At 40.5% G+C, this 71,555-nt stretch overlaps 3 protein-coding genes across 4 annotated transcripts; 2 read left to right on the top strand and 1 right to left on the bottom strand.

The window, feature by feature from the left end:
* The first annotated feature begins 1,912 nt into the window (after nucleotides 1–1,912).
* Nucleotides 1,913–22,976, top strand: ap1g1 (adaptor related protein complex 1 subunit gamma 1). Its single transcript, XM_070930093.1, has 24 exons — nucleotides 1,913–1,974; nucleotides 8,245–8,448; nucleotides 8,574–8,698; nucleotides 8,938–9,079; nucleotides 9,218–9,314; nucleotides 10,748–10,824; nucleotides 11,229–11,237; nucleotides 12,671–12,766; nucleotides 13,198–13,278; nucleotides 13,373–13,471; nucleotides 13,552–13,607; nucleotides 13,706–13,819; nucleotides 13,918–14,058; nucleotides 14,502–14,556; nucleotides 14,776–14,898; nucleotides 15,051–15,140; nucleotides 15,273–15,397; nucleotides 15,536–15,640; nucleotides 15,789–15,930; nucleotides 16,204–16,327; nucleotides 16,495–16,599; nucleotides 16,783–16,943; nucleotides 17,952–18,050; nucleotides 18,176–22,976. Exons 2-24 carry the CDS (start codon nucleotides 8,248–8,250, stop codon nucleotides 18,275–18,277), a joined length of 2,469 nt encoding a protein of 822 aa, XP_070786194.1. The 5' UTR covers nucleotides 1,913–1,974; nucleotides 8,245–8,247; the 3' UTR covers nucleotides 18,278–22,976.
* A 6,582-nt stretch (nucleotides 22,977–29,558) lies between these two features.
* On the top strand, nucleotides 29,559–59,653 carry phlpp2 (PH domain and leucine rich repeat protein phosphatase 2). The gene is made up of 18 exons (XM_070903555.1): nucleotides 29,559–29,842; nucleotides 34,111–34,244; nucleotides 42,475–42,665; nucleotides 43,168–43,293; nucleotides 46,521–46,675; nucleotides 49,784–49,930; nucleotides 50,815–51,045; nucleotides 52,684–52,886; nucleotides 53,032–53,092; nucleotides 53,897–53,992; nucleotides 54,682–54,837; nucleotides 55,996–56,196; nucleotides 56,421–56,583; nucleotides 56,677–56,807; nucleotides 57,025–57,138; nucleotides 57,547–57,741; nucleotides 57,880–58,111; nucleotides 58,272–59,653. The coding sequence occupies exons 1-18, from the start codon at nucleotides 29,568–29,570 to the stop codon at nucleotides 59,556–59,558; spliced, it is 4,098 nt and encodes a 1,365-aa protein (XP_070759656.1). The 5' UTR covers nucleotides 29,559–29,567; the 3' UTR covers nucleotides 59,559–59,653.
* Nucleotides 59,654–65,244: 5,591 nt separating this feature from the next.
* Nucleotides 65,245–67,671, bottom strand: marveld3 (MARVEL domain containing 3). Of its 2 annotated transcripts, none has more exons than XM_070903520.1 (4): nucleotides 67,595–67,671; nucleotides 66,836–67,110; nucleotides 66,568–66,665; nucleotides 65,245–66,072 (listed from the first exon to the last, which is right to left on the bottom strand). In XM_070903520.1, exons 2-4 carry the CDS (start codon nucleotides 67,099–67,101, stop codon nucleotides 65,462–65,464), a joined length of 975 nt encoding a protein of 324 aa, XP_070759621.1. In that variant the 5' UTR covers nucleotides 67,102–67,110; nucleotides 67,595–67,671; the 3' UTR covers nucleotides 65,245–65,461. The 2 variants fall into 2 exon arrangements, with proteins under 2 accessions (XP_070759621.1, XP_070759614.1); XM_070903513.1 differs by having other exon boundaries at nucleotides 66,836–67,107; nucleotides 67,595–67,636.
* Between the last annotated feature and the right edge of the window lie 3,884 nt (nucleotides 67,672–71,555).

Genomic DNA, 71,555 nt, shown 5'->3' with positions numbered 1-71,555 from the left:
ATTAATTAATTGTGACCAAGTTATGTACTGAGCAGGATATTTTAAGTTGAAAACAAACTTGTCAGTGCTCTCTAGTGGACAAACCATGCAATGATAACAATGTTTTTAAATGACCACAAACATATCTTTAGTATTTCTGAACTACAACTTACTTTGCTGAAATATATACAGGTACTGACATACTGTAGCCAATATCAGCAGACAGTGAGGGCTCTTGTTTGAATAAGTGTGATTATCAGTGGAAATTATCTGACACACAAAGAACATGTCTGTAGATCCAGTGAAAGCTTGAATTATCCTCAGTGGGATAACTTTGAATTCCTGCTGTGTGAGACTCGGGTGGATGAGTGCTGATAGGAGTGTTGTTTGTTCACCCAGATGATAAGCCTCTTGGCTAGCAGGTCAAAAATATGAAAAAAGTGACTTCATGGGTGTGGACTGTATAAACACCCGCATTGTGTTAATTCATACACTGTAAGGGTAACAGTAGTGTTGCGTACAATTCAAAAAATGTGTTGAGGCTGGACAAAATATGGCATTATACAACACCATGTTGTATAATGACCATGTTAAATAAACAGCATTGCACATGAAAACTGACATCACTTTATGTGCATACAACATTATGTAATATGTTTTACTATGGCATATTAAAATAAAAAAAAATTCTGCCACAGTCCAAAGAGTTTCTTGATAATTAGACATGCAAGTACCTATTTGTTTCGTAGCCCTGTGATGAACTAGCAACCTGATCAAGGTGTCTATCTCCCACCTGGAGCATGCTGGCACAGCTTCCTGCCAACCTTGAGCCTGATTAGCCTTAAGAAATATCACTATGAGTTTCTATAAGAAATTATAGAAACTTTGCTCATGTAGCAAATCACAGAAACGGAGGCCCAAATATTAAGTTCAAAAGTTATAAGTAATAATAATATAAGTTTCCGAATATTTAACTGAAAGCTAAGATGACATCTAACATTTTTCGCTGCAAACCATACTTCATGTAACCACATGTCCTGTAATCCTTATTTCATAACATTTCTGCGTGTTGTAATTCTGAAAATAGTAATAATAATGTCACTTGTGATCAAAAACCTTGCTTAGACTTAAGACCAAACCTGAACCTGGTCCTTTATCTAATGTTTAATGAACCATTAATCAAGCCCAACCTACAGAATAATTTCTTGGAGAGCACTGTAACAACACTGGGTGGCGCTACAACCCACTGAACTGCTAATGTCATAACATTACATGTAGTCGTCATCACTGACTGCCACGAGTAAACGGACCGCAGCACGACATTGACAGGGTAAAAATGTATTCTTCCGCAGGGTTAAGAGAAAATATGCCATCTCAACAAAATAATCTCGTCGTGTCATGAAATCTACGGCTTTTGTATGATAATTGACAGATGACATACATTAATGCTCAAACGAAAGTCACGTTACACACAATTATTAACAGTCAATCAGCCAATGAGATGAACGAGATAACGTAAACGTTAGCTAGCTGGCTAAAGATAACGAGCCTGGCGTTAGCCCTTTATAGTCAATGCGAGAACGATGGAGGGGAACAAGCTTACTAGCAATACAGCAACTAGCAAATGATAACCAGGATTAACAATACAGTCAATCACCTAGCTACAGCTCTCGTCATCATGCATACGTAATACAGCTATTACCCATGGTGTCCAGTGAATACTGGCATATCAGGTGGGAGTCTCGGACAGAGGCACAGACTGTGAAGAAGTCCTCTAATACAAGCTAACGTTACTGTACGTTGATGTTAAACTTCAGCTCCGTACGAGAGCCAGTCCGCGCTTCTTTCACGAACCTCTGGGATATGTCAGTGTAACCCTCCGCCTGCGGTAGATGTGCTGAGGCTGGAGTAGCCACCATTTTGCATGTCTAGTGTGTTCCTCCCTCCATTGCTAATAGAGACGACTCCAGTTATTTTCTGGCATCATTACGGCTAGTAAGTATGTTCCAAGAATAATATGTCGGCAGAAATATATGAAAATGGCTTTATGTTTGAGTAATCATCAGCGGTTTGTTTGTATCTGCGTTGACAAGTCTCACTGTGGCGGTGCATAGGAAGTCGCAGCCCTCAGTAAACCGGGGTTGTGCCTGTCAGATGCTAGTTAGCTAGCAAGCTTAGCATAGCCTCATAGCTTTAGCCTAGCTAAAACTACCTGCTGGGCTAGGGATGTGAAGCTCACTAGCCATTTATGTTATGTGCTTGTCCACTAAGTCATAATCATCGTGACAGTGCTTGATGCCATATTTATGTTTTTTATCTTTCTAGCTAGCCAACATAATTAACTTTTGCAGTTCAGATAGTATTCGGACTAGGTAATAGAGAAACTAAGGAGTGATCAGGTATCTAGCTAACGCCACAGAGGATTCGCTAGCTTGATAATCCAAATGCCTCAAGAAGGCCTAAACTGCATCATGTCCTGATCAATCCACGATCAGATTCAGGTGTCATGCACAGCCTGTAATGGCCTCTGGTTTCAGTTGGACAATATTGTATAAAACTGTTGATGTAAACCTTCAGTTAACGAAATAATGTCAGCCAAGGTGAAGCTACTGCTGGAGTGTCAACCTAATATGCTGCCCTTTCATTGAAAATATTAGTGTATGCTGGTGTTAGCTTGTTGTTAGCTGACTTTTGCTAGGTGTAATTTGCGTTAGCTGAGTAACATTAAGAATTTGACATTTGGCCCAAAGCTTAGTAATGATATCATACTTGCCTAACCGTTGACACATTGTAAACATTTCAGCAATAAGTCAACGTTGCATTTGGATATCCAGGAAGCTAACGATAGCTAGCTTAGTGTGTTAAGGACGTGGACTTTTTGTTGTAGTTTCATAAGTTAGTTACTTGGTGTTGACAACGTCTTAATTGAGAAGGTAACATTATGATACATGCCTTTTTAATAATGCGTAGACGTCATCTGAGGAAGACCCATTTTTATTAAACAATATGTGTGTTAACGTTAAGGAAGTCAGCTGTAAGTAGGAAGTGACCAAATGAGCATGACACGCAGTATGGGTGATTTCTGTACATCTTTGTCACGTCCCTTTTTGAAAGTTGTGGAAGACTTAAAAAGTGCTATTCCAAACTATCAACTAGCTCCTTTGTAATAACCACTGTTTGAAGGGATACATTTATCTATTATTTACAGAACCTATGGTGAAGAGAGATCCAGGATTCAGCAGAATCCAAAGTTGCCCTCTGATATGAAATAATTCAGTGTGATGACATGATGACTGCACAACATTATGCTTGAAACAAGACAGCTATGACCTTAATTAAAAGTACCTAACCTTTACCTCTGCTGACAGCAATGTGGTCACTAACTTTGTGGCATAAAACGTACTGCAACAAATTCATACTAGGCATTGTAACTGTGTTTACAAATCAGTCTCCCATACACTGTGAATAGAAATAGCTCCAGTGTTTGTCTCAAGGTTCTCAAAAAGATTGAAGTATCTTAACATCAGAGGGGTTCTTTGCATTTTTGATATGTTTGCACTAATACATCTTTTTGACATTGCATTTCAATAGTGTCATTTTGCTAGATAGCCAATCATAGTGTATAGTGAGTGTCGTCACTGTCATGTTAACACATTTGACTTGCACAGTAGTTGATAGTTAATCTCACAGATTTGTCATTTATTGTTTACTCCCTCACAGTAACAGCAGACCTAAGAAGTCAGTGGTGGAGAAAGTCCTGTAGGAGGTAGCATTAGTAGTTGTTTTTCAGTATTAGCGTTGGTTATGCCTGCTGGCTAGTTGGCAACCTAACATAGCCAAATAGATAACTATTTGTATAGGTTAACTGAGCCTACATCTTTGAAGCAGGAGTAGTCAGCTAGTACTTAATTGAAACATGATGCTGCCATTGGTTGTAGGTTTGAGATCTGTTGTGCAACTGCAGAGCCTCTACAGGTCCAACTAGTAGTTTTACATGATGAGTTTAGTTCAAGAACGGCTCCCGGCTGTCCCTGCTGACCAACACGATTTGCACATGTACTTAAAGTAATTTTGCATACATTTAACACTGTCTTCAACAGATTGAAAATGCATATATAGGAGTGGACCTTGGTAGGATGAGGAAGGCTTCAAACAGTGTTATATTCACAAGCTAACTAACATTTGCACATCAGTGTTTCAGGATGACTTTTTGTTTTGTTCTCCACGATGTTAGAAAAGAAGGATTGATAAAGTAAAAAATCTGAAAAACCATAAAGATGGATTCAACCTTACTTGGGTGGACCACCCAAAAGATTGTATATATGCTTGATTTCATTTTTGCTCTTGCATATTTGCTGTTCCTTGCTGTGGATTTATCAATTATTTATCGCTTTGCACAGCTGATCACTTACAGTTGGTGATATAAGAAGGAATAGAGTGGTCTGCTCTGATAGTATTTCATTTATAACATCTGAGTGCATAGCAGAGCACAGAGACAAAATAAAGAAACAAAGTGCAGGTTACAACAGCCTGGCTAATTGAGTAGGGAATGCTTCTCCCCAGTGGTGTCTCTCTATATTCTTCATCTTGCAGCTGTCTGATGATCTTTTTTGTCTAGTTTAACTGCAACTCTTTCCCAACAAAGAAGGTGGTAGTTGATATTACACCCGCACTTTAAATTTCACTGGAACTTTAAAATCCTCATGGTGTTCAATAATCTAAAACAATTCAAAACTGTGTTTTATCACCTAATGCTTCTAGTATGACAGGTTGACTGTTCCCTGTGGTAAAAGGGAGGCGTGGCATGCTTTTTGCTTGTTGCTGGTTGTCAGGCTCTGAAAGCGAATCTAGGCTGGCTCTCCAAATCTCATGAGAGGAAAAGCTTGTTATGAACATTTCACAGTACGTGGAAAGTATGCCCATATAGAAAAGATGTGTTAATTATATTGCATAATTTGACTAAATTACTCATAGTGTTAGTCAGGTTGATAATGGTTTAAAGACATTTAGAAGTCTTAGGGGTAATCACAATCAGATACTTTACTAAAAATGAGATGCCTACAAAACTATTGTGTTGTCATGGTATGGTACACCTGTGAGGAGCTCTGTCTTTTTTTTCTCTTTAACTTTCTTGCGCGGGGTGTGGACCTGCACCTTTTTGTCATCGTCACATTTGGGCAAGATATCCCCAAGTACACTGAGCCGTTTCTTCCGACAAAATCAATATGGGCTGTAGTGATTCGTCTGTGTGATCACCACCTTAATCTGTAATATGGCTATACAACAGAACAGTTCCCTTTTTGTCTTTGTTGTAAGGTTGACCTTGCTGAGTGAACCTTAGGCTGCACAACTGTTGAATAAGCTCAAGGCTCCCCATCCTGTGGTCTTTCTGATCCACCTATGATGTGCTGAAAAAGACGGCTTTTTAAGTTTTGTCTTTTAAACTAAAGACACTTCCACCTCCTAGAAGTAGTAACAGCAATAAAAACATAATGGAAGTTATGGATGATAAGAAATATGTTGTTTAGATTATAGAAGAATGTGCTGTTGTACTGCAACTGCAAGAATGAGGAACTGTAATTTAATCAGCTCTAAGCAGAGGCTGGATTTACCTTTTTTAATGTGTACACATTTGATTATAAGCACAGCAAGAGGCAGGGAGTCATGATTTATGGAGCCCAACACTAGCTCCATTCAGCTCAGGTAATTTAAATGGTGTTAAGACAGACAGTAGGTCTCTGGCTTTATTAAAGTGTGGCCTGGCCTGACCACCCTCCCCATTCCTCTTTGATCACAGTGCAGTCTCAGATTCTCTACAAACCACCACCTTATGCAACAAAGGATGCCCTAATTCCCTCTATGTCTGGATCCTTATTTCTCTCAGTAGACTGGCGTAGTTTCAAAACATTTCATTTGATCTCCTCAACAATAGTTAATGATAAGGAAAGGTAGGGGATTTTCCTCTCTGGCCAGATAAAAATATTGCAGCCTCCACAGTATACAGGTTTAAAAAGAGGAATCAGGGGCAACCAAGTATCTCTTGGACAAATTTAAAGATGATGTTGGGTCACCTTAATTTATAAATGCTCCGGCAATCGTCAGAGTCCGTGTCATGTGAGAACAGGAGCTGGAGTTGATTTTGCATGTAGGGTGCTTTGGCAAATAGCCAGCTAAGGGCCTAGTAAGATTTCCATAAGACTTATGGCTGGGCTCTGGTGAGAACAATAGCAGCAACATTACTGGATAAGACAAATGCTTACGACACAGTTTTATGTATAACGGTCCCACAGCGTTTTCTTTGGTGTTGCACTGCATATAGTATCACCTGTTAGTGCCATTGAAAATCATAGGAGAAAAAAAACACCAAGCTAGTAGAAAGCATAGAAAGCTTAGCATGACAGCCAGAGGAATTACTCACTCAACTATAAAATGAATACATTATTAAGGGAGCCTGTGTCAGAATTCACAACAACTTTTCTGTTGTGTAGCAATTGTATAGGGGGAAAAGTATAATCTATTTGTTGTGTGACATGTTGTTCGTGATTACTGAAATCCTCTTCCTCACTTAACGAAAACCAAAGGCAGGGTGTGACTTCTAACCTTCTTTGAAAGCTTGTCAATTAATGTCTTCGTAGACATGCTATCAATGCAGTCTCACATGTGAAAAATTACATTGTTCATGAGAACAGTTGTGTATCGCGTCAGAAGATTTTTTTTAGGGTCTCTGCTCTGTCCGAATGCCTTTTATGTTTCGGTCTACCAAAATGGATTTGCTCGACAAGTAATTACTGCCGTTTCTGTTGCTGTAGCTGCTTAATTATGTACTGCATGCTGCCAGATAAAAGGCTTCATGAGATGGGAGACAAAATGTACCTCTTTCTAACCAGAAGGGTCACCATTAATAACGTTCCAGTTTAGATTAGATTAGAATAAAATTTGAGATGTTGAATTGCGTAGAAATATGTGCCAAACACCCGAGAACATGCATGTCAACATTGACATTCACGGATAACAAATTCCAAACTTGGAATCTATTTTCCCAGATTTTGATTTTTGTATTGAATATTTTTATTTAGTAAGAAAACATGGTTGAAACTAGAATCTGCTATTAGAAACTGAAAGATGCTGTCTTGCTTATTAAGAAATCAGCTTGCCCTCAATGTTGCATGGAGTCATGGAGCATTTTATGGCACCTAGATCGTATACACCTTTTTAAATTCAGATATTGTATGAAACAAGACATGGCACTGCGCTACAATGATAGTACAACAAATCCAAAGAGGCATTAAGTGAAGCTTCTTCCTTGTGTGTCATGTATCCTACGTGTTTTCTTACTAGCTTTAGTTTGTTAAAACTTGGTGGGCTACTTAAGTGATGCGCTTCCTTTTATCGATTAAAAACACCAAGCCCTGCTCCATTAAAGAGTTTCTTTATCTGAAAGTCTGTGAGAAACTAGTTTCTTAGATATTACTTTAGAATACAACACAATTGTCATGGGACAGCCATCACCTTGCTTATATGTTGCCTGTTTTTGAAGAAGTAAGCATCTATTTGGTTGTAAATGGTTTTTGCTGTTGGTACACATAAACACAAGAGAATTTATTCTCACAACTAAGCATGTACTTATAAATATTTAAACCTCTTCCTGTAGCTTAATGCTTGTGTGCTCTCTGAAGCTTCTCTGCGAGGGAATGGAATTTCACCTGCTATTCTCCTTTCCCTTTGCACTTTTAATACTCATACTAAAAAATGCAGCCCTTAATGGAATAATCATCTATTTGCCTCCTTAAGCCAAATATTCATCATATTCTTTGCTAATGCTGTTTTTAGGAGTTGGTGTGTCTCCCAAAAACACAATAAGACTTTTTCCCCTGTGTATCTTGAGTGCAGTCTATCTATCTGCATAGTTTAAGTCAGTATGTTTTACTTGCACTTAAGAAACCAGGTTGCTGGGAGATATCTGCTTAAGGCTGGAAACCAGAGAATGTGTTTACATGTAAGGCACTGACTTTACTTAACTGTAAGACTTAAGTGCAGCTGGTCAGCAATCAAATTCCCTCCCTACCCACTACCATATTCTTTAACCAAGGCGGACTTATTTTAGGTGTTTAAGTGATGCAAGAAGCTGCAGTGCGAATAATTGTATTGTTTGCTTTGTTAATGTTCTTCATTAGAAGTGTAGCTATTCTCTTTTGGTGTGGTCTAGTCTAATGCCAACCCTGAGGCAATGGGTGCCAACCTGTTTCTTTTCTTCGTGTTTTCCAGAGAATGCCAGCTCCGATCAGACTGCGGGAGCTGATCCGGACTATCCGGACAGCACGGACCCAGGCAGAGGAGCGTGAGATGATCCAGAAAGAGTGTGCTGCCATCCGCTCGTCCTTTAGAGAGGAAGACAATACATACCGTTGCAGAAATGTGGCAAAGCTACTTTATATGCACATGTTGGGTTACCCAGCACACTTTGGGCAGGTATGTTTGGTGATGGTGGGAGGATGGGCAAAATGAAAGAAAAAACTTTTGGGATTTCCAGTGACATTATTGTTACGAAGCTTATACCCGTGGACAGTTTTGTGACATGATCACTTGTTTTCCAGCTGGAGTGCCTGAAGCTGATTGCGTCCCAGAAGTTCACTGACAAACGAATAGGTTATTTGGGAGCAATGCTGCTGTTGGACGAGAGGCAGGATGTCCACCTACTAATGACAAATTGCATTAAGAAGTAAGTGGAGGCAAGATCCTCAGTGAATATATTTCATATTTTGCTTTAATGTTGCTTTTTTTTTGCTTTTTGCAATGCACACGCAGAGTAACTTGTTCTTGATGAAAGATGAAATTCATGTCCTGTGCTTGAAAGTATGAGGTGACCCCAAAATCCCTACCTGCTGCTGGAACTGTCATCCAAAATGTTACTTGTATGTATACTTCCATGGCTCATTCAACTCTCTTCTCCCATCTCAGTGACTTGAATCACAGCACACAATACGTCCAGGGCCTGGCCTTGTGCACTTTGGGCTGCATGGGTTCCTCAGAAATGTGTCGTGACCTGGCTGGGGAGGTAGAGAAGCTGCTTAAAACATCCAACTCCTATTTGAGGAAAAAAGTAAGCCCCCATTGCTGTCATGTTTATGTGAACATAAACTTGAATGATCTAAAATCTGTGGTTGACTCTTCATGAATGAAAATGTATGCATGTCAAAGGTTGGACTGTTTCTTTATTGAGTGTCTTCTGTGTTGACAGGCGGCATTATGTGCAGTTCACGTCATCAGGAAGGTTCCAGAACTTATGGAAATGTTCCTTCCAGCCACAAAAAACCTGCTGAGCGAGAAGAACCATGGTGAGTGTAAACAGATTTGTCAGGATGCAGTTGCTGGCTCGTGAGGAAGTGTGCTTGTCCTACACAAATTCAGACTTTGTCCAATTTTCCTGCCACTCACAGTGCTTCGCTCAGAACAGCTGGGCAGCTCATGTCCTTTTTGCGGTGTCCTTTGCAGAGGAGAGTGGAATTAATGAGGCTGTCAAAAACTCGGGGGCCTATGTGTCCCCCATATAGGGGGTATAGAGATATGTCACAAGAAAATATCTTTTGTAACAGTGCTGAAATAACTTGATCTTCTTAGACATTGTGTGGCAGTGCAATAGTGATTGCTTCAGATAAGACAATTTGAAAACGCATGTATTTGTATGCTATTTTTATAGGTCGTCATTGTCTTTCCTGCAATGCACGTCATTAAATAATGTATAAATGGAAGATGGTGTGACATGGCCATAAGATACACAAACATGCTCTGAGCATTGTCAGGAATTGCTAATGCAAACTGATAATCAAAAGAAATGTTGGATTCGTAATTATGCATATATTAACTAGACCTCTTGTACAATGTATATTTTCTTTTACACACCCAACCTACTCAATGATGTGAACGAGTTATCTCACATGTAAAAATAAATTACAGAATCGATTACTTAGAAAATGCTAAGTCAAAAAGTTTTAAACATTATGTTAAAATATGACATGTTTTTGACTGTGTTGTGTGGCTTCAGAGCTCCACCACCACTGCTTTCTATTGCTGTCACTCAGATGATGAAGTTTTCAACCTTGTAACGTTCAGATCAGGTCACTGGGAAATGATTAGCCTGTGTGATAATCTTACAGATTTATGATGCTGTCACCTGATGTCCTCTGCGGTAAATCATATGTATGCTAGTACATCATATTATTTGACATCTGACTTGGGCCTCTGAGCCATTGGTCAGTCTGGACAGAAGAACTACAAGAGCAAAGCCTGCATACCGACAGAAGCACGTTCGTTAATTTCAATGAGACCACTTCACTGGTACAGCAGGGTTGCCAAAGCGCAGGGTCGTCTGGCAAAAAAGTTGAAAATGTCTCAACTTTTGCCACAACACAACATCATCCTTCAATGTACTGCTTTGACCAATCAAACACACGTTCCTGCTAGATTACTTCATAATGTAAAGGAATGATTCTACCAAGGATACAATAATTGTCGTTGTGATAACTTTTCAGTGTTGTAAAATCTTTGTGCAGTGTTTTGGCTATGATGAGCCCTCAAACTCATGGATCTATTACTCAGACTGGCCCTCTTGAATTGTTTTTTTATTGTATCATCGGTACCTAAAACAATGGCACCCACCAACATAGTCCTTTGTGTTTTTTAGATCTGAATGTCCGGTAAAAAAAACTAGACAAACTAGTCAGTGTATTCATTCAAAACAAATAACCTTTACTCCTGTCTATTCCCCTAGGTGTTCTCCACACATCAGTTGTCCTCCTCACTGAGATGTGTGAAAGAAGTCCTGACATGCTGGCCCACTTCAGAAAGGTACAAACAGATTCTCTTACCCAAAAGACCTTAAAGTAACTGCTTAAGCATATATGTTAAGCTCACGTCACATTTCATTCTCCCTTTTGCGTACACATTTCCTTTTGTTATAGCTAAGCTAGACAAACATGTTAAACTTCTGAGGCTTGGATTGCGCTACAGGTTTGCTCTACATTCAAAGTATGTCTCGATCTTTGATCTCCTACCGCTGTCTTTTCCTCTTGTATTTCAACTGCTGCTGTACCTCTCCTCCTCTAGGAACCAGAAGCACCACCCCTCATGCTCATAATCTAAACATTATTTTAAGCTCTCTGAAAGTGAATGATTTCCAGTTTCCCCTCCCTAACATCTACCTCATATTTTTTCTGTCATTTGTCTTTGTTACAATTCCTGCATTGTGTTAGAATGAGAAGGTAAGAGTACATTCTGATCTCATAGCTGGTGCATGCTGTAAATAGTAAATCACTCCTCACAGTCACCTCAGACGTAACCAAATTTGTGTTGAGTAATGTCATGTTGTGCTTTAATTTATAATTTTGATTTATTTAACTCGTACAGTGATCATTACTATGTCAGTGTTTTGAATATTTATGATAGAATTGTTGGTCCATTTGTCAGATACATTTCTCACTATTTTTTTGAGTATCATTATTTGCCTAATATTGCAACTCATTTGATCACTGTCTATTTAAAAGCAGTTGGGTGGGTGTGTTTTCACATGATTGCCACAGGTGGTGTCACCAGGAACAGATTATTTTCACTATATCTGTGTCACTGTTAAAGTGTAGCTTATTTGTTATGTCACTAGCTGTCTTAGGCGTGTATAATTGTGGAAAGGTGGTTTTCTGTATTGAGCAAGAGTTTGGCAAACCTAGTACTAGGATGTCATGTTAGGGAGTTCAAAGGTTTCTTTTTCCTTTTTAAAATCACACTCTGGCATTTTGGGTTGCTTGTTTGTCATCATACCCAGAGGAGAAGATTTATATCAATTTAATCTCTGCGCATCCTGTAAAGTGATCAGGTCTGGAACGTGTTCAGTCTGGCATAACGGAAAGACTGGAAGCAGGCCGAAGCAAAAATAAAAATGAAAAAAGTAGGCCTTCTAAAAACTCCAAGCCTTTTATTTACATGCTATATCTTGTCAGTGAGTAAGCTAGTCACCATTACATTGAAGGATTTCCAAGAACTGGGCCAGTAGTTTCCCTGCTGCCTCTCTTTGTGTTACTGTTAAACACATCCTAGACTTATGTCTGTACTTGGTGCAAAAAGATGAAAATAATGCCCAATCTTCTAATTGAATGCGGGATAAGACTGCAAACTGTTTCCTAAAATGTTAGTTACATTTTGATAACTTTATATGCACATGTTCTTCTTCTAGCACATAACTAGAAGGCATTGATTGAAATTAAGGATTACAAAATCAATCATTGTGAGAAGTTTCCTATCTTAATATAATTCCATTTTGAGTTGGCATTTGATTAAACTCTAGTTCTAAATAGACATCTGTTTATTTAGCCATGTTCAGAAGTGTGTGTATGCAGATTTTCTTTTTCTCTCAAAGCCAAATGTTTTAACCTTACATTTTTGTACAATCAAGGTTTGGATTTCATAACTTAAAAAAATTTACTTTTCAATCATGTTTCAACCATACTACTCTTCCTCAATAAACAAAAATCTTTGCTCTTGATATTAGTTTGACTGGGTGCCGCTGTCAATGTGAAATTATTAGCTTTAAAAGTTAATGAAGAACAATGTTATATAAATGGAAAAAGTAGAACATTTGAGAGATCTACACAAAATATTGTGATACCTCTCCTTCTCTGTTCTGTTGTTGGTCTTTTTGTAGCTGGTTCCTCAGTTGGTGAGAATCCTGAAGAACCTAATCATGTCTGGATACTCTCCTGAGCATGATGTATCAGGCATAAGCGATCCTTTCCTGCAGGTAAATCTTCCTCTTTGATGCAAGTACCCTCTACTGTATGTAAATGTATATCTCTATATGGCTAGATGCTTGTGCTGTACCATACCATGAGCAACCATGATCAGAACCCGTGATGTTGGCACAGCATCAACTGTGTTTCATTAGGATATCAAAGGAAAAGGCAATATTTAAAGCTAGTGTGTCATAAATAGTGCTAAAAATGTCCTAATCTTAGTGTAGATATGTTTTTATTAAATAGGGAGTTAAATACAAAGGATTGAAGCATGGAATGGCACACCTACAGCTAAAGCATACTAAGTTGTGCCAGAACAAAAACAAAACAGACCAGCAGCAAGGAGTGGAGAACCCAGAATTTACCTGTGGGGGTCAATAAAGTACATCACACTTGTCAAGTGAACTGACAGGACTGGGCTGTTTGTTTCTTTCCTTAGGTGCGGATATTGAGACTACTGCGAATTTTAGGAAAGAGCGATGATGACTCCAGTGAAGCAATGAATGACATTCTTGCACAGGTTAGAATTAAACGTAATCATTTCTTTTGGCCAAAAGCCTCTTAAAGTGGGTGTTGTTTTGACAAATGTTATATGTGGTATCTTAAACTTACAGGTTGCAACAAACACAGAGACAAGTAAAAATGTAGGCAATGCAATTCTGTACGAGACCGTACTGACAATAATGGACATCAAGTCTGAAAGTGGACTGAGGGTGAGTTAATTTCGTGTAACGAAAAACTTTATTAATATTGTTTTATTGTTTTCTTGCCTAATTGCCTTTTTATCTTACAGGTCTTGGCCATTAACATACTAGGTCGCTTCCTTCTAAACAATGACAAAAATATAAGGTAATTCTATTACAGTTCTTGACCTTGCACCCATTCAGTCATCCAAAATGTTGTTATTAATTCCAGATGACATCTTTTAAATAAACTCACCATTCCAGATACGTGGCATTGACATCTCTACTAAAGACGGTACAGACAGACCACAACGCAGTGCAGAGGCATCGGAGCACCATTGTGGATTGTTTAAAAGACCTGGATGTGTCCATCAAAAGGTAATTCACAGTGCTTAAAGTGCACGCATTACTTTAACATTCCTTATTATCAAGCCTTGTTGTTTCTGACCTTTTGTCTACTTTTCATTGATGTGTAGACGTGCAATGGAACTGAGCTTCGCCCTGGTGAACGGCAACAACATTAGAGGCATGATGAAAGAGCTGCTCTACTTCCTGGACTCCTGTGACCCGGAATTCAAAGCAGACTGTGCATCAGGAGTCTTTCTAGCTGCAGAGAAGTATGGCACACTGACTTGACTACACATTACAGCTGTGCCCCGCTACTGTGTGATAATAACATCCTGCGTGATGTTGATTTTCAGCTTTTCATTTTTAATTTCTTATCACTTGAAGCATAGAGGTCTAGGTTGATAGAACATGTTAGAAGTAACTGTATCTGCATGAATTAGATACATGAAGACTAAATGTCAGTTATGCCACCTGTTTTGTTACAGAATACAGTATAAAACATACTCTGACATGCATCAAGCTAAAAGTCTGTAACATTGAAATGCTGTATGATGATAAAATGAGTGATCCATCGTCTGACAGACCATGTTGATACCATTTCTTTTCTGACAGCATTTGTCTCCTAGCTGAATTGAGTTTAGATAACTTAACATGTTCATAACTCTTCTTCAGTCCTTTGCTGGGATTAATCAACGAGTCTTTTGTGTTACAGGTATGCCCCTTCGAAAAGATGGCACATAGACACCATTATGAGAGTCTTGACAACAGTACGTACATTACAAAAAAACTTTGCCTTTGATTGTTGATTGGATTTGATTCTCACCGCTCAGAATAATACATGTATTACCTTGGGTACTACAAACGATCTCATCAAATCTGATAATAGACCTCCTCAACCAACACTGCTTTAGTTTTACTGCAAACCTTCAAATAAATATTTAAGGTTCAATTGCATTACTCACGAACATCTCTGCTCGTCCTTCCAGGCAGGGAGCTATGTGCGAGATGATTCTGTTCCAAACCTCATCCAACTCATCACCAACAGTGTGGAGATGCATGCCTACACAGTACAGAGACTCTACAAAGCACTGCTGGATGACATCTCACAGGTAAGAGCAGTTCTGGCTTGGGTCATGATTAGATGTGCGACACCTCCATCTTTGAAGCATACAGTCATAGATTTGATTATGTAATCAACTGTTTGTATTTTAAACTAGCTAGATTGCATCAGAGTGGACTTGTGTTTCTCTGTGTTCTGTAGCAACCTCTAGTGCAGGTGGCATCCTGGTGCATCGGAGAGTACGGGGACCTGCTGGTATCCGGACAGTGTGAGGAGGAGGAGCCCATCCAGGTACACCTGGAAGAATACCAGCCGAACACCAAACGCACATACACACAAATTGCACCATGCACAAACCTCAAATCTGAGAGAAACACAAGGTCATCAGATGTTGTGTTTTTCTTCTCTTCCTTTTGAATTAAGGTGAGTGAGGATGAAGTTCTGGACGTGCTGGAAGGTCTCCTGGTGTCCAACTTGTCCACACCTGTGACCCGGGGTTATTCCCTTACTGCCATCATGAAGCTGTCTACTCGCTTCAGCAGTGTTAAGTGAGTAATGACCTTTTACACCTGTCATATACTTTGAAGCTGTGCAAACATTTGGTTGCCAAGGTGATTAAGTTCATTAGCCATAGCAATGCTACTTTTCCCCATTACTAACCTCTAACATTTAATATTTTGTTCTAGCCGAATCAAGAAGGTGGTTTCCATATATGGCAGCAGCATCGATGTGGAGCTTCAGCAGAGAGCTGTGGAGTACAATGCGCTTTTCAAAAAATACGACCACATGAGGTGAAACTGCCTTACACTGTGCCAGAAATTACTATCAAATCATCATAATCACATTGTACCAGTTAGTAGATGATGGAAATCCTCCAGTGGATGAGTTTGGTCCATCTTTTGTCTCCCTCTTTATTCCTTGCTTGTTCCCTGACTATAGGCCAGCTCTCCTAGAGCGAATGCCCATTATGGAGAAAAGTGCTTCTAATGGCCCCACAGAGATTGTACAGACAAACGGGGAAACAGAGCCCTCTCTTGTGGAGCCAAAACATCTACCACCTGTCACCCAGCCAGCCAACCAGGTGAGGGCTGTTTGAATTACTTTATTATGAAGAAATTAAAGAACATTTCTATTCTTGAATTGATTAACTAGATTAACAGTTAACAGAGTACTTTTTCACTCCTGACATCTAATATATTTGTCCCAAAATAAAAAGAAAGTTGTGATTTATTTTAAATTGTTGAGAAGAAAATGGCTGAGTTTGATTTAATTTTTGTAGTATTATTGTTATTTAATATGGTTTATGGATATTGCAGGTATTTTATCATGTTTACGTGTTGTCCTTGTCCCCCAGGCTAATGATTTATTAGACCTGCTGGGTGGTAATGATGTGCCAGTAATCCAGACCACGATGCCCACCAAGCCTGCGTCAGCTGGAGGAGAGCTGCTTGATCTGTTGGGTGACCTCTCGCTAAGTGGTAGGAAACCCTTAAAGCTCTCTATTACCTGGTGTAACCTGTATTAGCCACCAGTGTGAATGTGATGTGTCCAACCTGTGCCTGCTCCTCTTCAGCAGTAACATACTCTGGTTTTGGTATAAAAGAGTGAATAGAAACCCTGGTGTGTTGCTGTCCCCTCTTTCCAGGTGGTCCAGCCCCTGCTCCCGCTCCCTCTGTGCCCACTTCCCAACCCCCTTTCCTCCTGGATGGCCTCTCCTCACAGCCCCTATTTAATGATATTGCTGCTGCAGGTGAGAGTCTGTTGCTCCCCTTGACCACCCACTCCCAAATATACAGTAGTTTGTGGTAATGTCCTTATGTATTATTGTCATTGTGTTTTTCTTTTCTGAAATTACCATGACACATCCAATGAAATGTTGGTTATCATATCTCTAAATCTTTTGATGGTCTGCTCTTCTGAAATCTCTATATAGCTATTCCTCCTATGATGGCGTACAACAAGAATGGTCTGAAAATAGACTTCACATTTGAGAGAGCTAATCCCAATCCAAACATTGCGGTCATCACCATCCATGCTTCCAACTCAACAGAGGCAGATATGACAGAATTTGTTTTTCAGGCTGCAGTACCAAAGGTAAGCACACACAATCTGATGCTGATATTAAAGGGCAGGATTGCAATGTGTTCTAATGCATAATGGTGTTCATTACTGGTGCGTTTCCTGTGTAGTGAATGTCCTACATTTTTGCACTGCAGATTTAATAAGGCACAATGCCACTAATGTGTACATCATGTAAACAGAACCTACATGAATGTAGATTTTGGGTCTGTAACCTGAAAACACAGCTAACTTTTAAGCCAGTCAGTACTAGCTGCAAGTTATCATTAATAGAATAGCAAAGTCTTTGGTATGCTATTTTCTACTGTCTAAAATGCTATTTTCTATTTTCCACTTTTGGGACCAATACCAATTCAAAGCGGTTGATCCATTTATTTTTTTTGCTGTTTATAAATCTCCTGTGTAAGAGATCCAGTAAAACCCACTACTTTGGTCTCACGTTTTATTCTCAAAGTTGGACTCAACTACGCAAAAATTAGATTTCTCTATACCAATAGTTACAGGGTAATAGGCTGTTTTACTGGGAGATGTTGCTGACAATAAGTGCCACCTTGATCTGTGTTTCTGTAGTCTAAAATTTAGATCAGAAATTATAAAACATTAAAAAAATGTAACTCTCGGTTAACATTCAGCACACTATTACAGACCTCCAGTATTCACCAGGCAGCCCAAAGATACGAAGATATAAAGTCCCACCATTGTCAATGGCGCAATCCCTAGTCCGTGTTTGGCTAGACAGAAAGATAAGCCATAGACGTGTGTCATGGAGATCTGGCGGCCATGATCAGGCAGTGAAAACATTGTTTGAGTCATGTTTATTTACCTGCATCATCTATTTTACAATCACATGATCTGATCAATCAATTTAAAAAGTGCAATTGAGTCATTTTAACTGAAGATTCGTCAGTTGTGGTCAGCACACGGTCAATGTGAGCATTCCTATTTTATACTGCTGTAATGACCCCATTTCTCAGTGGGTATCATTAAATTTTCATCTAACATAGTCCCCTATCTGTTTGTCAGACATTCCAGCTGCAGCTCCTCTCCCCTAGCAGTAATGTTGTCCCAGCACTCAACCAGGGAACTGTCACACAGGTCATCAGAGTCCTCAACCCACAGAAGGTGAGTTTGTCCTCCACAAATTGTGTTTGGTCAGTTTGTCCTTTGAAGCTCATCTGTGCAGTCTGACATTATTTGCAAAAAAAAAGTCCTCTTTTATAAACATGATCATCCTCACAACATTTCAGCAACAGCTACGAATGAGGATCAAGCTGACGTACACCCTCAAAGGCTCGCCTGTGCAAGACCTGGCTGAGGTTAATAACTTCCCCCCTCAGTCCTGGCAGTGATGAGCTGCTTCTGTTGCTCTTAAAAGCCCCCACCAAGGGAACTATGAAAACGATTTTCCTTTCACCTCCCTCCTTTCTTCCAACGGATCCCCCTGTGATGTCACTTCAGTCCGCTGCCCTCGAGTTGCATGGGAAGCAGCAGAGCATCTAACACAGGAGAAAAATACAGATGTTACGAAGACCCTATTGACTATTGACATCACTAGAATAATTTGGAAAACATATCAATCAATGAACTTTCTCTTTTCTTTCTTAATTGGTTTCCATGGTCTCTTTGCGTACTAGTACTATTTTCCACACTTACCCTCCGCCCAGCACCATTACCACCCACGAAAGCACATATGCACGCCATTCACTGTGGTACACTTTACCTCTCAAGTCACTGTAGAGAAAAAGTGTTGGCCACTATGAGCACTGCAGTAACCATAGTTTTATTTTAATTTATAATTAAGCTAAGATGCAGTTGAAACACGTTGCTCCATTGATATTTATGATTGGCTTTGCATTCAGATTTTTTAATATGAACCTTCAGTCCTATGATGGCAGCAGAAAAAGCTTTGAAAGGTCTATTTGAGAGAGCTCACAAACTTTTTGACTCTCCACATCATGAGTGTTATAACTTGTCAGAGAGTTGTATTCATTTTGAATTACGTTAATTTGCTTAAAGCATGTTTGAGCATCGTTAGGATCACAATCGCACCTTGACTCAAGCTCGGAGGGGATTTTCGGGTTCTGGTAGTAGGCCTCGTTATCCTATGTTTCTATAGGAAAGTAGTCCACATTTGTTTTGTCACAATGGTGAAGAGCATAAACAAATCCAAGATGCCCAGTTTGCTCACCTGTGGCTAGTTTTCAGAGAATGTGCTCAGATTTTCCCCACACAGCTCTCCTAAAATCATCTCACCTGTAGCTTTGTTTTAAATCTGTATAATAAATTCAACGGCTAATTGCTTTGCATAGTTTGAGGAGGTTCATTCATTAGGATGGATATAATCCAGGCTGGAAATTTATCTGAAGAAGAGCTGATTGCATTTGTGTTGGAGATCTGCGTTTAAACTTTTCCTGCATCTGTGTCCTCACAGTCTAGTTTGCAATTTAGATACATTTCTGATTTGTTTAACCTGGTTGAACTTAGTCACCATGCACATACATGTAAATGAAGCTTGTTATGAATGTAGTTACATGCACTGAATGCTTTTTTTCCCCCCCTCAAGTCTTCTTTTTCATGGCTGTCTTCTTTGATGGGGACACTCATCTTATTGGCACTATTTTTGTGAAAGTATGTTTTATTTCTGCAGTAATTTGACTTAATTATTTATGCCTGATATCAAAGTGATGTGCCTTTCTGACTTAGCTAGATAAAAGCCCCTGAACTATTGAGTTCTGTATGAGCTTGGTTTGTAAATCTGCTTGTGTGCTGATCGTGTTTTCAATCTGAGGGAAATGGTCCTGTTGGATTTGAATTGGTAAATCACTTATTTTACTTTTTCACTTCTATATCTCACAATGAGTTAATAATCAGTCACTCGCTAATGTTGGCTGACCTGGATGTCCACAGCAATTACTTTTTGTCTTAGTTTTGACAAAAACATAAATTATAGCTACATGATCCAGATTGTTTCTTTCCCTATACTTGTGGCAGACTTTCCGTTAAAAATGCCTGCTGGATGTTATTGATAACAAGTCCTAAAAGCAAAGCAAATCTCAAAAATTATGGCAGCTAATTGATGTAAACTTTTCATATGCTGGCATCAAGGTATAAAGTGTTTTTAAAAAGTATGAATGTTCTCCTAAAGTGAAATATCATTAAGATTTCCCCCCTGTCAATAAACGTTGAAGTGTGAGTTCGGATCGCTTGGTGAGGTACTGGGACGGGTCGTTCTGTGGTGTTAGTATGATTTCTTGGCTCTTGTCTTCTCCAAATCAGAATTCTGATCATGCTGTCGGGGACAGTAAACCTTAATACCTCACGATGTTCTCTCTTTCTGTTAACTTTCAGTGGCGGTAGATTGACAGCTTTTTGTTTAGTCATGAATTGCAATCAAGCGGAGCATCTGCATGAGAGAAACTAATGGTAGTTTGTACATCTCATTACTTAACAAGCTTAGCAGCTCTGCGATGCTGTGTTGAGATCCTCAGATGTTCAATCAGGCTGTATACTTCTTTTCACTATGCTTCACTATCTTCTAACTTCTGTGACCAAATCAGAGAAACTATTAGCTTTGGAAATATTTTTGAGCTATGATATGTGTATATGGAGAAAATAATTTCAGTTTAACTTTTTTCTGTTGTTGACAAATGCTATATTGGCTTTTTTTCTGTACATATTGAGGGCTTTTACAATTTTGTCTCTTGTACTATCTTTCATCCTTTTTTTAGATACCATTTTCTAAAAATTCCAATTATTCACAATGTATATTGTCTAAATAGATCTAGTCAACATCAGTCTATAAAGACTTCCCTGTATCATCACTCATTCATTGTTAAAGATATATGATCTGCTGCCTGTACATTGTATATAGTTGTAAAACAAACAAAAGCTGATCAAATTAAATAAAACCCACATGAAGACTTAAAAGATTAGCTAGGAAGTATAATTGTATGCATATATGTACAAAAAAAATCTTAAAAGGATGCAATCGAACTGCATTTGAGTTACTATTCTTCATACTTCATTCATGATCGGATGTGTCATCTTTACTTCTTTTTCCGAGGCAGTTGGTGAGTCAGTAGGGCACTTGTTGGGGTTCCTGTTTGATGTTGAAATAAGGGTTGAATCTGTCTTTACAGATGTTGTCTGAATGATGTACTTTACTACTGAGAAACCCAAGCACAGTGCTGCACAACAGCAGAAGTGGCACCTTGCTTCATCTGCTTCCCTGCCCCTCAAACACCTCATGTATCCGTGCCCCTCCTTCGAAGAGGAGCAGGTCTCTTGCCAAGATGTAACTCTTCCTTCTGGCCTTATGTGTGGTTGAGTGTTAAACTCTCTTGAACCTACAAATTTATTCTTGAAATGATGCCCCATGATTTTGGCCTGTTCGCTCTCATGGTTGCCTGGTTTTTGTCTGCCACGTAGCACCTTCCTATAAGCATCATGTCTCAACCAAGCAAGGCCACTACTAGTGTCCCACTAGGATTTTTTTTTAACCTTTATTTTCCCCCATTATGGCCGGAAGGTTTAAATTGGAATAGAGTTTTATCTGGACAAGAGCCGATAGAAGTTTTATTACATGCTAAGTGGTTCAGATATGTATGTTGGAGCAGCAGTGTCCTTCCCTGGATCTGAACAGTACAGGGCTTACTTTCGACCCTTTTCGCTGATGTTATTTGCTTCTGCATGGCACACCTTTCAGCTTCTCTCTGTAGTCACCGATATGAAAGGCGAGGCTGTAACAGGTCATGTCAAATTGATCTTAGCCCTCGTGATTTCAAATTCAACTTCACATGGCAGTTAATCACGGCAGGATACGAGAGAGGAAGGCAATGGTTTGATTTTTTTTTTTCTATTAGTACGTTTTAGATATTGTGTTTTATGGAGTGCTGCTTTACCAGCCCCAAAACTAACCTGGGACACGTCTGTGCTACAAGCTAATAGCCACAAGGGGGAGCTGTGCAAATCGGAAGGCTGACGGGATGGGGAAAGGAAGTTTCATACATCTATTCCTGAATGTTTTTGTTGGTGTTGTTTGTATTGTCTTACTCAACCAGTATGTACCCTTGTTAATCACATCTGATCAGTTCTTTCAATAATACCGTAATTCATGCAGTTTTAAATGTACAAATGGAAATGAACCCAACATAAGTGCTTTGGACACTGTAACTTAAAAGGAAGAAAAGAAACGGAAACAAATATCCATCAGCGGCGTGATCAGCGTTTGAAGTGATATTAGTATGCGTGTTTTGTGTGTATGTGTGTGTGTGTGTGCGCACGTGTGTGTGTGTGTGTGAGTGACAGAGACAGAGAAAATAATCATGCTTGAGAGAGCGTGATGGTGTGTGACATGTCTTTTATCTAGATAGGACATGATTTTTGGCTGCAATTTCAACTTTCAGCTTCTGAGCTGCATGTGAAAACCAGTGTAAATAATGTCATTTCTACTCTTGACCTGAGACTCTTTTTTGAAATGCAAGAAAACTTCAAATTATAAAGTCTGTCACACCACCTTCATGGGTCAGTACTAACATGTACAATAGGAAGTTGTTCAGATAGTGCTCACAATACTGTTAATGTTTTTAAGAGTCTGATGAAAGTGCACATCCATCATTTGGATAAATTGGATAATTGATGTTTGTTTTTTTATTTGTTAGGGTGAATTCAGTGTGTAAAGGGCTTGGAAGAGCATCTGAATTACCATGTTCACTTTCCCTGTTGAATCAAAAAAAAATGCATCCATTGTATTTTGAAAACAAAACCTGTTTGTAACCCCCTGTAAACAATATGGTGACCGATTTGTTGGGGGAGGGTGGAGGCATGAGGTTCACTTCAAGTTCAAGTTTGACATGTTGAACTGAATCCCAGTTCCATGGCTTCAAGGTGAGTGTGAATGTCAGACCAAGTATGAAAATGATGATTAAAGATGAGAAGTTGTAAACTATTAAATGGGATATTTTCAATTTATGCTGTGTATTCTTGTCTTTGGGTTGGAGAAAATGATCAAGCGAATAAAAAGTCAAATAAAAAATCTAGTTGAACTATGGTAGTTTGTTTTCTTGGTTTGGGGGTGTGGTGTTACAGTCTATTAAATATGAGTGCTTTGAGCATTTTTTTTTTTTTAATGGATGGGTAATGTGAAGATTCATACCTTTTAAGATGATAGAAATGTATCAACAGTAAGGTATTTTACTATATAATTTATACTAAAGTAGCTATCTCTTACCATGTCTAGGTTTAATAGACCATTGTTGACAATGTTGCATATTTACAGGATGACAGGGTCATTTTGCATTTTTATGATTTTTGCATCAATGTGATGAAGTACCTTGATTTCATGGGTATTCAATTTTCTGCATTAGCCAGAAATTAGTTATTTTAGTAAAAAATTGTCTCAAAATTGATTTTACAGAATATGTGCTATATCACAATATATACAGCTATTGCAATATAAAATTATATATATCATGCCATTCAGGATTTTATTCATATTGCCCACCCCTAGCTCAACTGATTTTATTATATGAGCGACTATATATCTCTATGTACAAATGTGTCTACAGTACATGACAAGTTATAATACTGTCATTGTTTATTAAGGATTGCTATTATTTGATCATAAAATGTTGGTATATCTGGCACTAAATTAACAAAAATGTTAAATGAGCAACTAGCAACCATGTAGCTGCTTTTCATGTCACTAGAGCTGTGGGAATCAAACCTAATTCCCCTTATTGTGTGTAGTTGCAGTGGATGAGTAAGGCTCTGTAAAGGGCTGAGGTGTAATAAGGTAAATGGTACAGAAAAGCACCATTTAGCGGCTTTACTCTCAGGGTCCAGGTATTGTGCATGCTTGCTCACCATCCTGACTTATGGAGACTTGAACAGAACAGAGCCATCGTTAATGTGATTAATGTCACCTGTAATAATACTGTGGAGCTGTGGAGACCTTGGGTGGAGAACTCCTGCCACTCCTGTACCCGAGTTAGTTAGGAACTTTATTGTCCACGCTGTGGAAATGTCTTTTGTTTCACCACAGAACTACATGGGACTACTGACGATGGAGGACAATGATGACAACAAACAGCAGGGACACAGACAGTATCAACAAACACCATGATTTAAAATACATAAGTACAATAAAATATTTTTTTAAATATAATATATAATATAATACAATAATAATTTTGATAATTTGATGACACTCCCAGCCCCCCTTCAGTTCAGTTTACTTTGTGGGTTAGTTTGTGTGTCAGAAAATAATTGGACACCTGAGACTTTGGGGCTTTGGGGCTTTGGGGCATTTGCTCGCTTTCACCTGGTTGGTAGTCCACCGTTGACAGTTTGCGATTCTCCAACATTATTGTGTCTGCATTGTTGACCCCACTGGAGCCAAGTGTAACAAAGGTAAATAAAATAACCAGTTTGGAGGTAACGAGTTTGAATGTTAGCCGATAGCAAACGTATGGTATTAGCAATAAAAGATTTGTTGCGTCATCTAGCTTGCTAGCTTAACTTTAGTTAGCTCTAACATTTCGTCTTAAATAACTAATTTAAAGAATAGCCTACAGTTTTAGTTTATACAACTCTTAAATCCTATGTTGCTGTTGTTCTAATAAGGAACCAGTTATTAAAGACTTAATTTATAGCTTTATTAATATAATAAAGGTTAATAAATAATTTAGTAATGCTTTATTGTTCAGTTGTAGACACATTAGCTTCTTTTGGGTTGCCAGATTGGGAAGAATCTCTTTTGAGTCAGTCAAGCCATTAATAAAGGTTCAGTTTTTCTGCTACTGTATAGCGGTTATAAACCAAACAATTCTGTTGTTACAGGTGGTAATAAGTCATTAATAAAGAGTCACAGCTTTCTCACTGTCTAAGACAAAAGGAAAAGTCACTAAGTCAATTATAAATGTTAATGAATCTTTTATAGAGGTTGGATTATTAGAAAAAGGGCACTGAACATTATCATTATATTATAAAGTTTTTTAATCCTTCATGGTATGATGGATACATAAACACACACACATACATTTAAATACAATCTACAAACTCACACAACACGAAAGTTAACACCGTGAGCACCAAAGACACGCCCTAAAAAGGCATATCGTCATTTTTCGTACTGAACTGCATCAAGTGGTAAGACTTGCCTTATGATTAATGTTTTACGCCTCTCCCCTCAGAAAGGGGCAGTGGCTGATGAATAATAAATACCCTGAACCCGCCCATTTAATGTTTATTGATCAGCTCTCCAGCAGGCCTATCTGACAACAGTCAGATTCAGCCTGGATATGGCGTCGCTGCACCGACACAGGATGAATTTTCTCCTCTCCGTGGGAATTTGCCAGTCGCGTACCGGGACTGCACTTCTTGGTTTTTGTCGCTGTTAAAAGGGATCATACATGGCGATGGAGGACCAGGATAATAATACAGCGGTCGTGGCGACTAACACCCAAACGGGCATCAAGAAAGGAGGTGGTGTCGGAGATAACGGGGCTTGCATAGACAGGCAGCCGGACACGGTGGTCCACCAAGCGGGGCTGAATCAGACTGCAGGTCGCGGTAGCCGCAGTGGTCCGGGATCACATGCTGCAACGGGGATCCGAGTGCTAAAGGCAAGTCATAACGAGAGGATTTGTTGTGATGCAGTAGATGATTCAAACAGGACAAAGTGCTCGTCAAATATCTCTATATTGTGTTACATGCCAAGGTTTTTCTTACGTTACAGTAGGTGATTCAAACAGGGCAAAGTGCATGGGAATGAAAACGCATCCTTGTAATATTATGTAATCGCTGTGATATCCAGTGATTGATATTCTCTGGTTGATGATTGATCTGTGGATGATTGCCATTAAGTGAGGAATGTACCAGAGCCAATTAACATCCACAAACCACACATACACACACACTGTAGGCTGTTAGAGCTTTTTTAGGAAGGCCCACTACTGAACAGTTCTTCTTTGACATTTTAGGGCAAGACACATGATGTGTGATGACATGTAAGTGCCTGAGGTAGCTGCTTGCAAGGCAGAGACAAAACACACACACTCAGGATCTATGTAGCTGTGCTATTCAATTAATGTATATGTATTACTCAGTTATTGTCTTTGAAGGAAGGGCGTACATCAAATCATAAAATAAAATAGGTCACCCTGTTAATAAGAGCAAAATACCATAAATAAATACAGAAAAAATGACTAAGCCCCACAATATTTCTGCTAACAGATGTTGGCTGTGAAATCATTCACCCATAACTCAAAGTCAGTGTGAAGGGGCAATGCTTACGAGTCTTTTTCATGCCTGCCATCAACATTAAAAAGATAATCAAGTTGCGTTTTTGAGGCTCAGTACGGAAATGCACCCTGCTTTGTTAATTAAACCGGAGATCACATCCAATTCCTACCTGTCTGTCTGTCTTTTCTAAAATATGGCCATGTTTGTTGATTTGCTGAAGCACAGCTTGTGTCACAGTAACATACCGTATCACCATGAAGTCTAGAAGAGACCCCCAAAGCTAACTGGAAAACTGAGCCAGGTTAGCAATCATTCATTGACAAATCTGTCCGTAGAGGTTGAAAAATATACAGTATATTCATCTACTCCTCTCCGCCTCAGGACAGGTTGACTGGGACATGCATGCTCTTATTCAGTGTGGCCCTGCTTCAAATTCACACAGTGACACATATCCACCCCTGGAAGCTTCCCTGAGGAGCTGCCCAGTAAATCTGTAGTCGACTGGGTTACCCACTGACTGATTCCACAGCATCAAGCAGTGGTTCAATACTTCACTCAGACAAACCTTGACAGTAGCTGATGAGGGCAGTTTACTCTCACTGTGACCACAGATTTTTCAACAGGTGGGGAAGTGAAACTAACTGCTCTCGGTTACATCCACGCTTCACTAACCTTTGGAATAATGCTGCTCCAGGTATGATCTATTTAGTGAAAGTGAAAGTCTATTCTTGACCTTGGAAATGAAATTAGCTCATGGTCCACTAAATAGCTTGACTGAGCAACCTCCATTTGTAGATGAAGACAGTGAGATGTGGTTGAAGGAGACGATTAGCTAATAACTAATAACTAAGAAGTTATCAAATTCAAGTTGTTATATTATACAGTAACGCATGACAGTAGTTTTCCAAGAAAAATCTAAAAAGAACATTTAACATGTCAATACATTATTTGACCTAAAATATGCTGATTTGAACATTTTAAAAGGCCACAAAATTAGAAAAATATTTTAGAATGATGTTATTAAAATATGTAGTGGCAATTGGACAACAAAAAAGAGCCACTTCAGGGAATTTGAAGTCATTTCCAACGCAAGACGGTGCATAAAATGGGGTCTGCCATGGAGTATGCATTTGATAATTTTAAAACAAAAGCCGGGTTCACTGAATGAATTTTGTAAAAACGAGCCCATAAACACAAAACAAATGAAAAATGCCAACAACACCACAGAACAAGCAAACAAGAAAAACAGCCCAGACGCACACGCATGGTTGAAAAACTGTGTGGCTTCCAAATTCCCCACTAGCTGTTCACCTGTGACTCCCCTATGTAAGCTACGTGACAACTATGATTACCTGCCTATGCCCTCAGGTGCGCAGGTGATGTAGCAACAGCAATGTTTACACTTACAACTTAGCACACACGACATATTGCACACATCAAAATCGGCTACAACAAAATACATGTATATCAATTGGTAACTAATGTGAAAGTGGCAAACCATTGTTTTTCTTTTTAATATACATGAAATATTTCAAGCAAAATACATTTTCTGTTGGTCATCAAATACTGACGCTAATGGTGGAAGGATTTAATTGATTCGTTTAATCTAAAGAAAATAAATTGAAAACTATTTTGATAAGCAATTAATTATTAAATAATTAATAATAATAATGCCATACATCTATTTGGTCACAGCTAAATTGGGTTTAGTTGGTCAAAACAAAACAATTATTTCTTCATAATTTAAAAACATCACTTTGGGCTCTGGGAGGTTGTGACCAGGACCATAACAATAACAAAAATAATCATCAGTTGCAACCCTGACTGCATCTTCCATATACAAGCGTTCATGCAGTCAGTTGATGTGCCTGAACTTGTGTTGTTGTTATAGTTTGGTAAAATAAGTTCTTACATATTGTGGAAAAAATCTGCAGTGTGCAATTATGTGTGATTACATGTTGCATCATTGTGTATGTGTGTTTTTGCTTTGTTTGCGTGTGTGTTTTGGCGGTTGGGGGTGGTTGATCTGTAAATTGAAAACTCGCTTTGTGGCTCAGCTCTCCAGTCTAGTATCAAGCCCACACTACTGCAGCCACTGTAACTGGTGGTCAAGCTAACAATTCCTTTACTCTTTTTCTTTTGACATTTTTCAGAAGGACCCTTGGATTTATTTTTAGGTACTCCTCCTTATCCTGATATGTCACACTAAGTAGCAATAAGCTCAAAGGCTTATTGAACATCACAATTGAATGAGGCAAAGATGGCAACACTTTCAAACACTCAAACACTATTGATGACACCCTCAAGTCTCCAAACTGGTTGCTCTCCAGACTTTCATTTCCCGTCAATGAATATTCTGAGGAGATGTGGAGTCAAGGTGCGTCCTTGACAAACTCCAACAGCAGTGTGTGTGTGTGTGTGTGTGTGTGTGTGTGTGTACTGCAGAGCCAACATGCAGAGTCAGAATAGTGGATACAGTAGATGTCTTTACCTCTTGGACCAAGTGACTTGCTGTAATGGCTTTGTTGTGCCTGTAATGGTAGTCTTTCATGAGCAGCTGATGTCTCCGACATTTTATCATTTTAGCTCAACATCAGTCGTTATTAATGTCAAATTTAGATAGTCTAGCGTTGCATAATTTTCAGGAAAAACATTAGGCTACTGCATATCCGGCTAACATCACCACAGGTGATTAGGGCAAGAGCAAATGACAACAACATGACATTCTGGTTCCTGTTAGTTATGCAGTCTCAGTGAGAAAGGTAACAGAATGAAAAAACATTAACGATTGTTCTTAACTTATGGTCAGTGCTGCTGCTACAGACAAAGGCTGCTCAGTAAATGCAGTGTAATGACAATAATTACAAGCTACACACTTGCTAATAACTGAATATTGATTATAAAACATTGATTACTTGTATCCTTGTCTACTCAAGTGCAACCAGGTAGGCGTAGGGATACTGCCTCAGTACTACAAATACCACCGCACCTATTTCCAATAGTCACGTGTTATAATTCTACAGTATAGTTCTCATAAAGAGATAGAAAGGTGTGCAGCAACTGCACTGATAAAGCAGTCTCTCATAGCATCCTAGTGGATACCAGGAAATTCTGTCCATGCTTGTAGACAGAATGAGCAATTTCATGACCTCTTCGTTAACTGCAAGAAATTAAAAAAACTGGTCCAGAAAACCAGGGGATGAAATCTGTACTGTCCCTCCTGTGTCTTAGGCTATAGTTTGATGTCTCCATAGTTGAAATCCTGTAAATGACTGTTGCCCAAAGTTGTGGAAATTTTGAACTCTGTCAAGCTCTTCAGGCAGCCCATGGGTGTTAGACATGCAACTGATGTCAATCTGTGTATTGAAATTACTCTTTCTGTGTCAGCAGCGCAACATGAAGCGGAATGGGAGTCGTGGCTGTGTGACAAGAAAGACGAGATTTGGATCACGAGAGCGGGACTGGCTAAAGGGGGACACCCAGCGGGGCTGTGTGTGTCTGTATGGGGGCACAGTGGACCCCCAGCCACCTGCCTCCGGCCCACAGGCCTCTTCCACCCCTCAGACAGACCTGCAGTTGGTGCTCTGCTCCACCAGTACCACAGTGGAGGAGCTGTGTGCTCAGAGGGACGGACAGGGGCTCTATGTTCAGCTTCATGGAGACCTAGTCAGGTAAAGACACACTAAGTTAAGTCATCAAAGTAAAGTTATACTTTATCATTTCCTGTGGGCAAATGTGCCCTCTGCATTTGAGCCTAAAAAGTTAGGATGGTTGCCAAGAGACCAACTGTGGTTCAGAGGATAGGGCCTTGGTCAAGGGAGGAGTATTCCAAATACCCTTTGCCCCTCTCAGAGATGTGGGTTAAACCTGCACCAGTTACTCTGAATGAGCCATCCTCCAGCTGCTGCAGTCCTGCATCAGTGTCTTCATTGGATCTATTCAATACAACACTGCTGTGCACTCCGAAGCATCCGACAGCTCACAGCTTAATGTATAATCAAGCTTACATGGAAATGGAAAAAGTGAAAGAGACAAAAAATGACTTGAAGTGTAAAAAGATGCTTTGGGTTGCAGTTATGCAAGTGTAGTACACAGGAAACAAGATATTGTGCTGCTGGTTTAGACAGCTGCATAGGTTAAAATGGAAGCACATCTGTTCCGTCAGATACAAAAAACACACATGCATTGAGTATAATGGCGTACAGCAACATCTAACAAAAGCAATTTAGAAGTATTATATTTTTAAATGTCCACATCTCTTTCTTATATAAATGATATTATAAACAGGATACCAAGCCTTGGCTTTTACTTGATATCCTGTCGATGAAAACCACAAACAGAATGTCACCTTGAATAAGCTTGACTTAATGCAAAGAAGGCAAACACAGCACAGAGGACCTGCTGCAGTTACCCCAACATCCCATCCTCCCACAGCACCTCACCCAGGATCCCCTCAGGGAACATGACTGTACGCCTCTCTCAGCTCCGCAAGACATATGCTGACAGAAATAGCAAATGAACCCTTGATTATCTGTGAAAGGATAAAAAGCTGGTTCACTGATCCGTGACCAGCAAGGAATCTGGGCCGTTCCTCCTTTGCTTTCCTGGGAAAACCTGCGTGAAAATATTAGAAAGGAGAGTCTAAAATAAGAAATCAGCTATAGCTTATTCTATGTGAACAACTGTCCGCTCACTTTTTTTTAAATGACGTGGGATATTGAGACATCTTAAAAATCTTAAAATCTATCCCTATCCCTACATGCCAGTAGGTGCATTTATAGTGGAGAATTGTAAATGGTTGTTTTAGTGTCGTGAGTATTAATGGCTAGAAGATCCTTCCATGGAAAGATGATTGGAGGTTGTTAATCACTTTATAGGCTGGTAGCTAATGGTGTTATCAACTAATAGCATATGAACCAACTTCATTATATCTGTGCTGACTAAAAGCTGTAGGCATTGCAGAGTAATGCAGACTGGTAATAAATGAAAGGCTTTTGGTAAGCCTGTGGATAGGCTGTGTTGGATCAGTTTACGTTCCACCACTTAAATTGCAGTCTGCCAGCGAGTATGAGCAGTTGGATTTAAATGTGATATATAAGTCTTCAAGGTACTGGTGAGTTAAGACTACGAGTTCTGTTTATGCAAAGACATTTATTTATTACATTCCTACAGACAGACAGCACATACAGATAAGATAAGTCAAGGTTGCATTAGATGCATTAAATTTAAAGAAGTGCGCAATTTCATGGAAAATACATGAGATAGGACTCAGTTTATGTTTTACCATAAAATGGCTTCTAGTCCTATATTTCTCTCCTTCTTGTAAATCATCTTTCTTTAAACTCTTTTTAGAAAATTGTTCTATGTGTACTAGGTTTTATTACTTTGAGAAAAAAGAGCATGTACTGTATAAATGAGCATCTTAAACATAGAAAGCTGTTGACAGCACTGAGACCAGCACTGAAGACGGATTTGTAACTAAGGGCATGATGGAAGGAATGGAAGCTTTTTTTAGTGATTGTCTTTTTATAGCTTGTAGTAATGTGCTGCTTACAGGAAGGTTCTTTCCTGCTTGGGGAACATTATATTTTCAGTCAGACAAACTCCCTCTTAAGATAAATTTACTGAGGCCATGGAGTTGATGGAGGACATCCATCCTTCCATTCATCCGTTTTCGAGCCACTTATGCTGGTCAGGGTAACAGTGCCAACAGGGCGAGCAGAGAAGACCAGCGTTCTTTTTCCCAGCAACAGCCTCTTCCTTGGAGATCCCTAAGTGCTCCCAGGACAGATGGGATATGTAATCCTCCCGACATGCTCCGGGTATGCCCGGGGGTTTCCTCTAAGTTTGTCATGCCCAGAGCACTTCCAAAGGGAGAAATCTCAACTGGCTACTCTCAGAGGAGTCAGCGTCTTGATATCATGGGCCTCCCAAATCACTGAGCTCCTCACTCACTGAAATGTGAAGTGAGGCCTGCCACCCTGTAGAGAAATCTCATCTCATCAGCTTGTATCTACAATCTGCATGGTGAGGTACCAGACCAATTGCTCTTCAAGAATACCCCTATGATTGGTTCTGAAAGATCAGACTGAGGCTCACGCAGGAACGGGACAGAGTTCCAGCTGCTGGACTCAGGCCTGGGAGTAAAATGTATAGGCATTATCTTGTGGGCTTATCACAGACAGGGAGAAGGGTAGAGGCTGGGTGAAAGGCCTGTCGGACAAGGGGAAGAGTTGGAACAGGTTAAGCATTGTGAACGTTGGCAACGGAGAACAGTTGATGGGGGACGTTTTTGATAATATTGCATTTGTGCTGCTGCTGTTTCTTTGTGTTCAAAACTTTAATCTGCAATAACTGTAAGATTTTGGTTGAATGTATTTTGGACTGCTTTGTGGCTAAGATTTGTTTTCATAAACATAAAGCACAGTATTGAGCACAGAGTTAGCGTTACTCTAGCGGACAGGTAGAAAACAATGTCTACCCACAATTATTGTGATTTGGATTTAAAAATTTAAGCATTGCTCCATTATGGTCTGATTGTTGATTTTCACAGGAGGTACCTGCTAATACAGAACAAGCATAGCAACTAATTAATACGTTTACACAGTTAGGGATGTTCATTTCTTCTGCTTCTTTTGCTATTTACAACCTCCTTCTCTTAGCACTTGGTCTCTGTGGTAAGAAACTGAAACCTTGCTAAATTATCTATGATTGCTGAGGCATTACATCTCTTGCCAACTAATAACATAACAACATAAACCCTGATGAAATTAAAACACACTTGAGGGAATTACCGGAACAAACTAATAATAATTGTAAAGGTGTAAAGACACACCCACAGAGGTCTAATTTTTTTGTAGGGGTTTCTGTTAACCCACATGGCCTACTGGGTATGTCTATTGTAAATCGAGACACACATTTTTATAGTTTGCTGCATAATTTACCTTCCACCCTGAGGACGGATGAACCCACTGGGTGGCATTTGACAGAGATTTAACAGCTTCTTGCTGTATTACCCAAGGTTGGAGGATTTGTGAATAAATGAAGCATAGCTGTGTGTAAGTGTAAGCGTGTGAATGGTCAACAGGGACTGTCAGTCTTCATCCTCTTGCTGCCTGCTGGAAGCTGCCTAAATCCTGCATTTAGGCGATGAGGCCACAGCTGTCTGAAATCAAATAACATGATCCTGCAAATGATATATCTGACAGAGGGAAGGTGGCTGTCGGCTTGATATTTGTTTGCCTACTGTGCTTTCTGTCTCATTTACTGTAAATGCTACTCTTTTCATTTTTTTTCTGTCAGTCTTCATGTACGCAGAGACTGACTATTTGTAAAAAGCCAGTGTCAACCGGCAGATTTATCTGTCCAGCTCTGGATTAAAATAGAAATCAAAAACTAATCTTTACTAACATCAACTCATCGTCTTTAGGGCATATCACCTTACTAGGTACAACTGCAAACTGGAAATTCATTTAAAGTCATAAAAGTGGATGACTCAGATTATCACTCCAATTATCAGTAGTGATTCGCTTTACAGGAGATGAGGGAGCATGAGGAAACCCCAGGCCACTTCCAGCTGAAAGTGAAAGTGTGAGTTGCATTTGTTGTTGCTTGCAAGACTTCCTTCATGCAGCCAGACAGTGAGCATGTATGTGAATGGCCGCTTCTATCAGGCTAGGGGTACTGGATTTCAGGGTTGACATTCATCCTGTTGGGTCAGCGGCCCTTCAAGTGGTTACTAGTCAGGAGTTTTTCTCTTAGGAGTTGTCCTGGACTCTTCTGCTATCCCATTCAAAAACTGAAGCTGCTTCTAACGGGCATAAAGAAACTGTTCACATTTAGTTTGATGTTAATGCTTCAGTATGTGTGTCCCCTTATTTAGAAAATCTGGTGTTACTATTTTGTGGCGGGCATTGTTACACCACTTTTTGTCCTGTAGGAGACTGGACCCCCCTGAGCGTCCACTCCAGATGGTGTATGACTACCTGGCAGCTATGGGCTACGCAGAGCCTGGACGAGTGCAGCAAGAAGCAGCCAACTCAGACCTCAGCTGTTTGATCCGTTTCTACAGCGGTGAGTAATGACCCACAGGGGCCGTCATCCCCAATCTTCACTATCTGCTGCTGCTCAGTGGGATCTGGTAGGAGCCCGGTGCCTTCCTCTGAAAAAGGACCTGAAGGCCTAATAACAGGCTGCAGCAGGTCAAATGTTCCAAAACGGTTTTTATCACATCCTCTTTTGATCTCATGTCTGTGCAAGAAAGTGGGTGTGCGTTCAGCAAGGATTTTCCTCTGGACAAAGTGAAGGCAGTTGTTGTTTGAGGCTCCCTGAGAGTGATGTCTCTAGTATTCAGTATAGCCTGGGAGGATTACACAAACACACACCCATCATGATGAGTGACTGACCATCCTTCATCCTGTGGTGTTTCTCCATCCCCATGTGGGCTGTCTTTCACCTGCTGCTGTCAACACGCTCCCATGACCCCAGGACTGGAGTGACTAAGTGTCCTTGTGACAGTGTGATATATTAATATAGTAGCAGAATGGATGTGACTCTGAAACCAGTGACAAATTTGTATACCTGCATGTGTCACAGACATCTTTAGCTCTCCTCGTTTGAGTCTGTGCATTGGTCTAATGATACTCAGTACAGTAGCAGCAATTAAGGGATTTGCCATTAAGGGTAAATGGGGAATGATGTTCTGTAATGTGTTTCCACTTAATAAACTGACTGATGTTCCTGCTGAGTCAGTGGAACTCCTTATGTTTCGGGTTAGAGCTGCTCACATGCTGCTGTGCCAGAGAAAGAGGAAGACTGAGCAAACCACAGCGACTACAGGGCTCACATGTAATTCCTCCCACATACAGTACACAACCCTCCCTACATTGAAATGCAGTGCTGCCACACTGAATAAAAATACAAGCTAAACACAGCTCTCAACAGCTTTGTATTGAAATGCTCTGGTTGACTAGGCACTTTAACAACTGAATGTGAAGACTTAGCAACAGATTCATTTACTTTTTTAACCATGTGAAACAACAAGATCACGTTCAGATTTATCCAGTTGCAAAACTGTAACATCCGTCCTATAGGAGAACATGCAAACTCCTCACAGAAAGGTCCTAGCAGATTCAAATCCAGAACCTTCGTGCTGTGAGGCGACAGTGCTAACCACTGCCCCAATGTGCCGCCCCAAAAACAACATAACATGTTTGAAATCATTGTGAGGGTTCTGAGGCATTTTGATGAACACTACACAGCCTTGACAAATATCAGAACATAATTTGGGTTGTAAGCAGCAGTGTTGTTTTTTCTGACTTTAGCTAGCCTCCTTAGAATGAATGCAACTTTCTCTTTATGTCTGCTTGGTAATACAATTGATGTTTGTTTGTTTAGCTGTCAGATCTTAAGCTCACTGTGGCCTCAGTCTTATTCCTAGTCCTTTTGTGTCCAGTGGAAGCTTAACTGTTGTTTGCCCCTTGCCAACATGAGAACTGGTCGGATCTTGGCTACTATCAGTAGTCAGGCCACATTGGTCAGTCTAGCCGGGCCCCTTGGAGACTTCCTGCCTCCTTTTGTCAACTCATGGGAAAAGAGGACCAGAGACCAGGCATGACTGGTACTCGGGCACTCTCGATGTGCCGCCAAAGCCAAGAGCACAACTTGATTTGGCCAGTTGCTGCCCTTAGAAATGGGGAGGTAGTAAGAAGTAACTGCTATTGTTGTATAACTTGCAGGTTGCTTGTGGTTGTGTTGAATTGTCTCATTGTGTTCACCCACTTTCCCCGTGATGATGTTCGGGAGCTCTCCAGTCATACGGCTTCACCAGTGGAAATTTTTTGGCTGGCACAAGGTAACCCTGGTTTTTCATTCCCACCCACAGTGGTGTAGGTGGGTGTGATGTATTGTTGAAACACACAACAACAGCCTTGTTCTGAGATCCTTCTCCCAGGTGCTTGCTTGTCTAGCAGCTGTTGTCAGGGGTAATGATCTGACTAAGCATATGAGGGAAACTGTGGTCCATCAGTAAAGACTACAGCTGCTACAGAACCACCTGATGTGGTGCACTGCATGTGTCAGCTCTGCATTTAATAGACTTTGAGAGTCACTGTTCCCAACCTGAAAGCAGTCGGAAGATAAACCAAGTTTATTAAAGGGTATCCGTGCAGCCTTGGGAATTCTTTGAACTGACCTTGTAACAATGCAAAGAAGAAGAAAAAACTTATTTCTACTATAAAAAGTTAATATATCTTCCATCTTTTTTCTTGTGAAATAGTTGTCAGGCCTCTTCAAATCATTCAAGTGAATCAGTCTGAGGAGGAAATTTGCTCTTTGGTTAAACCTCTTGGCCAATAGGCATACAACCAGTGGCACAGGGTTAAGTAGACATTGGTTTGTTATAATAAGTCACTGGTCTACATGCAAATAGAAGAGCGTGCTTTTATTTTATGTGTACACATTTGCATGTGTGTGCATTTGTCTGTTTTATGGCCGTATTGTCTCTCAATCCATTGAAGTGTTTCAAAGTGCAGTGCAGCTTTAAACTTCACCATCCTCTTATTTGTTCAGGAAACTCATCTTGAACCTTCTCCACCCTCCTGCTTCCTACCCACACACACACACACACACACACACACACACACACACACACACACACACACCCTCCTGCTCTGGTGCACAGATGAGATGAAAATAAACATGGACAAGGGAGTAAACATTTCTTAATGCTGACTTAATAAAAAACGCTCCTAGTGAAAACAACTGCAGAGGCCTGAGGGCCAGTGGTTCTCTGTGTCGGCCCATGCAGCTGCAGCACAGACATGCTGTAAGCTCTGCCGCTTGTCCACTGGGCCCTGTTCAACCTCTGCCTGGGTGATCTCTATCTTGCATCTTTGAGCTTAGAGACCTAAAGCGGCTGTGTACAGTTCACGTCAGGCCCACTGCCAGTGTCAGAGCAGAAGGAATTAAGTCATCTGCGAGCAGTGTGAACTCACCTAATAAGTTATTGATTTGGCTTGAAATGGAAATAAAACCTAAATGAAGACTGTGAATGTCCAACACTGTGATGATACGGGGGCCCAGTGGTTTATCAGTGAGTCATAATAACCATGTCCTGGAGGAACAGAAAGACTAGAATCACAGTGAATACCAAGCACAAGGTTGCTTCTTCATTTTATGGTATAGAATCAGAATCAGAATCAGAATCAGAAACTGTTTATTGCCAAGTAACATACATTACAAGGAATTTGCTGTAACGGGAGAAGGAAGTGATTTACAGGGTTAAAGAGTGCAGAAGCAGTCAGACTGAGATTTAAGAGAAAAATGAAATTCTGTTCAGATCCGGGTTCCCACAGAATTGCCCCGAGCAACAGAGCTCTGCAGAGACCAGGCTCTCCGTGGTTTCCTGCCAGCTCCTTGTAATATGCTGTTTCTGTGATGGAGCTCTGTTCTACCCGAGGATTTCCTCATCCTCATTTGAAACCTGCACATTGTCTCTTTTCCTAGACTCATGGTCAGTTTTCAAGTCAAATGGCTTACTGCTGCTGAATAATATCCACCATTTTAATGTTCTGTTTTTTTGTCATCTGTATTCAAAAGCAGTAGTCAGCTGTGCGTCTTCCATCTGTGTTCTGCACAGTGCAGGCTTGCTATATTTGATATCAGAATTGAATGTCTCGCTCAAACAGTTTTTTTTTTTAAATAGAGGTAAACACAGACCACCAAGAGGAGGCATCTGGGTGGTGGGCTGAATTTGAATTTGCTGCCAAAAAGACCTTGCTGTTCTGAGTCAAATCAGACTGTGTTTCCGCCTCCACTGACCCCCTACTGCATGCTAACGCAATCTATGCAATCTTGAGCCAGACAAAAAAGCTCTAGGATACAGGGAGTATTGTGTTCAACTGAGTGCTCGGCAGATGCCTTGAAATAATCCAATATGTGATCAGAAACAGATTTTAAAAAGTTTAAACACCCTCCAGACCAAGATCAGGAGCTACAGACTAAAACTATTACACAAAAGAGATGAAAACTGGCACAGTGGCTGTTTTTTTTTTTTACCATAAAATTGAAAGGAAGGCCACTTTACGTGTTTTGGGGTAAATGTAATTTTCCTTATTCCTCCTGCAATGATGTTGCGTTGTTCATTTACTCTTAAGAGGTTTACAGGAGAGCAGTTACTTTGGTTGAAGTCAGAGTGGTGCCAACTCTTTCTCCATACTAACAGACCAGTTATGAAAAGAGATGGTGCATTTGCTGACGTACATAATGTGTGCTGTGATCCAGTTATTCAACAGCTGTTCTGAATTATACATTGCTACTCTTGTTTATCTTGTTTAATTAGGGCTGCAGTTAACAATCATTTTCATAATCGACTAATCTGCAGATTATTTTGTCAATTAATTGTTGGTTCTATATCAGAAAACAGTGTGAATGTTCATCACAATGTCCTAAAGCTCAAGGTAATGTCTTGTTTTGTCTGGCCAACAGTCAAAAACCAAATATATGTTCATAGATATCTTTGGAGACCATTATTTTAGATATTCTCACATTTGAGAGGCTGGAACCATCAAATGTTTGGCATTTTTGCCTGAACAAAATAATTGCCAATTAATTTCTGACAAGTCACTTATTGAATAATTGAGTAATTGTTGTTGCTCTATTTAATATTACATGTAATATTATTCATATGTCAGTTCATAGTTATAGTAATATATAAGAAGTGGTTACCCCAATTGTTTTTCTTCTGTAAGGATACTTTGACAATTGTCTTTACTAGTTCCTTTCTAGCCACCAATCACATCCTAAAGGTGTAACCTTTCATATCCCTCTCAGTTCCTTCTCTCTGTCCCCTCTCTCCATCTATCTATCCCTTTTTCCATCTGTTTGTCCATTCCTATTCTTCAGTGATAAGCGAGGTGTCACAGAGTATGCTGGCGATTGAAGGCCAGCAAACACTGAGATGAACAGAGGAGAGATAAGAAGTCGTATAGTCGACTTTCTGATCTGTCGCACTGTCCCTGTGGTTTAGCAGCCTCTCCAAGGAGTGCCGTTTGACACGTTGATGATTAGTTTAGCTGAGGCACGTCCTGTCTGTGGCCCAGCTCCTCCAGACTCCCACAGCTTGGACAAAAACATCCTACGACAGAAAACAGTGTTACACAACATCTATGACCATGTCACTAAACCCCTCTGGAGCCATTGGGAATGGTCAGCATTATTTGTCATCAGTGGGATGGGATTTGGCCACCTGTCCGCAGAGCAGCGGAGGTTGCTGGAGACAATATGGAGGTTTACCTACTCAAATTGGACTTTGATTTTGTGAACAACCTGTTTCCCTAGCAACTAATAGCCCCATGGACCTTGAGGGATATCATGTGTGTTTGTTTTAGAAGTTGGCTCTTTATGGCTGGGACTTGTTTGATGTTGCGTAAATAGGCCAATGATTTTCAGATGGGTGGTTGTATTGATATGGCAGTGCAAAAAGCAATATGTTATGTATGTGTGGATGACTTCATGCTCACACCGTGAATGTGCACTTTTTGTATGCATACTTTGTGCATATTCATATCCAATATCAAAAGGCTTGTTGACATACTTGCTAATATGCAAAGACCTCTTCGTATTAGATTTGAAACTTCCTTTTAAATTCACGCTTTGGTAGACCTCAAACTGAAGATAGTTTGCCACTGCCTTTTGAACCTGGAAATAATTTGAGTATTTTTTCGATTAATCGATTAGTTGTTTGGTCTATAAGATGTCATAAAATGGGAACAAGCCGTGGCATTTTAGCTTTCTGAATGTCTGTGGTGCTGTAGTTTTAAGCTAATTCTCACACAGAAGAAAGGACGAAGGTACGTGAGATTATAGCTAGTAGAATAAGCTATTACTTGTGATAAATTGGAAGTTCATTGAATTCTGTGTTAGCATCCTACAGGTTGTGCGCTGAAGAGTATAGACCCCTGAAAACATAACAAAGCTAAGTGTGGAGTCAGTGTGTTTGTTTCTGGTGATATACTGTCAACCTGTGTCAGTTCGTAGCGAGTGGGTGCGTGATGATGAGTTTATTGATGTGGGTACTGCAGTGGGCGAGTGTTTTGCTTAATTACTTGTTTTAATGAATATATTATATTTGGTTTATTCTAATTTACTCTTTCAGCTGTCAACTGGATTTTGTAAACCTTTGATGTTGTTGACAGTAAACTATTACAAATACTCAAATGAAGTATGTGAATTCTTTTGTATTTGACATACAGCTTGTCATGTGCTGAATCTCACTCTCACAACACTCGGAGAAGGGATTTGTCCATGATATTAAGTCCTCGTCTCCTTACAGTGATACACAGGAAAGGGCAATGACACAGAAATAATGTTTCTCTCTAATTGTCCAGTAGGTTGAAATGTCTTGAGACCAATACGCAAATACGACACCTGAGTTTCGGTACCAATATGAAAATGATACTTTTTGATTGCCTTATTTCAAGATTCAATAACTTTATTTTGTCACAACTCTTGGACTCTTTTCATTAAACAAAATAAGCCAAACTTACAAAAACTGCCTCAATAAGATACAGTCAGAAGTGATGATTTAAAGTCTGTGTCTCATCAAAGACTAAGTAAAGACGAGTTATAATCTGAACAAATGTAATATTCTGTACTACAGACACATTATAGTCAGTCCCAAAAAAGCATTGTGGTTCGATATCCGTGTCCAGGTGTTTTCCCTTTCACATACTACCCATCACTGTGAGGGTTTGTGTCTCTAATTTTCTGTTCGAGTGAGGGAACGCCCAAGGATCAGTCACTGCTATTGATCTGCCAGCCAGCCAATTTGTTGTCAGAAGCACTTGGCTTGTTCATTATCAGTTTCCCTGGCGAAGAAAAAACACGAGCAGCCTTTCATTTCATTTGGATGCCCTTGTGAAGTGAAAGGGAAGGTGGAGAGAAAGAACAAGTCAGACAGAACGAGGGGGAGAGGGAGAGAGAGCAGATTGCCAATGAGAGCCTCTGAGTGGGAGGCAGCATAAGTTGGTTTGAGGAAAATTTAACAACAAAGGACAAGAGGCTGAGGCAGTCTCTCCTCTGTGCTTATTTGACCTGCCATTAACCTGAGTGTACTTGAAGCCTGGCAGAGACAGCAACACTGCTGTCTGATATGTCCTTCAGCACTGGCCAGCCAACGCTGCCTGCTGTGCAAGTTGGCATAATTTAATTGAAAAGAGTGAAGTTTAATGTGACAAAACCCTGACTCATTCATCAGTATGACTGAGGCTTCTGCTAGGTTAGGACAGCAATAGAGAGAGACAGAGAACGGAGGGAGAAAGAGATAGATACGGCATTCACAGGGCACCTTGACAATTTTTTTGCTGTTCACCTTAGCTCTGATGTGTTGACTGGTGTTTAAGGAATTATTTGTGATCTTAAGAAGAAAAAGAGCTTGCATCCTTAACTGCAAGGATCCATTGAGATGCTATGGCTTAAAGTTCTGCATTGGCCCAAACCTGACCCATATCTGCATCTTCAAGACCGAGCCCGACTGGTTCTGCCATATTTGAAAGCTGAGCATAACTCAAGACCCAATACTATATTTTTACTTATATCCTCCATTCCAGATCGGTCTGTTCCCAGATCTCTGAAGACCTGACAGGGAGGAGCAATTGTTTGTTATCTTATCAAGTAAAAGAGCTTGGATCCTTAACTGCAAGGTTCCATTGAGACGCTATGGCTTAGACTTCTGCTCAGGCCTAAAACTGACACCTGAACCATCCCCATGCCCACGTCTTAAAGACCAAATTAGACCTGAACCCAACCCACGACCCAAAGCTATATATTTTTGCTTTACTTAATTCCTGATTGTTTCCTTGCGAATACATCTACTTGCAGCACATGACGTGAACACAGATGATTGGTACAACCAGAGAGAGAAATAATAATTAAATCACTCTACTATGGATTTGATTTAATAGGTTATAATAATGGAGAGAGGGTCAAACTTATTATTGTGCAGTGAGATCTATCCAGATGTACCGTATATATGAGATAATAGGGCAGTGTCCATCCTAAGGGCTGACGTAAGATCAGTTCCTAGAATTACTAAGCTAAGGAGCTGACTAATCTATAGATGATATCATACTGACCTGTGAGTATCTATATGACTTCATTTTCTGGAAGCTTCCATCTTATGTGTAACTGCAGAACATTTGCTATTAATTAGCTGGATTTGTTCATCACAGGAGGGGTGGGGGTTCTTGTACATTCGATGTGTATAGATCTACACTAACCTCTGTGTGTGGGCCTCTTCCTCCAGAGCGTCCAGTGAATGCAGACCAGCAGGAGCGGACCCTGCTGAAAGGCGTCTTCAGCGTCAGGAAGGGCAAGTCGCAGCTGCACAAGTGGGCAGAGCGGCAGGTCATCCTCTGCGGCACCTGTCTAATCGTGGCCTCTGTCAAAGACAGCCTGACTGGGAAGATGCACATTCTACCCCTGGTGGGGGGAAAGGTGAGAGTTCAGTGTTTGGAGGTCAGACAACCTGATGGGGGTTTTAACCTTTCACTTCCCCCAGGGTAGAGCCCACACTCCAGGCTGAGTGTAGATACCCTGCAACAACACAGCTGGGCTGGACAGCTGGACTGAGCTGATTTCAGGCCTATCGGTTAAAAAGATGAGGCACCACTGGCACACAGACCCTCTCCCTCCTCTTTTCCTCTCACTTAGTATCAACTGTATGATGCAGCTTACATTTAAAATACTTACTGTTGTCCTCACTCTCTCCAGCTCACACAGCTGAAGTGAACAGGTTTGGACATATAACTTACACATCGTCACAAAATAAATACTGAAACAACACTGACTGATATATAACTGTGTTAAGATGACTGAAAATTTAGTTTTTCTTTTACCAACGTCAATGCAATAACGAGTTATGATAATCATCATTTGACGTCTGTGTTTTTTCTCCGTGTTCCTCCTCATCGTATTGGTGTGTTATCTTTGTATTGAGGTGGAGGAGGTGAAGCGGAGGCAACACTGTCTGATGTTCAGCTCAGCCGGATCACAGGCCCAGACATACTTTGTCAACTTTGACACGCTCGCAGACTACCAGCGATGGCATCGGCAAGCATCAAAAGTAAGCAAGAGACAGAGAGTGTGTGTTACTGTGTGTGCAGGACACAGTATGTGTCTCCCATGTTTTCTCTCAGCAGAAGTTTGTTTGTTTCCGGTTAGTCCCTCTGGGCTTGTACTAAAGTCAGAGGTTAGATTTTGGGACTACAGTTGCCTTCTGCCTGTTGAGTCGTCCAATCAGAAACCGCCTGTCTGAGTGCGTCTGATTGGCTCCACAGAGGCAGACTCTCAGCAGTGTCTGGCTTTGATTGAACAGCAAATCTCTGTTCACATAGTTTATCTTTTTTACTTCTATTAGGGGGCACTTCTACTGAGTTTTGTTTTACAAAGGCCCTCAGCAGTAGAGTTTTTGTAATGCAAGTCACTGTGGATTAGAGGATGCTAAATGACCCAAACACATTTTTGTATTTGTGTTATATACTGTGTGTCTTTCAGAGAATCTTGCCAGGTCTTCACAGCTGATCTTCAAAAAATTCATTGTTTCTATTCTGCTCAGCCTGCTTTGTCTCTAATATCCTAATTAATGGCTATTGTGCTGCAGCTCCTTCCTGGAGCTGAACAGCCTCTGTGAGAGCCTCCACTGAGGCTGAGCCAGCATACAATTAGCCATGGAAGGAGAAAGCCAACAGTTAAAAAAAAAAAAGAAAATCCAATTAGTTGCAGATTCATGCTAAGTCCAGGACCTCTCTCTACCATGGTGGTATGGATTACTGGGTTAGAGTAGCCTGTTAGTGCACTGTATTTAGGCTGAGACTTAGACGAGAGGTTTCTATGGAGACTGGGGATGATGACTGATGAAGGTTTTTGGTGGATTTGGGCCAATGTTTATGCTACATTGCATAAATTGTAAGAGTGTGTGTGTGTGTGTGTGTGTCTGTGTGTGTTAGAGAGAGGGAGTCAGCAAGTGCATTTGTGCTTGCAGAATGAGCTTGCAGAATAGGACTGAATACTGGAGTGTTGGGATACATCATAGATCAGCATATAAGAATTTGTATTTATGGGAAGTCAGAATGAGTGAAATATATTCCTGTAGATTAGTTACATTTTTAAACGAATTATGTTACATACATTTTGCAGCTAATTAGCAATTCATACAGTTTATTACACATTTTAATATGTAATATTAAATAACATATTCAAAGAAAAAGTAGTGTTTGCCAGACTGCAAAAGAAAGGAAACAGTGACTCATGACTGCTGTGTAAATATGTAATTTATGACCTTATATAACTATGCAATAAAAACATAGCTATTATAGGGGATTAATTGCATTCTAATTTTACAATATGTATCCTCTTTTGCTGACACTGGCTATGAATTTGGTCAAGATACAGTATACAACATAGATGTCAACAATCTACAGTAACAATTTCTTATGTGATTAATTAGTTGTTAATGTACAAATTGCATTAAAAGCGTAGCCCTGATGACACATCAGCTAAAACTGCGTGTTCAGTTGATTAATTCAGTGAATGATATTTATTGTTTAACTCATTATTCAGTAACTGTCACACCAGAATAAAGACACCCTCCTCAGTTTTTAAAAAGTCAGAAGCTGCACAGAGGAGGATGAACTTCCGCACCATCTTGTCGATGTTTCTGCCAGTGGCATCATGAGATTTTAAGTATGACAGTTAACATGACTGGAGATGTCAATCAAGTGCTACCTGACTGGACCAGATATTCCTGAGGAAATGGCAAAATCAGCCAGATGACCTGTTTTTGAGTTGTGGTGTAAACATGTTTTTAAGGAGTTTTAGTCTGATGTTAAACTATGATGGCATACATACGCGAATACACATCAGTAGGGTCAGAAATGTGATATGTTTAGCTGTGCTAGTTGGACAAGTTTGTTAACCAAAGAAAAGCAGAGTGTCCTGATTTCTCAACTCTATAGGAAATGAATGAATGATGGAATCAATGTGCTGTGACTTATTGATCAAGGACTGAGAGGACCTCAATAACTGGTAAAAATCAAAGTCTCTATTCGTGCTAGGAGGTTTCATTTAGCTGTCTCCTTTCAGTGTCTTCTTCCTCTGTCACATTGCTTCATAATGTTTCACAGTCACAGTTAAATTTAATAAATTCAAGTTTAATTACTATACAAATCATATAAAACAACAAAATTGTTCCGTTTTCTTTCTACCCCTCTTTAATTTTTCTGAGTCAATCTGTGTCCATCATACCATCACTTAATTACTCTTAATTACTCTTAAAGAGGAGTTGCTTTTTGAAAGTGGCTGGCAGATGAGTCGTTTTGTGAGAGATGAGCAGTTTTGTGTTTGTCATCTCTAAAAGCAGTGACGTGATGTCACGCTCTGCTGAGCAGCCGTCCCATTTTCTGGGTTGCTGCACAGTGTGCAGCCCTGTAGTTAATGGAGGAGACTGTCCTCAGCCTGGATTGGATGGGCACTTCTAGGTAGCCTGCAATGATGGCTGGCCTATAAACAATCATCTCTGAGATGATGGGAGGGTCCGTGTTGCAGCATTTGTACAAGAAAAATGTGAGACTGTGTAAGCTGTGTAACTGTACTGTAACACCAGTGAGAGATTTGAACTATGCTAAAACAACCACAAAATCACACATGTAGTTGCAATCACACACTCTTCGACACTCACACATGTTAGTTTTGATACTTGTGAGGACATTGTGTGTCTCACATTCATTCCCTCTATCTTGGCCTAACGCAATACAATTCACAGCACCACAAGCTACAGCCTTCAAAATGACCATAACTTTCAACACCTCTCTAAAACAGTTTCAACTAAGAGTAAACATTATAATGGTTCATGATGGTAGGATTTGTTGCAGGACTGTTGTCTGCACATGTTTGCTAAGGTCTGACTGTAACTAGCTCATATTAAGGAGTTACTGTATTACTCTCAATTCATGACCACTGTGTTTCCCTGGAAGATAAACTTCATTGAACTGGAAACTGGAGCATTGTCTGTCTGAAGTAATGTCTTGGCAAGGCAGCTGGCTGCTTGCATAATCTGAGGCCAGTATAGTTGTTTCCACTGTCCATTGTCCCAACTCACTTAAGGTAAAAACTATTTTACTTGTTGAGCTGCTGTTGGTTGTGTTTGGGACATGAGGTGGTTGCTGCCTGACCGTGTTGATCAAATGCTGCAAGAAAATAGTAGTATAAGCACTTAAGGTTACTTTTGTGTATGTATGTGTATGTGTGTGTGTGTGTGTGTGTGTGTGTGTGTGTGGGTGTGTGTGTGTATAGGTGGTGTCTCAGACAGTCAGCCTGGTGGACCTGTCCTGCTACAGTCTGGAAGTGGTGCCTGAGTATCTATTTTACAGTCAGGATATCACCCACCTCAACCTGCGACACAACTTCATGAGCCTTCAGGGGCCTGGAGGCCTGCTCAACCTCCCCAGGTAACCACATATCCTTTACCTGAAGAGTTTTGCACAAACATTTTCTTACAGACAGATGTAGGAGACCGGGACTTTATTTTCTTTGAGCATAGGAGATCATACTTAAATGATAGATGTATACAGTGATGTAAATCAGGTGAACAGCATGTGCATTTAATTTCTCTCTGGTGCTGCGTCTCTCTTGGCAGTGGTCCTCATTTATTTACTGTTGTAGGAAGAAGGAAATTGCTCCTGGAAGTAGCAGATTAATTACACAAACCTTGTAGTTATTATAAGTCTTATTCAGTGAAACAGCACTTTATTATCCCATGTTTTCCAACGATAATTTCTCCAGACCTATGTTCTTTTTAGACCCTGCATATTTACTGTTGTATTTCTTGCAGTAATGTAAAGATATGCTCTTGAGCTCTTGAAGAGTGCTACCATAAAACTGTAGTATGTTGCTCACACCAGCCTTCCACAATTGTAACCACCAACTTTCCAGCTACTCAGCTGTTTCAGTGTTATACTGTGACATGGTTTTTGTGATGCTCTTTATGTAAGCATGTAATGTGCTGCATCTCTTGCTCATCACGCAGCTTATGATCCCCTCTCTCATGCCAGATGTGTGGAAACAGAGTGGGTTCCACCTGTGTGTCATCCATGAAACAGGACAGGAATTTAGCTTAATTTCCAGTTCTGCACTGAAAACTGAGCTTATTTAAACAAGCTGGATTTATCAGTTGATGCATCGCTATTAAGTCTATTAATCATCTCCAACCCCTCTAGTTCCTGTTGTATGCCAGCATTATTGGTTTGCTGTTATGTTATTACCCAATATATTACATTATGTAAGGGCCTATTCTGCTGTTTGCTAAGAAGATGATCTATATTTTCGTGTCTTGTACCGCTCCATTTCTGGTGCTCCCTCCATTTATGTCTGTATATTTAGAAAGAGGATGCATAGATAAAGGGAAACACTCTGTACTCTGACGAGTGTTGTGACTCATGGCAGCCACCTCCACCGCTCACAGGACCTGAGGGAACAGGAGGAAGGTGGAGTTAATATGGAAGATCTGACTGTGCAGCCGCACGACCCAACTTCATTCATCGCAGCCCAGTCTCTTGGATGCATGTTACAAATGTGTGCACACACACGTCAGAATTAATGCTTAGTATGTATTTCTATTTGAAACAGCCAGCTGAGACCTGAGGGGGTGACAGCACATTTCATGAACACATCAGTAGAGACCTTCAAACTATCTCCATCAAATGTAGTAGACATTGTACGACTGGCCGATCTAAATCTAGTAACATCATACACTGGTAATACTGAGGGCGATTTGAATATTTTTTGAACACTGTTCTTTCTTGCCTGCTGAGCCACTGACAGATTCTTCCAGCTGCTTTCAAAGCTGTCTTAATAACCTGGTGCACGCCTGAAGCACAAATAACAGCACAAAACTCCCACAGTGAACTTGTATGGAACAAATCTACAGTATTGGTGTTCAGACTCAACTATTAGTTTAACATATGTCTACTTTTTATTCACCTTCCTTGTCCACTGCTTCCTCCTGAGGCACAACAAATAGCTCTGCAGACGTGACAGTGCACTGAAAACGTGGACCACAGTAGCAGGTCAGCTAATATGCTGGTGCTCGTGTGTCTCATTGAATCTTTCTGTATTTTCACTACTCTTTCTCAACATCAATGTGCACGACCAGTCACCTTCTGTTACCCATACGAAAGAAAGAAAAACTAACTTATGTCCCTCTTAGGTTAACCCGCAGCTTTTGATTACTGTTTGGTTGAAGAAATACAAGCACTCCGCGTTTTTTGCACCTACCTTTTTGGCTGGACCGCAGCAAAGCGGGGGGCAGCCCTATAGACGAAAGTCCGTCCGTGACTGACTTACTGAGTGAGTGAGTGATGAAGTTCCATCATTGGTCAGTCGAGTGTTAGAGTTTCCCCATTGCCTGTTGCTCTTCCAAAATGAACAGGTGTGAATGTTACGTACCACAGCCCGCTAAGCCCCACAGGTTTCTTAACTAGCTGAAGAAAAACCTCGGTCTCAGCTAAACTTACACGCAAGGTCAGACCGAGGTGAGGCCCACATAGTAAGAGGACACAAGTTAGACTAAAAGTTTTCAGTGCTGCGCGAGTGAGGGATGAACCCACTAGCGACATTTTGGCTGCGCCTCAGGCTACTCATTGAATCTAGAGTTACGGCACGTAACTAACGTTTTATTTCATACAGTCTTCACCCTCTAAGGCTATCGCTAGTGAGATGAAGGCAAAGCAGGATGTGGTCCTGCCATTCTGGGTCCGTCCGGTAGCTACAAGTACAAACACACACCCACTTCACAAGAAATCAATAACAGGTCCATACCTCGCCAATGCGTCACAGCGCAATGGCTCATCAGATGGCAGAGAGACTCTGCATTACCTGATATTCACCGTGAGGGAATGAAACTGGAAAACAACATAAAACCTACTGCTGGGGGAAGTATAGACGATGGTTACACAGTGTAACAGTCTCTCCGTACGCCGAGAGGCATGAGGGAGAGCGCACAGTTAAAGCACCACAAACAACAATCACTCTGACAAAACACTCAATACAGAGTGAGTCATAGAAAAACAAATGAAAGAGCAGGGGGAGTTAATAGATCATTAGAATAGTTATAGTTATAATTGTAATAAGTTTTGAATTAAACATCTTAAGATATGAGTGGTTTTTCATAAGTTTTGTTCTTGCAATGGCATTTATAACATTTTTTGACTCAAACGTAGCTCAACCATGTCATGTGATGTTCTACTTCAGTACAATTCAAGAACAAATATTACTGGGACCACTACAAAAAATTGCAGATGAACATTTAATATCCAGGAATCCATATTATAGACACTACCACTGACTATCCGTGTAACAATTTGGCCACAATATAGCACATTGACCATACACGGTCCAGCCATAAACTAGGTTTCGACTTAGTCTTGTTTTCAATCTTTTCTCTGGTACTGGAACAGTGCTAGATCATAGTAAAGTGATGTCAAAACAAGAAAATGTGAGATTTTTTAGTTTTTGTAGATTTATTTAAGGCTCCTCCATTCTGTTCTCTCTTTGTTTAGGTTTTCTCAGCTGAAGAGCCTGAACTTGTCTCACAACCGTCTGGGTGTGTTCCCTGAATGTGTGTGTGAGATCCTCACCCTGACTGAACTCAACCTCTCCTGTAATAGTCTCCACACCGTCCCTGTACAGATAGGCAACCTTCAAAGGTGTGACACAGTGACACACATATACCTACACTGCATGCATACATTACACACAGTACCTGAATATGTGAAGTTATACATATGTATGAACAAACTAGAAAACATAGAACTGCATGAGGGATCCCACAACCACACAGTGGAATCCTGCACAAATTACCTTGAAAGGAGATAACAATAGCTGCACTGGGCACAAAAGGTGAATATACTTAATAATTTGGCAAATAAACATATATTTTTTTCTTAATTATGTCCACTTCAAATATCTGTCAGTACATCGCATGTATGGTTGCAGTGAAGTGCAAACCAAGACAACATTTCAGAAAGCTAATAAACAAAAGCAAAAACGATATTTTAAGGATGGATTTTGAGGTTGTTTGGTAGATATGTTATCAGGTAAATAACAATGAAAACAACACTGAAAACAAATGAACAGAACAGAAAACACAGCGTATTGCCCTGTTTTGTACTTTTCTCCAGAAATATGAAAGATATTTATTTATTTCCTTTAATAAGAATAGGTTTTAAGTCTTGTTCATTTGTTTCTGAAATGTGATGTTTTTTGAATTGTCTTTGTATTTTTGCTTTGTTTTGTCAAAAGTTATTGTGGTTTGCATTTTTAGGCCATTGTATACATAGTTAATGTTCTCATGAAATCTGGTCTATTGAGGTCTTAACGGAGTCAGTTTAGTTGAAATATTTTGTTATGCAATCAGATTAAGTCAGGAAGCTTAATCAGGGAGTTTTCATCCTGTGGACCTGCTTAATGTAGGATGCTGCTCAGTAAACAATGGCTATGTAACTACAAATGGAGACAAGCAGATTTTGTGACCACTCTTTGAAGTAAATGAAAGCAAAACATGACCTTTTCCCTCCTCTCCATCTCGTAGCCTGCAGACGCTGTCTTTGGATGGAAACCACCTCAGCACTGTGCCTGAAGAGCTGGGTGGCCTGTCCCAGCTCAACAGCCTAGGGCTCTCCTTCAACAGCTTCTCTCACATCCCTGCTGTGCTTGAGAGATTGAGTGCAGTGGACAAGCTGGCCATGGCTGGGAACAGAGTGGAGAGTCTGGAGTTGTGTACTCTGGCCAGAATGAGCCACCTGAAAAACATTGACCTTCGGTAAGAGGCCAGCTAGGGCTTGCCTTGCCTTTCTTCTTTCTCTGTTGGATCAATAAGTAAAATGTAATATGTAATGTAATGTAAAAACAGTGTCAATCATTCAGTGAATATTAGGGCAGGCGGAGAGTTTTTCTCTCTTTATTTCTTCCTCTGGCATTGATAGAACGATACATGTCCTGAAACAAACACGAGTCTGCTTTCCACACCACTCCTCTAAGCCTCACCTTTTTATTAAACGATGCCAGGTTTGCTGAGCACTTTTTTTCTGCATTGCCCTGCTTCACACCTACATCTACACCTGGGAGCTGCCTCGAACGACAGTCATACGTATTTGTTGGCCTCTTGGCAGCTCCACGGGAACTAAGTGTCTTGCTCAAGGGGACCTCTGTGGTGGGTAATAAGGGAAAGCTCTACTCATTGACTTTCCTACCAGTCTGAGGATCAAACCAACAACCACTGCTCCACCCACAGCCAGCTAATAATTCAACCTTGGAAGTTAAGTTGTGGTTTGGCAACAGCAGACTATATTTATGAGGGCAAGGTGCATATGTGGTGGATTAGTGGGCTGGCAGCTCTCGTAAAAGAGAAGTTGTTGTTTATTAACAGGATGGATGGAATCAGGAAGAGCCTGTATTTCTGCACGGTGCCTTACCTGACAGTCATGAACTCTGAATGTCTCTACTTTTTGTTGTCCACCTGGGGGTTGCTTTAAAAGCTAGAATGCTAAATATGGGAAAAGTCTGACAAAAAAGTTAATAGGAGTCATCCTCAGTGAAACAAAGAGAGAGACAAGGGAGTGATGCCAGGGTGTCATCTGACAAACACAATATCTGGGATGCTAATGTTAGATTTTGAATGAAACCTGAGGAATTGGTATGTGTAACTTGTGAAAGACTTGTAAAATGTGTTTCATCCATCATTTTCAGATTCACATAGATTGACCTAAAAGATTTTTCCACGTCCCTCACAATATTTTTTAAAAAACTTGGACAATGAGGACATATGTTTGTTACTGTGACTCATTTCAATATTCCATAATAGTTTTGTTATGTATGCTGATGATCTGTCACTGTAAAATATCCACTGCTGGAATATTTTGGAAAATGAGTGAGCATTTTGGAAAATGCTTAATTTGAGTCAGGAAAGGTCAGGAATACGCTTGAATTTCAACATAATCTGGTGTTTCATCTACACAGTCATATAAACCAAAAATCTTTTAATATTTGAAATGAAACGGTCCTGTCGTCATATTTGTTTGTTGTCTCTGGACGTTTCACACCAGGCGCAGAGTGGACCGGAGCTAGATTGATTTGAGTTGGGCGCCGCAATGAAAAGGGGGCATTTTCCCTTCTGCTCTGCATCTGGTGTAAACCCAGCATCATGAGCCATCTGCTCTCTGTATGGAAATTTTTGGTTTAGGTACCTTGAAAGAGCTTGAAAAGTTAATTTTACTGTACGAACCCTGCATACTACTGTTTTTTGTCTAATTTTAGCAAGTATGACATATCAGAATTTCTTCGTCATACTGAACTCAACTTTTATTTGATGTCACCTTAATGCTTCACCCAGGACTTTCTCTTCTGCTCCAGTAGGAATAACCAGTGATATTTCATCTCTTTAACTCCCTGTGAAATGCAGATTGAATGGGCTGCACTGGGTGAAAAGTGAGAGTCTAGAGGCAGTGAGCCAGGTGACCCAGCTGGACTTGCGGGACAATTGCTTGGACTCACTAGACCTGAGCTCCGTCTGCAACCTGGAGACTCTGCACTGCCAACGCAACCAGCTGAGGACACTCACACTCAGCGGTTTCACACTGCGCATGCTTCATGCCAGCAGCAACCGTGAGTCAAACAGTGCTATTATTGCCTCACTGGCTGTTTGTCTGTATGTTCAGGCCCTTCTCCCTAGTGATACATTCATTTTATAAACACACATATGAATGGTCCAGATGTTTAGCCGCTGATTGCTGCTTTTATCTGCCCACAGGCCTTACAGCAGTCAACATCTATCCAGTCCCTAACCAGCTGACACACATGGACCTATCACAGTGAGTTCTGGCTGGGAATAAGAAGTGGCTATGGTCTCTGTGTTCACAGATTTTTGAACATGTCTCAAAATAGTATCTTTGTCTTAATGTTCATTAATCTAGTCGTGCACAGTGCTTAATGGACGTGTAAATAAATATGATACTGAAATAGATAATCAATACCCAACAACCTAAAAGCAAATATTCTGTGGAATCAGGTTGGGGTCACAAGATTAAAATGATGTGTAGGAAACATTTCTTGTTCTTGTGTTCTTCTCATAGTCTGCTCTATTTCCTTCAGTTTGTTCTGCAGTATGTACCGAGGGTTTTGCACAGATTCCACAGTAATTGATATCAGCAATTTTCACCTGTTATTTGTCATAATGTCCAAGGACCAGTGGCAGCCCCTAAAACGTCCTTTTTAATGCTAGATTGACTTTGCTTGTATGGATACTTGTCTGCTTTCCAGACTGCATCAGTTAAGGATAGAGAATTTAAATAAGTCCTATTTTAAAGTAGTGAACCTCACAAACCTTTGGCCATATTCACAGTAACCGTTACGATATGTCGGGTTAAATAAAAAGTGTAAGATATCCCTTTTCTAGTCAACCTCCATTACTGTCTGCAGAAACTAACTGTTTTATTAGAATGCTGATAGAGCCCATTTGCATGCCTAAGTAGCCCTGGAGGATATTAGTTCGGCCCATTACGATTTCCAAACTGTTTACTCATCTATACAATTAAAAGCAAAATGCCAACTCTGCTCAGTTTGAGTGTTTGTGTGCGTGTCTTTCTATGTGTGTGACTGTGTGTGTGTTGAGACAGGAACCTTTTGGAGTACCTTCCGGACTGGGTTTGTGACTGCAGAAAAATTGAGATGCTGGACGTCACGCACAACCTCCTGTCTGAGCTTCCTTCCAGGTTACTGACCTTATTCTGTCACTAATCCTGAACCTTTTCTGCTGAACGTTTATCGTTTGTGTTGCATAGTTTGTATGTATCCAGTCTGGTGTAATTAACAGATGGCTATCCTGTCCTGAATAAGAAGATCAGGTGTCACATTACACATGGTCATGCTTTTTAACTGCTCACTCTATTGCCAAGCTGCTTTTCATAATATCCATCTTAAGAATTTGTTATGGTAAGAAAGAAAGAAAGAAAGAAAGAAAGAAAGAAAGAACAAGGCACAACAGCTGGAATCACTCTCTTTATGTAAAACAGTATCTGTGTCTTCTGGCTGCAACTGTAAAATATGGACATTCTATAGTGCTTGGCTCAGAGTAACCCTCATTCACTGCCAGCCCTCAACATGCATTTGCATTTGAATGAGACATCAGAAAAGCTTTTGCAAATTAGATAATATTCCTCTATCCAATGACTTCTGTGATGGTTTTAGGAGAGGATAAAAAGGCTGTTTAGGCGGCCAAGCTGAAAAGGTCATTGATGGATTAGTTAGCATGGGTTGCCACCGCCTCTCCTTCCCCCATACTTCACAAGTCATCACGTCTGCACGGGGAGACGATGGTCTTTGGTTCTTTGTCTTTTTGTTGGTCTGTTCTTTTTTTCTTGTCCTAATCTGGCTCTCTAACGTCTCTTCTGGCCTCTGACAGACTGCTCAACAGCTTGAGTTTGAGAAAGCTGCTGGCGGGGAACAATCGTTTGCAGAGAGTGCCTGACCTACTTGACCACATCCCTCTGGAAGCCCTAGACCTCCAGCACAACAAGCTAGCCGAGCTCCCTGAGAGTCTGTTTTACAAGGCCTTAAAGTGAGTCTCTCAACCCCCTTTTCTCTACAGATCTGTCCTTTTCCATTCTGTCCTCATGACAAGTTATGCTATTACCTGAGTCCTTTAGCAGCTGGTTCCTCTGCTTTGAAACGTTAACCTGCAGTGTGTCCCGTGTTCACTTGCCGTTGAAAGTTATTGTATCACAGCTCATTGTTTTGGGGATGAAGTATAGATTGTATGTAGGGATTGTGGTCAAGATCAGTGGAGCATTTCAGGCTGTAACTGGAGCTTCACTTGCCGTCCTATTTCCTGTGTGGTAAATCACTTAACACCCATTAGCAGTTCAAATGCTCTAATGTACTTTACTGTCTCTAATGCTGAGACATTATGGCAGTGACTGCTTTGTGCATGATGGGCTTCCTGATATGTTGTCTACGAGGTGCACAGCTTACAAGGGAAAGCAGAAACTCTCAGGACTGATGGAAACACTTCTCACACATTCATATTCGTGTAGACACAGAATCCCAAAAAGCCACAAGGCCAGTGAGATGTCTTGTGATGTTTGTGGGCATTGCACCTCAATAAGGTCTGACTCCGTTTTAAAACAACAGTGTGACATGGTTCACTCCCTCATGTGTGAGAAGGACAGGTTTTATTACTGTTCAGTATGTGATAAGCACAGACAATGACTTAACAACACCAATTACAGAATCACTGGAGCTCAAATTACTGTCCCTCCTCCCTGTGCATGTTCAACAGTATGTAAGTCAATGCTCCACATGCAGGGATACATTAACGGTCTGTGTTTAGAAGTATCCTCTTTAGCGAATGAGAATAAGAATAGAGATGAGAAAAGCCCCCATAAGCCTAAAAGCTATCAACCTTAAACCCCGTTCTTTCTTGGCAAAAAAAAATGTATATTTCCAAATAACCCAGAAGGAGTCCAGTAAACTTTACTCAGTATTTTGGACATTAGTATCATCCATTTCAAGATGCCTCTGCTCATTCAACTCTTCTATAAAAATGCAGACCTCTAATTTTTTTCTTGACTTCTCCAAATCCACTGTAAATGAGACAGGATTGGATGTTTACACTCCTTGGATGCAATCCTGGCTGTGACATAATGGGCAGGGCGGATATCTGCATACACTTTTTTTAATCAATGTATCTCTTGTTTTTATTTGTCTTCCCTCACAGCCTAAAATACTTAAACGTGTCAGCCAATGCCCTGGAAAGTATTCCTCCCAGTAGCCCATCAGAGGAGAGCCTCAGCACAGTCCAGGAGCTCTACCTGACGGGGAACAATCTGAATGAGAACTGCGGTTCTCTGTTGGTTGGACACCAGAACCTGCGGGTCCTTCACATCGCCTACAACCAGTTACTCTCCTTCCCTGCAAGGTGTGTTACCTTGGCTTTAATGTCATGTTAATGTTTTTTTTGTTTAGCTTTTTTTCATTTGGAAGCCCTTCATCAACTTTCTGTATGTTTTTGACAATTGCTATATTATTATTAAGAACCATTATCTAAGAGGATATTTACATTACCATTTAGTATTTATGTATTTAGTGTGCTACTTGTTCAGCTCACTGGAGTTTTTCACTGTCATGCTTGTGTGTCTTTAGTAAGCTGAGTAAGCTGGAACTGCTGGAGGAGCTAAATTTAAGTGGCAACAAGCTAAAGACTATCCCCTCCACTGTGTCCAGCTGTAAGAGACTGCACACCCTCATTGCACACTCCAACCACATTACTGTCTTCCCAGAGATCCTCAACTTGCCTGAGATCAAGGTCAGACTTGTTCTGGTTTTATTTTCCTCACCAGTGTGTGTGTATGGTTATGTTCAGCCTGTGTCAGCTCATGTGTGTTTCGTACGTTTGTAGCTTGTAGATCTAAGCTGTAATGAGCTGACTGAGATCCAGCTGCCTGACTCGCTGCCAGCCACTCTGCAAGAGCTGGACCTGACAGGCAACAGCAGCCTGATGCTGGAACACAAAACCCTCAACCTCTTCAGGTGAGTCACAAAACCACTTAAATCACTTTAAATTGTTACTGGTAACTCACTGAAATTTGCCAAGCATAAACTATAAACACCAACATTAGATTGAACACGTACTGGAGGGATATGACATCATTCTACAGCTGTGTGACTAGTGGTGGCAGGAAATGGTGCATGTATATTTATGCCATCTTCTACAATGGCTTCTACTGTATTTTGTCTCCTTTTTTAGTCATATCACCACCCTGAAATTAGACCAGAAATCCACCACGACAGCAGGAGACTCATTGAGTGCCTCCTCTCCATGGAACCACGGTTATTCTGAAATGAGTGGCCAAAGGAACAAGTGAGCGCTGCTTTGTGTTTCTGTTTTCTTTGTTTGTGAAAATAACGAGCTTAATTTTCCTCAACAGCAGACAGTATTTCTTTCTAGTCTATATCAGGTGCCCAACAGTACCTTTTGTCCTCCCCCGTCAAGCACATAATCACTCTTTAAATCTTGTTTTGCTGCATTAGATGTACTGTAAATCTGTTAAGTGCATCACTGTTGAGAGCCCAGTGTGCCTGCCTGCTCCTCCAGGGTCATGCCCACCACAGGGGCCCACACAGCAGTGTCTTTTATCAGCTGTCCCCCCGTGCTGTTTCCCTTGACCTGGAGCTGCAGTCTTGACTGCTGAAGTATGTATGAGGTTCACCTCTGTATGGGAGGCGCTGAGTCATCTGTTTGTTAATGCCAACCTATTGTCTGGGACAGGTTGTGTGTGTCGGTGCTGGCTGTAGACCGTTTTGGAGACGGCGTGGAAGCATGTTATGGTATCTTTGACGGAGACCGCAATGAGGAAGTGCCTCGGCTGCTGCAGTGCACCATGGGGGATGTGCTGTGCGAGGAACTGCAGCACTCCAGTATTGACAATGTGTATATGTGCAACACTTTCCTCACCTCACACAGGTAAGACAGATTTTTCCAAATGTTAGTCTTAAATAATGCCTCTTTTCGTATGTGCAAATAAACAGATAATTGTCCTGCAACTGCAACCAGTGACTTTAAGAGTTTGTCAGCAGCTTTGTTTGTTTTTGTCTGGGACAGGAAACTAGGTATGGCTGGCCAGAAACTGGGTGCTTCTGCCCTGCTGTGTTATATTCACCATGAGCCTTCAGATCCAGGGGGCTACTTCAGCCTCACTGTGGCCAATGTGGGCACCTGCCAGGCAGTGTTGTGTCGGGACGGCCGAGCTGTACCCCTCTCTAAGGTTTACAACTTGGAGAACTGCACCGAGGAAATGGAGAGAGTTAAACTCAGTAAAGCCATTATTACCGAGGTAACGCACAGCTTCTATGTATGTTGGGTTCCTGTTTTTACACTAGAACCATTATGTAGAACTTTTGATCTAGTGTTAATGTGCACCTTCACATTCAGAGGAGTATATATTATGAAGCTTTACACTAATCTACAATTCTAATGGCATATCTGTTTTATAGGATAACAAAGTGAGTGGAGTGACATGCTGCTCCCGCCTGCTGGGCTGCTCTTATCTGTCTCCCTGGGTGCTTCCAAAGCCCTGGGTGCATACTGAGCCTCTCTGTTCCCAGGATGAGTTCTTGATCCTGGGGAATCGAGCGCTGTTTGAACGGGTCTCCTACCAGGAGGCTGTGTGCACTGTGCAGGCTGTGCGGGATCCTCGCGCTGCTGCCAAGAAGCTGTGTTCACTCGCCCAGAGTTATGGTTGTAAAGACAACATCGAGGCTGTGGTGGTGGCTCTGCATATTGGTGAGGACAGCTGTACCTGTGAGCCACCGGTCTCTACCACTGAACCACGGGGTCCCCCTCCTGCCCCGGTGCCTGTTACCGTGACCCCAGGCCCGAGTGACCCTGCTACCCTTTCATCCAGCAGTGGTATTGTCTCTGAGTTCAACAGTGAGACATCAGCCTCAGAGGTGGGCAGTGAGGCGGGGTCCACCGCTTCAGACGAGCACCCATCCTCTGGCCCTGCATCCCGCCCAGAAAGACGGTGTAGCCTACACCCTGCCACTACACTGTGTGGGATCATGGTGCCAGGCTCAGCTGTGGCAGGAACACACCCAGGCCTATTCCAGCGCCAGCCCTCCTGTGCTACGTTCTCGAGTAACCAGTCTGACAACGGCTTGGACAGTGATGATGAGGCTCCGCTTGAGGGTGTTATTTCCAATGGCAGCAAGTTAGAGGTGGAGGTAGATATTCACTGCTGTGCTTTCCAACTACGGTCAGGGGCCCCTGAGAGCCCCAAAGACTTGGACCTTGAAAAACGAGGCTCTGACTATCCCAATGGCAAAACGCGCAGACAGAACAGCGTGGTGGTTTCTGCTACAAACGGCTGCCTGCTGGCAGTATGTGGGAGAGAGATTTCCGACCTCAAGAAGTCTCCCTCCACATCCAGCCTGTTTGGGAAGAAGCTGTCCAACGGCTCTGTGGTAGCCCCTGAGGACAGTCATAATCTCATTGAGGTGGCCCTGGAGGCTCCTAAGAAGAAGTCTGGCTACTTCACTGCCCCAGCACAGCAGGACCCAGAGGACCAGCTCATTGTGCCTCCTAGTCTGGAGCAGGAAGTCAGGGAGCAGCTGAGAGGCCAGAGCCCTCTAGTCTCAGGCCCCTCCTTACCATCCATACCCCCTTCCTTAAAAGACCCCGTGTGGGATCATCCACACCCCCCTGCATTTGCCTCCAACCTGATCCCAGGCCCAGGCCCGGTTCCCATCCTACAGCAGGAAGTCTACGATACTGCCCTCTAGAGGGGGGACACAGCACAGTGCCATGTGGCTGCAATTCTGTGATTGTGCCATTCCAGGAAAGAAGAGATTTGTCTCATACATGTGGGATATTCCAACTCAAGTTGCCATCCAGATCTTTTGTGAGGATAAGACAAACCTGTGGGATCTCAATAGTCAATAGTGATGCTACGCCATTAATGTGAGGTAAAAAAGGGGTTTCTGTGCATGTTCTGAGTATCCAAGAACATAAGGGTGACCAAGATCCCAGCTCATAACATGTCTTTGTGAAAAGGATGGCTGGCTGTCATAGACCAAAACAAGCCTGACTTGAAATGGGATACCGCATGTGTTTAAACATGTCAGCAACATTTCCCTTTACTTGGAAAGCAAGCAATCTAGAGGGTGCGTAAGGGATTGTGTTCAGTGAGATCAAATCTCCTCTCCAGGGGCTCCGTGGTCTCTCAGGTCCTGGAGAGAAGCCCTGTGACTGAAACTTGAAAAAGTGCCTACTGCAGACGACTCAGCCTAGAGCTCCCCCACATATAGGCTGTGTTTGGGGATGTGAGCTTGTTAGTTAAATTTGGAGGAGGGACAGTGTCTCCAAGAGACCAGCACTGGCACAGCTTCTGCTCTCCTCCTCTCCCTGTGGCTTACAAAAGAAATCAGACAGTATAAATGCTCGTAAGGCACATAGGACTAGAAGACGTGAAGACAAAATAACTGCATTTACATTGCCAGAAACTTTATGGTTGGGTTTTATTTTTAACATTCCCACACAGTATATATAGAGTCTTCTATATAGGATAAATTAATTCTATACAGTATAGTACACACTCACAACAAGCAGCCAACCGACGTGGTGTGCTTGAGCTGCTGACATCAAGATTGAAAAGTGTTGCTATTTAGAGCAATGCATTTTGAATAGCTGTCAAAAATAATATCAAAGTCATTCAACTGTACAGAGCGGATGTCCTTATAACAGTATAATAATCTGTGGCAGTGCATGATCACATGATCTCCTTAAAAACTACATAGGAAAATAAAGTTTAATTTAACTGGATAGTAGACTGGAGACCCCACGATGTTCTGGATATTGTTTAATTTCAGTCGTTTGAACAAACCAGTCCAGGCACAAAAGTGAATTGTTACACAGTGTACTGTCAAGAGATGGAGGATAGATACAGTATTTCTATGTACTGTATGCTATGAAATACCTCCACTGGTACTAAGATTGTACGTTTTAGTATATCCAAACTTTGGAGGCTGCTAATATGTAAACATCCATCCATGTCCCTGCAGGCAGATTCAGTTATTGACATTTTTACATCTTAGCAAGTCTTTTTTCTACCACTACCCACGCATGCAGATCATGTTGAGGGTGTGTTATTTTGGCCCATTATAAACAGAACAGTGTTGCATTCTTGTATTCTGTAAGATCTGATCTCTGTACACAAGAAGTTTGGGAGCAGTTTTGCAAGTAGGCAGAAACACAAATTTGGGACATAGAAACCAATTATGTCTTGCTACAATTTGATATGGTTCTCTTTTTCACTCACACACGTAATGCATTTATACTATTTCCTGATCAGCAGGCAGTGCTTCTGTAGATTTCAGCTCACACAGTTAATGTAAGAAATTATTATCAGTGCAGCAAGAGTATAAGGTACTGTGATAACAACGCACTGGTTCAGTCCCTTACTGTAAGAGTAAGTAATGCATTTTTTTTTCATTGAGTCACATACAGTGCTTCAGCAGTTGGAATCATCAGTTCCCAAATAGCTTTTTTTTCTTTAACATATGTGGGACCAATCATATTGGTCTCAGTTGAAAGTAAGTGGTCCAAAAACTACATTGTATTTTGAATTATCAGGTAAATATTATGCAGCCCTGGAAACCTCAGTTTGCCCATTCCTGAACCTCCCCACCTTGTGCCAAAAGAGAAAGCAGCTCTGCTGGAGCTGCTGTGGTTATAAGAAGGCCAAAGTTGGGTAATTGCTCATGTCAGTGATTACTACATTAGATGTATATTTTCGGTTGCCACTCCAACTTGGTAGTGGTGCAGTTAGGCATTCCACAGCTGTTGCATAGCTGGACCTTTCAGTGTTCCCTTTTAGCCTTAAAGTAACACTACACAGTATTTTTGAAAGGAGAAGCCCTTTGTTTTATTCCACTCATGTTCTGTCTGTGACTGAGGTCTTCAGCTCTGGGGGTGTTGTTTACTAAAGCAGCCCCTCTGTCCTTTCTTTGCTCCACATGGATGAGTGAAAAGTCAGTGATGAAGCCTTAATTGATGTGTGAGTCTGAATCGTTTCATGTTATTTGCAAGTTTTTGTCTCTTGAAAGAAATAAACACTGTCAAAAGCACTTTGTACATAGAAAATAGTGATATTCAGAGTCATGTATATTTGAGTTTAATATATGAGGTATTGATCGACATAGAGTCCCTCAGCCCAACATATCACCTCTTGTCTAAGAATACATAGCCAACAGAAATGATGATAATGTAAAGTGACATCATGACAATTAATTTACCACAATTTACTTTTTGGTGTGTTTTTAATATGACAAACGTATTTTATTATAATTTTATTAAAAAGAAATTTGTTTGCTTTCAGTTACATCTGAATTTCTCAGAATGTCTTGACTGATATTTAAGTTTGCACCACAAACAGCATAATATAACTACTCTGACACTGTCTGCCAACATTACCCTCACTCTATATAAATATAAAGGGCCGCTCCTGGCAAAAAATTAGGAAATACCGTTATTTTGCATGTTTTCCATTATTTATATGCAGTATCAATATTAGGTTGAAACATTGTGCTAATTGATTCCTAACTATCTGGTATACCTTTTTTTTTTTAATCCCTCCATAATAACGACATGTATGAAAACAATAGTCTAAGATAATAATTGTTATGATCCACATCAAAGAGCTGATATTGTCCTTATTAAGCTTATTCAGAATTCAGACACTGATTTGAACTCAAGTTTTGAATTTTTCATTTAATGATAAAGCTAAGAATTTGTTTCCAGTCACTTTATTTATCAGACTGTGCAGTGTCCGAGATGCCAAACACCCGGGACCCTCAGTGGTTCTGACTGTGGCCAGACCTCCACTATCAGAACCCACACGTGCTGTCAGGCTCCTGGACTGACGGCAGTGAAACATGGATGCAGGTGTACCTGCCACAGGAGGAGCTAGAAAAGCTATAAGACAGATGATGATTGTGAATAATATTGGTCCACATCTGAAACAGGTTGGAAGACTGAGTTGAACTTTCCTTAAGGTTTAATGCAACACGGTGGTGTTCACAACAGATGTTGAGAATTTGCTCATACAAATATGCAAAGTGTCAACTGTATATATATATAAACATGTCTATCAGAGCTTCATTTTCACCTAAAACTACAAGAATCCTGTTTCTCAATATGTCTGAAAATGAATATAGACTGATGTGTGTATGTATGATGTATGTAATTGGGATTGTGTGTGTAAGCTGCATCGCTCTTTTATTATTTTCTGAGTATGTCTCATTTGCAGTGTAGTTTTATTAGTTTGGTCCCAGTTTGCCAAGTCAGGTGGGGGACTGCATTGCGCTGCTACGTTTAGTGCTCTTCAAAACCACCTTGGTCAGTTTTTTTTTTTACAGTTGTACACTCATTGTCTGTCTCCTGGTTGACTCCATATATTCACCCACTGTCCTGTCCGATATACATTTCCAGTATATTCATCCATCAGTAGACTAATCAGTGTGCATGTACATATGCCGACTGTATGCGCAGATACGGAACGTGGGAGCACAGGGTACATCGGCTTGAAATATTCCCTTTAATTCTTTAGTGGAGGGGGTCCAGTAGTACAACGCTCATAATCCCCCTTGTGCATTGAAAATAGAGGGTGTGTGCTTTTGAGTAGGCTTCACTGTCAGTGCTTTTACACTGCTGACTCATTTATCAACTGTCATTTCCTCTCTGCACAACTTAACAAGCTCCCTGTACAACTATGTTGTGAAACGTCTGTGTTTGTGTGTGTATGTCAAATGAAGCTTAAGTGCACACGTACAGTAAGTGTATGCATGAATAACAGATTGTGTGAACAATGGATCGACTGTAATTTTGCCTGATTATGGTGAATGAATCTGATGGAAGACGCTCCAGTTGTTTTAACATGTGACCAAAGTAGCCATTGTTTAATCTCACGGTTCCTTTCTGTACATTATTTTCTAGAAATGCTTTAATATTTTTTCCCTTGATGCCAAGAAGCTGATGTTTATTTTTGTACTTCATTGTTTCATGCAAATTTATATTTCCCTCTCCACTAATAGAATTTAAAGTGATTGGGATTCTACAGAAAACTCATTATGGTACTTTATTTGAAGGTACTAATTATAGCTGTATTTAATGTTGAAAGCATGCCCTAAATATAAATCGACATAAAGGCATAGAGTACATACAAAATGTGATTTATTTCTACGAAATGGAGCATATCTAACATTTTAAGGTTTTTATTCTAGCATGCAGATTACTGCTAAAATTTAGTTTTATGTTTAATGATTAAAAGATTTATCGTTTAGGAACAGACAGACTAACAATGAGCACTTTTGCTGTGTGTGAGACAGAACTGTACTCCCTTGAACTTTGAGTGGAAGGTGGTTATTATTTTATTTGAAATGCTGCTATCATTAGTTTTGAGCAGACAAGCTGTTTTTAAATTAACTTTCAGCCAAGTAGCAATAAAACTTTTTACTGTGAATTGTTTTGTCCAGTGTCCACTTTGCTCACCATTTTTATGATGATTTCATGCCAATAAATATCATCAAAATTATATTATTTCAATTTCTTTTGGTCACAGTATAAGATATAATGTCTACAGTTTATTTTGTCATTCATTTTAAAATCCTGAACTGTAATATAATTTAGTGAAAACCACCCTGGTTTCCATTTTCTCCTATTCAATTAGCCTTAATTCACAGAAGCAGTACTCAGATCAAGAGAATCACAGAGGAAACAGAGAACATTAGTTCCTGTGGAAATATTTACAATCACGTTGAAGTCACGAGTCATTTCCTAAATGCAGTGGATCTGCCATCTATTGGTGAAGCTCAGAACAACAATGGTTGACAAAAATAAGCTTAAATGTAACAAAACTCCTCGTATCCTAGTTTTTCTTGTTAAGACCTTTAGGGGGGAACAAAGTCGGACTATTCTTTCAAGTAGAGTCTAGAAAATGGAAAGTTCAATGGAGGAGCCATCATGTAAATACTGTGTTGTTTTAGGCTTTGATCAGTTTTAAATGTGTACAAACAAAAGAGTCACAGGTCAACATTCAACCTTCTGTCAATATCCAACTGCCAGGAGACGGAGATCAAAATGCCGCATAATAATTTAGCTCTGGAACACAAATTATTTTACCTTAAAATAGATCTAGGCCTATGAAACCCAGAGGGACTGTACCTGGGTAACACATCAGACAATCTCATTGTTAAAGTAACTGGAAACGGCTGATATTCTTTGCTGCAATTTGCTGTTTGTCTTTGCTACACAACTGACTCTTCAAGAAATAATGAATAAATATTAACGAGGAGTTTTTCTGTTTCTATGTCTACCTTTATTAAAAATAAACTGCTCAAAATTATCAAAAAAATAGTAAGAAAATAATCATTTATATACCATTTGAGTCATTTACTATAACTCCACATTTAAAAAAAAATGTAACAGACAGTACAGCGGTATGTAAACTGGAAAAGTCGGAATAAAAAAAAGTATTCTTTAAAATCAAATTTACAAAACTTCTTCAAAGTGTAAAAAGTGGATAAAAAGCTGATTCACAGATCACATTAAACATATATATGTGTGTAATTACAACGAATATGACAAAAAAAAACTGCTTGCTCATATATATCAAGGCGCTTAAGCCAGACTAAAAATTATTGTCCTCATTTGTGCTTTGCTTCTTCAGCTCCCGCACTGATCTGAAAGCTCTGACGGCTAACACAGCACCAAAGATGAAAACAAACACCCCGAGCACCCCGAAGAGACCTCCTGCGATATCTGCGCCGTGGAACTGGCACTCGAAGCCCTTGTGCCCTTTGCTCTTGTACATCCTCTCTCTCTCCTCACAGATGGGATCGCTGTAGGTCTCCTGCAGCTTAATGAAGTAGAAGGCCAGCGCAGGGATGTAGCCCAGGCCGATCAGGAGGTTCAGCAGAGCCTCCCCCAGCAGCACAGGGGGCCAGCGGTAAGGCACTCTGAAAACCCCCAAGGCGAGCATGACACATGCGTAGATCATTAAAACCCCACCGCATGCCATGGTGAAGACGTACGGAGGCCGCTTGAGCTGATGGAACAGCCGGTCCAGCTCCTGCACCCTATCTGCGTCAGCTCCAGTGAAGGCATTGGCTCCACCAAAGTGATAATAGTAGACTCCACCGAGGCTGGCCAGGTCACGGTAACCCCCCTTGTTGCTGTGTGGCACTCCGGCACAGATGACGATCAGCAGATTCACAAACAGCTCCATAAGCTGGCAGAGACCTGAAGGACACAACGCTGACATGAATGTGTAGCACATGAAGCAGTGAGACAAGAGCCGAAGCAATGAGTCAATTTATCAACAAAAAATGTAACTTTTTCAAGCAAAAAGGCCAAATATTAGCTGGTTGCCGCTTCCCTGATACAAAATGATGAATCAATTAATTGAGAAAATGATCAGCAGATTAGTTTATTGTGAAAATAATCAAGAGTTGCAGCCCCAAATGAAAATGAACAGTAAAAGAAATCCCTGTCTTCTGTAAAGAAGACAAGCAGTGTTTCCCAGGTGCACCATGCTGACTTTTCAATCAATGTTCACTTCTAATCTGCACTTATAAAGCACTTTTAATGGGTGATTAAAAAGAGGGAATAATAAATACAAAAAAGTGATATTACATTTTATGTTGTTAAATATATTTGGGGGCCAAAACGCCAACAAGCATGAGCTTTCATCGCAGCTAATGTTTCACAGGAGAACTCTTCGATGAATATACTTGCCTCTGCTGGTTAAGATGTATCTGAGATTGTAAAGAGCTTGTTTGTGTTGTCGCTCATCATACTGCCCTTCAGAGTGATACACCGAAGTCTCTCTGAACCTGCAAGGACAACACCGTTTTCACATGAGATGGAATTAATTCTGTCATTTTACACAGAAATAGAAATAAATAACCCTGCCAGAGATGGTCAGAAAGTGTGTGTGTGTGTGTGTGTGTGTGTGTGTGGAAGACATGACAGAGAGTGCAGGGACTTGTGTATGATCCCTTACAGTCTTGAGGGTCCTTCATGGTCGTGGTCTCTGTAAGCAGGTGGCTCCATGTGTGAGGCAGTTGTCACGTCCCTCTGTCTGTTTTGTTTGGGTCTCCTGTCACCAGCAGAGCCTCTCTCGTCCATGTCTCTTGGCTTTTTGTTGCGGCCTCTGCCGTCATATGAAGCGTGGTCTCTATTGTGTGAGTAGTCCCCGTCCCTGCTCTTGTACTCATCATACTCATCATACTCATCTCTCCTCCGGTGGTGTCCTCCCCTCTCTGGCATTTTCCACTGCTTACAAAATAAGATTATGGACATGAAGCCTATTTCAGACCCTCATAAACAAAGTGGATAGTTGGCTTGTGTCTCTGTAACTGACACTGTGGACGGTAAAGCAGCATGAAGGATGATATTTAATGGAGATTAATGGCTGGGTGAAGTCAAGGACCAAAGACAGAAGTTTCATACATTCATAAAGTGGCTAGCAGGACAAAAGGTGGGGATTTTGGGGTCCAGATGTTCCAGTAAACAAACATAATGAGAACATAAAGTCAGCAGACCAAATCAGACGTTTACGTGATGACATATGACTGTATATCAACATGGGAGCCCAAAGCATGTTCTAGTAACAGGCCCACAATTCACAACACCGCTCCTTCCTTCCCTGTTGCGAAGTTCCGGGTTTCAATTTCACGTTTTTTTGTTTTTTTTTTACGTAAAGGCGAAATGGTTTCTACGTTCGCGAATAATACAGAGAAACAACATCATTATTTCCTACCGTTGGACTGTGTGTATAATCTGGTCTTGTTTTGGTTTGGGCCGAGAGAACAACAGCCTACCTTTCCCAGCTTTCCCTGCTTCCTGTCTGAGGTTTCCTCCTCCTGCCCCTCACCTGTGCTGAGCCACGCCCACTAGTATCGAGCTGATTTATGGGGGAAAATACAGTGAAATTTCCACTGCTGAACTCGAGTTGTTAGGCTTATTTTCACATTGTATAGCATTTTACAGTGTGTTGGATTTATACATTGTGTATGTGTAGTATTATATTGCATTGTAGTGTAAGGACTTTATTATATATTGTTAATGACAACCAGACAACTACATGTAATTCACTAGTCAATTTGATCCAAATATTACAGGACACAGATGTTGCTGGGTTGTATGGGAACAAGTAACAAACACAGAGCATGAAAACGTGGCTGAAAGCTACTTTTAAACAGGAAGTGCAATGCTTGATCTTTGAAGACAGCAGGTTGTGGTCATCGCACTACATCTTTTCCTCCTCCAGGGGGAGACAGATGACCCAACTCCACACTACATACCAACTGAATATTGTCATAGTACTGTACTGTTTTTGCAGTTAGTTTACAATAAATCTTATACTATACTATTTTCTACTGAAATATGTGCACTGATGAACACCAATCACACTGCGACCTTTGTGTGATACTGCCAAGAGAGGATTTAATACTTCTTTGTTGTTTTCCTGGATCTTCCTCAAGCTGTCTCACCCTCCAAAATTGGTTTCACAGTTTTTCATCTGCAAACAGCTCCCTGTGCATTGCATTGTGGGAAATGTACACCAACAGCACTCTCTGTTTTTTAATATGCATTGTTAATGTTTTAAGTATATTTAATGTTGTCGCTCCTCCTGTGTGAACACACTACAAACTCAAAACCTGCTTAGAAGTATTATGTAGTATGGAACTGGGATGATACAAGACACCAAGAGCCCTTTACATACCCTGATTGAACTTTGCATTCACTTAAAACAGACTAAAGGCATTACGTTTCTCTAAAAAAGCTGACTTCTTTTGGACACCCAAAATAATTTAAAAATGCGTTAGTAGGATTTTATTTTGTCTTGTGAAGTCTTGTGTATCTTAGTATTCAGCGCTTTTGCATAATTTGTTACAGTGGCAGGAAACTGTCCACCATTTGTTACCGTTGGCCTCCTCTCTCACAACTGATTACTGAAAATGAAAGCAAAGAATCATGAAAACATGAGTGAGATTCTGTTTCCTGAGTGGCAGGTTCACCCGACCCTGTAGAGATCCAAGATAATAAAGTTATAAATGGTATAAATCATATGTGGGCTTCCATAGTTAACTCTGGTACTTCCCGACGCAAAAGTGTTAAAAATATGTTGTAAGTGACAGATTACATGTCTCACTGCACTTCCAGATAGAAAATAAATATATAAAAGATTTATATATATATATATATATATATATATATATGTATAATTGTAAAAATCCAGATCATAATCCACCCTCTCATGGTGACATGATCAAATCTGCAGTGAATTATGTTAGCCAGTGTGACCACAGTCCCACAGATGGTTTGCGTCTTCTAAAACAGCCAGAAATGTGGGTGTTGGTTTATGACAGAGGTTAGGGTTAGCACCGCTGGTCAGCACCCGCTTCTAGCTGTGAGAATCTGCCACCTGCAACGGAGCAGAACAGCATGTGCAAACATGAAAATGAAGAATAATGACGTGCAGAAACAACGGTGAGACTTGGAGAATACATGAACACATTCCTTGGAAGTGTTTCTGAGACTGTTGCAGCTAAATACTCAACTACGTTCTGAAGAATGGCAATATGCAAGTTTTGAGATGTATGTAGTTTTCCACAAACTCCTTTTTTGATAATGTGTTGCCTTTTCTCTTCCTTTGTGACTCAAGATGTCTTGAACAAAAATGAAACTGTAAAAATTATTGAACAGATTAAGCAAACAGGATATTGTGTTAATTAGCAAGCTTTAGAGGTGCTGGTGGACGGATTTTGTTCCCTTCGGACAGAGCCAGGCTAGCTGTTTCTGCAGCTTCATCTTTAATGTATTGGTTTCAATTTTCTCATCAAGCTTTTGTCAAGAAAGTGAATAATAATCCCAAAATATCACACTATTCTATTAACAGTGTGGCGTAATGTAGGAGCCCAAATGACCCCCTGTCCACATCTTGTTTATGAAAACAGTGTCAAAAAGAAGAAAAGGTGCATCCGCTCTTACCATGCTGAGAGATCTTGGCTACCTACAGCACATACGGCCTGCGGTAAAAAAAATATACGTCACCAGTTGACAGCAATAAGTGCTTAATAAATGGAGTATGTGCTGAATAGCTGAATGTATGTAAACAGAGTTGTTGTACCTTCAATATGACATTCAGCCCAAAGGCAGTGGGGATCATCTTAAAATAGACATAATATCAAAATATAGAGAGTTTCAGTTATTATTTTAAAATAAATTCTCGTTATTTGTTCATTATTTCTATTTTTAAATAATTTTAAATAATAGCACAGAGCAGGTCCATAGTTTCATGTAATAAGTGAGTGGTATAAAGCTAACACATTCACAGTATAGTTGTAAAAACAAATAGGTAAAATAATCACAATAACTGAGGGTTTAAAGTAAACCCTGGGTTAATAAAAAGTGGATGGATAAATAGATGTATAGAAAGATATATAGATAGATGTATAGATTGATGGATATATTTCATCACAGCAGCCAAATAGCTTTAAGGTACATTTGTGCTGTGATTGTTGAAACTCAATACTCTCCCCATTTTTGCTAATTATAAACTGTGCAGGTGCAATAATAAAAGCAACAAAGTGGACCACTTGCACACCTATGATGATCATGGTGAGCTCAGCTGCTGGAGGAATGGACACCACCATCAATCTGTCATCTGCCACATGATATGCAACCACGTTCTAATATGTTACCCTTTAAAAAGAGTTTGTAAGTTGTAATTGATGGCTCTATTAATGATTAAGAGATATGTTTTGCTAATCCTTTATAGGTCAGTTATAAGAAATTATTCAGAATAACCTTTAGACCAATTGGACCAGATGTACAATTTGACCCCTGACCTTCTGGAAAAGGGCTGCAGGGCATGTGGACAACAACCCATTTTATTAAAGTCCCCCTCCACTCAAAACTGTGAAATGACGTTACTTTCAGCATTTCCGCCGAGGAATAGATACATTTCAAAATAAATGTCGCTTAAAAGTGAGACTATTCCTTGTCAATTAGATCATGCTTAGTCCCACACCCTGTAATTATATGGGACAGATACTTATTCACTTGTTTGTTTATATTTAGTAATAACCATAAGATGATTATGGCATTTCCATTTCAAGTAAACAGCGCAATCTCTACTAATGTAACAGGCTCAAGCTGAAATACATTAAGAGAAGGAAGGTCCCCCCACTTCCTCTAAAGTGTACCTTACTTTAGGAACCCATCAATGCATGTAAGTTATCAGTGATCATAATTAACCCCTACTGAAGGGAGCCGTGCTGAATATGGCAGATTTTTCCCCGTCCCTTGAGTACCGTCATAGTAAAGCTGAATTTCCAGCCAAAGCAAGAGACTGACCCAGGGCCATGGGACTCCAGGGGCCCGAAAAGCTCTGTGCTTTCTGTCTATTGGCTTCTGCTTATTGTATCAAAATGTATCACTGCTATTTTCCATACATATTCCTAAATTATTGTGTACGTGATTATAATAGAACTCCTACACAACAAATCCCACAGCTTCACTGTTGACATACCAATTGGGCGATTATTATGGCCACTGTGATTGTACCTTATATGATTACATGTGACAAATAAAAAAAAAAAATAATAAATTGATTAATATGTGTACATGTGTATTTATATATGTATTGATCCAAATGCACCCCAGAGGTCACAGGCCACAGTACATCACCTGAGAGGGTGATCTATGGTTAAAGA

This window comes from Enoplosus armatus, chromosome 1, assembly GCF_043641665.1.
Source record: "Enoplosus armatus isolate fEnoArm2 chromosome 1, fEnoArm2.hap1, whole genome shotgun sequence".
Taxonomy (NCBI): domain Eukaryota; kingdom Metazoa; phylum Chordata; class Actinopteri; order Centrarchiformes; family Enoplosidae; genus Enoplosus; species Enoplosus armatus.
The sequence above is the reverse complement of the archived record's forward strand: the minus strand, read 5'-3'. Positions and strand labels throughout refer to the sequence as shown.

What these genes read in the sequence shown, in the direction of transcription:
- ap1g1 (XM_070930093.1), top strand. Translation starts at nt 8,248, where the DNA reads ATGCCAGCTCCGATCAGACTGCGGGAGCTGATCCGGACTATCCGGACA. An exon ending in ACCCAGCACACTTTGGGCAG is followed by an intron (nt 8,449 to 8,573) that starts GTATGTTTGGTG and finishes CTTGTTTTCCAG; the next exon opens with CTGGAGTGCCTGAAGCTGAT. An exon ending in AACAATGACAAAAATATAAG is followed by an intron (nt 13,608 to 13,705) that starts GTAATTCTATTA and finishes TCACCATTCCAG; the next exon opens with ATACGTGGCATTGACATCTC.
- phlpp2 (XM_070903555.1), top strand. Translation starts at nt 29,568, where the DNA reads ATGAAGCGGAATGGGAGTCGTGGCTGTGTGACAAGAAAGACGAGATTT. An exon ending in TTACTCTCCTTCCCTGCAAG is followed by an intron (nt 56,197 to 56,420) that starts GTGTGTTACCTT and finishes GTGTGTCTTTAG; the next exon opens with TAAGCTGAGTAAGCTGGAAC. An exon ending in AAAACCCTCAACCTCTTCAG is followed by an intron (nt 56,808 to 57,024) that starts GTGAGTCACAAA and finishes CTCCTTTTTTAG; the next exon opens with TCATATCACCACCCTGAAAT.
- marveld3 (XM_070903520.1), bottom strand. Translation starts at nt 67,101, where the DNA reads ATGCCAGAGAGGGGAGGACACCACCGGAGGAGAGATGAGTATGATGAG. An exon ending in CATGAAGGACCCTCAAGACT is followed by an intron (nt 66,666 to 66,835) that starts GTAAGGGATCAT and finishes TTGTCCTTGCAG; the next exon opens with GTTCAGAGAGACTTCGGTGT. An exon ending in ATACATCTTAACCAGCAGAG is followed by an intron (nt 66,073 to 66,567) that starts GCAAGTATATTC and finishes TGTGTCCTTCAG; the next exon opens with GTCTCTGCCAGCTTATGGAG.